Source organism: Cryptomeria japonica, chromosome 3 (assembly GCF_030272615.1).
Source record: "Cryptomeria japonica chromosome 3, Sugi_1.0, whole genome shotgun sequence".
Taxonomy (NCBI): domain Eukaryota; kingdom Viridiplantae; phylum Streptophyta; class Pinopsida; order Cupressales; family Cupressaceae; genus Cryptomeria; species Cryptomeria japonica.
The window spans coordinates 238,595,694-238,667,782 of NC_081407.1; the positions used below are offsets into that span (position 1 = coordinate 238,595,694).

Sequence of the window (72,089 nt, forward strand, 5' to 3'; positions counted from 1 at the left end):
GTCTAAATGGAATTCCATCTCATCGTTCAAGTTGGAAATGAATATTTCCACTAGTTCTTGTTTAGGCAAATGAGGAGATCGTCTGCTAGATAGTTGCCTCCACTATTGGAGGAAAGCTAAAAACAACTCCCCTAGTTTTTGTTTGGTGTTGCATAGATCTGCCATGGTAACATCTTGTTCTATTTTATGTGAATAATGGGCAATGAAATTTTGGACTAGTTCCTCAAATGTTCTAATGCCACCTGGTAATCGGGAAAACCATTGTGTGGTTGTGTCTCCCAAACTCTGAGGAAAGAGGCGCATTAGATAGGTGTCTTCATAAGCCACTTCTAGGCAAGCTGAGTGAAATTCTCGTACATGATCTCGAGGGTCTTCTTTGCCCCTATACTTTTCAAACTTAGGTGTTTCAAACCCTCACAAAAAAGGTGGCATATGTAGGTTCCTATCAAAAGGATAGGGACAAATATCGTTAAGAGAAAACAGGGTAGTCCTCACACCACTATTGAGTTGTTGAGTGAGATTTTTGACTTGTTGTCTAAACATGTCTATTTCTGTTGGAGGGGGAGGTGGGGGATTCCCTTGAAGATTAAGATCATAGTGGTAGTAATCCCTTCCTCTTCCACCATCATTACGAATTTGTTCAGATGTCAGATGTATATGTGCGGTATCAAAAACAGAGGGTAGTTTAGCACCCTCTTGAGCAAGTCTCATAAAATGAGCATCTGTGTTGTTTCTAAGGATTTCGTCAAAAAGTCTATTGAACCTAGGATTGTGTCTTCATCATTTGTGCCTCCTCCAACGGCCTCATGGAAATTGTTGAGGTTTTCTTCCTCCTCTTCAATCTCTAGTTGTCTAGTTTTTGATCTGGTGTGAGCCATTTTTGAAAGTTTTTGAGGTTGGTGAAAGTGATTATGAGGTGGTGATGAAATGTTTGATGAAAGACAAGTGTTTTGTGAAATGTTTAGAAGATGGATCTCTAACACTGAAGGTTGGATGTTACCAAAGTTCCTTTGTGGATTGCACTTGTGTTTTCAACAATTTTGATGTGATAAGGTATAGCAAGGTTTGAGATGTGTTACAAAACCAAGCTACCTAGTAATGAGAGGATGCACTCATAAGCCAGTTTTAACCTTTGTAGAAAATGCCTCTTAGGATGATTGATCCTAGATGTAGAGTCACTCTAAAATTGATGTGTTGTTTTGATTTAAGCAATATCTAAAAAGAACTTTAGGACAATACCTTTTTATGTTTTGAGAGTTGAATGGATTGATGATGTATGAATGTGAAAGTGGATGGAATATGGACCTCAATAAAAACTTTATATCACAAAGGGGACTTCTTCTTCCTCTTCTCTCTCAGGAGTTGGTGGTTCTTCTTGAGCTATGTTATAGGTGATGCAGATGTTTGGAAAGAAAGCGGGATTGATTTTGCCTCCTTGTTTTTGTGATAACTCAAGGCTCTATAGTGAGTAAAAGCTCTATTTTTCAAAGGTTCTGTATAAAATTCATTGGATTTGCCTTGAAGATACAAACGCATATGATGCAAGAAAGTTATGTGTGAGATAAAAATTTATCTATTGAGATAGAAAAAATTCCTTATGTTGGTAAGAGCCTTTGAACTCAATGGTCTTTTCTTCAAGTTGATATGTTGATGAAGATTCCTTTTTCTCAAGATTTGAATGTTGGTCATATAATTTGACATCTTGTTGCACTTTATTTGATGTTTGGCTGTTGGTCAAAATGTTTGATGGAAAATTGTGTTGGATGAATACTTGGTTTGAATTTGTTTTGAATTTCTTTGACAAGAAAACAGAGCAAGCACACAAGCACAATAATTTTGCCTCAAAAGGCACAAATAGGTGTGGGTCTAAATCAACCCAATCATGAACTTTATCGACCCTTTTCAAATGTTTTGTATGTTTACTAGTCTGACACAAAACGAAGATACTTCGAACACACTTTATCCCTAAGGTCAATGGCCAGTTGTGATAATTTCAGCCCACATCTTGATATTTCTTCAACTTTGGTACTACATACCTTATGAATTTTGTCGTGGTAGGTAAGGATGTGATCTACTAAGTCTTGCGCAAGCATAACAAATAGATGATCCCTATGATGGGGGAGTCACCACTTTCATCAAGCTCCAAGTAGCCTTTCAAAAATCCTTGTTTCTACTCAAGGAAATATGTATGGTGAGTATCTTGGGAGCAAAACCATCTATGTTCTTGCACTGAACTTATCACAATATTCTCAATCAAATAGAATGGGTGGGTTTCTATAATAAAAGGTGTCTAGTAATGTTCGATGTTTTTGGACATAAGTTCATTCTGCAATGACTCACTTAAGAGCCTTGTAACTTGTGGTGGGGCCCATTTTTCCTTTCGGCAAGTTACGTTGTAGGAATAGCTATACCCAAGGCTACAGCTTTCGCTCTCATCTGATTTCTATAGCGGCTTGAAGGATTTACCACGCGAGGTCGTTCCCAAGAGTGATGTGTCTCTTAGCAAGCCTCTCTTTAAAAAGATAAAATTTTGAGCGTTACTAACACTTTTCTCTTGCACCTAGAACCACAAAAAGCCAAGGGAGAGGATAGTGTGTGTTAGAAGTAGGACCACTCTACAGATTTTTGCACAAGTGTGCCAATCACTGAAAATACTTGTTCTTTTTAACTGATTTATTGCAATGTGGTTTAAAAGATATTTGGAGATGTTGCTCCAACAAACATGGTGTTCTTTTTAACTTCAAGGCAAAATCTTGTTTAATCTATGAAATTGAAATCCTGGTCAACCAAAATGAAGCACGTTTTCTTAATGAAAATTGATTTGGAAATAGAACTTTGACAAGTTGTTGGTTCTTTTTAACTTGCAAAATGAAAATTGATTGTGAATTTTAGCCATTTTGCAAAAAAATAAAATTTTGTTTGTTTGTTTTAAACCCAAAATGAAAAATTGTTCCTAACTTGCAAGAAAAACAAAGTTGTTTGATTGAGTTTGTGGATCTTTTTAACTTGCAAAATGAGGTTTTTTTTAAAGTTCCAAATTGAAAATTTGATTGATTTTTTATAACCCAAATGAAAGGTGAAGTTAATTTTTAACCCAAAAGAGAAAGTGAATTCTTTTTAACCCAACTTTAAAAACAAAGTTAGTAAAAAAACAATTAAAACTTCCTAATCTAACTCTTCAAATCATGCAAAAGAAGTTAGTAAAAACCTGCATAAAAAAAATCAAACAGTTAGTGAAAAACAAGTTTTTGGTGGGCTTCTACAAGCCTAAATTTTTTTTATTTTCGGATACAATAAAAAAATTTACAACTCTTTGTTACAATAGCACTACTCTGTGTAAACACAAAAGTGTTATTTAACGCAAAAGCGTTAAATCACAGATGAGCACTAAAAGAAAGACAATGACGCTAAAATATGGACAACAATGCTAAAAGAATATGTCAAACAGAATAAAAAAAATTCAAACAGAGAGCGCAGAAGCGCAAAACTAATTACAATAACGCTATTTGAAGAGCAATAGTGCTAAAATAGAGACAGTAGCACTAATTGAAAGAAAATAGCGCTATTCTCCAAACAAAAGCACTCAAATGCCAACTTTTGAAGGTGCTAAAGCGTGTTCAAAAGCGCTAAAGCGCGACCTGTGTGTCAATTTCAACAAGCAAAATGTTAGTAGTTTTATCAAATTTCAGATCAGAAGGTTGCATGTTCGATTCACGTCGGGTTCACCAAATGATGCTCTGCAAAAAGGATTGTTAGGAAACACGCCAACACAAGATAGGCAAATGTTAGTATTAGTGTCAGAAATGAAAGACTATCCTAAGCAAGCATATCAAGAGAGATATTAAACATGTAATGAAAAGCATACAAAGAACAAAGAGATACACTACACTCTTCCAAATGCTAGCCAATATGTTCATAGTTGCTCCTCCCTTGTTCCTCTCCTCTCCAAGTTGCCAATGAGTGTAGCTCTCAGCTTTGCACTACTATGGAAGTCTTATGGAGATTCAAGATTGAAAATGATTATGAGATTATGCCAATGCAAATTAGCTAGGAATGAGAGAAAATGAGTTAGTTAAGCTATTGTCAATTTTCACCAAAAGAAAAACAAAGTAACTATGTTCCTAAATGTTCTCTCTCAAATTAACTATAACTTAGATGCATACATGATTTATGGATCTGGATTATGAAGGAATGGGCTCTATTTATAGAAAAAAAATAGAGAAATGAATGGTTGAGATTGAGTAATCTCAACAAGGGTCAGGATTGATGGGTTTATGATCCATGTGAGAGTTTTCAACCCAATCCCAAGATGACAAATGTCACCATCGGATGGCTTGAGAGGAAAGGGAAGAAGCATTAAATCCTTGAAATGACATGAAGGTTAGCTTAGGAGGTAAGGTTATCCTTGAGTTGAATGAATAATCCCTTTATCCAATGGATAAACTCTTGTGTAAGAGTTAGTGGGGATAACCATGGTCAAAGCAATGAATGCTTGAAGAGACCCATGAGCTAAATAGAGATTGAGTTAGAGGGAAAGTCTCTAACCATGTGGGTGAGTTGAGTTAACCATTAATGGTTCTGTAAGAGCCATAAGTGGTTATGTAAGAACCATTAATGGTTTGGAAGACTTTAGGGGTTAGCTTGTTGAAGACATAAAGTCTTTAATGTTTTTTAAAGACTTTGAGGCTTTGAGAAGTGACTTCAAGTTGTTTAAGAATGTGACAATAATTAGGGGATGGGTTTAGGCTAATTAGGAATGGTTTAGAAGAATCTAGAATGGGTTTAGGATGCAAGTGGGTTTGATGGGTGAGGGAAAATAGGATTTTAATTAAAATAAAATTAACTTATTTCAATTGTGGTTGCAACTTGCATTTGTAGGAGAATGCAAGTGGGGTGGTAGTTTAGGGATTTAAATAAATATTTTAATTATTTATTTCAAAGAGGAAAGGGGGTTAAATTAAACAAATATGTTTTATTCATTTAATTGATTTAGAGTGTGGGTTAATGAATTAATTTAAATAAATTGAATAATTTATTTAATTAATAGGAGAAGGGTTTGAGGATGAATTAATTAAATATTAATTAACAGGTGACTGATGCTTTAAATAATCAAATAAATCATAAATATTCATTTAATTAAATGGACATATTTATGTGACTACAGAAACTTAACTTGTAGCCCAAAGTCTTCAAGTATAAATTCCCAATTCTTTAAACTACAAGTAACAGCAGCAATACAAAGCCTACCACTAATCACTTAACATCAGAAAATTTCCCAAATATGCAAGGAGCACAAAGTCTATTTGCACAAGTGGAAAGCTCTTTCGTAAACTTTAACAATTTCACCAAAAGATTCAAGATCAGAAAGAACAATTATGAAAAATAAGCATAAGAATTATTCCAATCACAATCACAAACTTGAGTCCAACGCAAAGTTTGGAAACTAGAGAGTTGTTATCTTTATTTCCTTGAATCCGCTTTTTTACATCAAAAGCACAAAGTCTTAATTGAGATAAAAAAAAATTGGCAGATTTTTGTTAAGCATAATAAAAGATAAATATTTACAAATGAGGGTCCTTATATAGGAAAAGAGTGGAGAAAAATGTGGGCACAGTTGACCAATTCAATTGCACAGTCCCACTTGACTATAACTACAGCAGAAAGAAAATATGGAGCTGGGAGAAAACTTGCAGCATCTAAAAATACAACTACATGAAAACTTAGTGTCGATGTGACACTTTATTCTTCAATTTCTTCCCTTTGGATTTACTTGGAGAAAGGTCAGTTATCCGCCAAAATCTGCAACATTTTCATCACAAAAAATGGCATTCATCGTCAGATCGCCAGCTTCAAAGATCTGGAAAGATGCCTAAAAGATCAAAATTACCCTTAGACAAAAAGACAGAAAAACAGCAGAACAGATTTTAAAACCCGATTTGCACTTGGGTAGGTCAAGGTTGTTGCTCGGGTTTTAAAACCTGATCCGCAATTGGGCAAAACCTAGTTTGCAGGTCGAGAAAAATTTCTCGACATGCACATAGGCAAACTTGCAGGTCAGGAAAAATTTCCCGACCTGCACTTAGACCGGCAGGTCTGGAAAAAATTTCCCAACCTGCACATAGGCAGACTTGCAGGTCGGGAAAAGCTCCCCGACCTGCACTTAGATCGGCAGGTCGAGAAAAAATTCCCGACCTGCACATAAAGGCAGACCTACAGGTCGGGAAAAATTCCCTAACCTGCACTTAGACCAACAGGTCGGGAAAAAATTTGTCAACCTACACATAAAAGCAAACCTGTAGGTCGTGAAAAATTCCTCCAACTACACTTAGACTAGCAGGTCAAGAAAAATTTCTCGACCTGCACATAGGCAAATTTGCAGGTCGGGAAAAATTTCCCGACCTGCACATAGGCAAACTTGCAGGATGGGAAAAATTCCCCAACTTGCACTTAGACTTGCAAGATGAGAAAAATTTCCCGACCTCCACATAAGGGCAGACCTGCATTACTTGGCAGACCAAAACTGCACTTCAGGTTTTAAAACCCGACGTGGAGGAAAACACAAGAAACATTGCATTTCAGGTTTTAAAACCTGAAGTGCAGACAAAAGATAAAATAAAAGATGAAGGCAAAAACATGAAAATGACAAAAATGGAGATGCAAACCGACACAACTTATGAGGGAATTTGACCGACCTTGGAGGATGTAGGCTACGAAATGGACAAGTTTCATAGGGGTTGTACAACGATTAAGGTTAGCTAAAATCGGTGACAACAACTGGCTCTAATTGGGGAACAACCTTCACTAATGAAGGTTGTAGAATTTAGAACTCCAAGTGCTTGTATCCATTGAGCTATAGAGTCAAACAACAAAGACACAGACAACAAGATTGACACAAAGCAACCAATTGAAAACAAGACAAAAACTTATGCAACTACACTTATTGAAAAAGGAAACTACCCTAACCTAAACTTACTGACCATGGAAACCTTCCTAAATGAAACCATTCACAGGTTCACCAAAGTAGCTGCCTTTCTTTAATAGCTTGCATTTCCTTGCATGATCATTATCAGTCACAACCAATAGAAGCACGAATAATTGTACCATGACTTGATGCAACACTCCTTGGAAAAGATGAACAAATTCACCTTCCTCTTGAAATGAATCATATGTATTGCTACTCCAAAGTAGATATTTGAAACCAAATTGCTCTTGCTTAGCTGAAAATGCATGTTTGGCCTCTTCCTCAAGTGTATCTTCAAGCTCATGTACAAGTGGAACCTATGGCTCTCCATTGGCTTTCAACCAAGCAAGATGTCTGATTGGACATCCTCTTGATGAGGCAAAAACATAATTCTTCTTGTTGATTGCACCTTTATCAATTGCTTCTTCAATTACAACCTCATGCTAAAAAGAATGAGTTTCTTCATGTGAGTCAATTGAAAACATGATTGCATTGCTTACCTCAACATGTTGTTCACAAAACTTCAGATTTGAGAGGATCGTCAACAAGACTTGAACAAAACTCTTCTATAGTACTCATGAAATGATCTTCATCAAGTTGTGGGGTAGGTTTCTTATGCATGATATGTCCAAGTTCATGACCTTGGAACATGAATGCATTCATTTCAACTTGACTGGGATCTTCATGCATGTTCACCTTTTCACATCTCATGATGTGATTGTCCTCCTCCATGGTACCTAGTGTGGTCTTTTCTTTTTGTTCAATAACTTTCTGGAACTGCATAAACCAAATTTGAGAGTCGTCAGCTATGTTTGCTTCCTCCTCTTGGAATAGACCAACAAGATCACTTTGTTCAGATTTAAAGTCCTCCACTACAGCATTAGTTGATGGTGCCTCAAGTGCAAGCCCTTCCGGTGGCAAAGGAAGCTTGTCTTGATTTCTAGCTACATAACTAGGAGCAATATTTGGATATGGCCTCCTAGGAATGTGTTCATAAGGGGAAGAAAATACACCTTGAGCTATTTTCTTTTTGAGGGAAAGCAACTCATTAGCCAACCTTTGAACCATGGTATCTGCTCTCTTGGTAGACCATGATCCCAAAGAAGAGTTTTCTTTGGACCCATTTGGCTCTATCTTTATCTTACCCGCAAGGATAAGATCATCTTCAACCTCAACTGCTAAGGTTGTGTAGCTGCAAGGTCTCTTGGAATTGCTCTTCTCAACAAGAAACTCACCTCAGGTGACTAAGCGTTGATGAAGAAGCACTTCAACTTTGCAGTGATAGGCTGAGAAGCAACCGGGATGCGGTTATGCAGCTTGTTGAATTTAGCAACAAATTCCCGTATGGGATCTTGTGGTTCTTTCTTCATTTGATTCAATTATGCCAAGAGTGCATACTCATCTTCTGCAAGTTTGAACCTTTCCTCAAACTTTGTTTTGAGGTTAGTCGAATTTGTGATAGAATTATTTGGCAAATGGTGAAACCAATCAGCAACTACACCTTGTAAGGTTTCAATAAATAACCTTACAGATACATCTTCATGCTCAACTCCTAAAACACCACACGCAATATAAAATGCAACGATATGTTCATCAGGATGTTGAGTGTTATCACCCAAAAACTTGGGAAAGTTCTTCCACGAACCATCGGGAAGAACATGTAAGTGTACAGTCAGGGTCAACGGACCAAAAGCATTCCCCCAAGGACCTTGAGCAGCCATTTTACATATCCTTGGTGAAAGTTTGATAAATTATAAGGAAAGGAATTACAATGAATGGGATATTGGTATACTTAAACCAAAAGCATGAGGCTTTTGGATGTGTATCGTATCCCTAGCGGAGTCGCCAATTCAAGGAAATAAAGATAACAACTCTCTAGTTTCCAAACTTTGCATTGGACTCAAGTTTGTGATTGTGATTGGAATAATTCTTATGTTTATTTCTCATAATCATTCTTTGTGATCTTGAATCTTTTGGTGAAATTGTTAAAAGTTTATGAAAGAGATTTCGAATTGTGCAAATAGACTTTGTGCTCCTTGCATATTTGGGAAATTTTATAATGTTAAGTGATTAGTGGTAGGCTTTGTATTGTTGTTGTTACTTGTAGTTTAAATAATTGGGAATTTATACTTGAAGACTTTGGGCTGCAAGTTAAGTTTCTTATCATTTGTAATAATTAGTTTAAGTTAGTGTTACATTCAAGGGAGACTTTGTGCTTCCTTATTGTAAGTTTCAGTATAGTTTGTTGGATTCATTTGTTCATTTCTTTAAGTATCAAAAGTGATAGAGAATTATAACAAAGTGGAGGGAGAATACATAGACTCTAAAAAAAGAGAGTTGTATGCCCGATACTTACCCATAGATTTTAATTTCTTGTTAATTAGAAAAGAAAATTCAAAGGAAACCTCTCTTTGATGAGAGGAGAGATTAATTTCTCAACATAGCTGTGTGTGAATCATATATTTTGTCATTGGTACGCTAGTGACAAAATATTCACCCAACACATATTTATCATACTTATCATATCTAGATATTCTCTCAAGGCACCTAGAAGCAAAATGACCTATCTTATTACAAGAGAAACATTTCAAAGGTAACTTTCCATCATACTTATCGGCTCCCTTAAGCAATATTCGAGCAATAGGGGCTTCAAGCTCATCCAATTCTCTTTCTTACTCTTCCTTCTCTCTCTTCTCTCCTTCATATCTGGATACCCAACATGAACTTTCTCCTGGATCATACTTCTGCTTCCCGGATACATAAGCTCTAAATGTAGTCTCAAATTTACCATTTGATTCTCCAAATTTGCTCAAATCAAATGCAACAAGCTTTCCTACCAACATGTATCTGGTCATGGTAGTCACTCTCCAGATCTCATCAATAGCAACTACTTTATGCTTGTAAGCAGGAGACAATGATCTCATCACCTTAGCAACAATCTCATCTTCTTCAAGAGTTCCACCGGCACATCTGAAGTTCATGACAAGCTCATTCTCCTTAGCCATAAAGGATGTTATGTTTTCATCTTCTCCCATTTTCAATGCTTCATACTTCCCTTTCAAACTCTATAAATTAGCTACTTTGACTTGTGCATCTCCTTCATACAAGGTCTCTAACTTCTTCCAGATCTCTTGTGCAATCTTCAAACCCATCACATTAGTCATCTCTAAATCGGTCAAGGCACTTAATAATGCTTCCTTATCTCTTATGTTATGTTCAACATCCTTGATCTCAGCAGTCGTAATCGATCCATTCTGAGGAACATTGTAGACAATCTTTGTAATCTTCGAATACTCATCTCCAAGACAATTTAAGTGAACTTCCATCAAGTCCTTCCATATAGTATAATTGCTTCCATCAAATCTTGGACTCTCCTTCTTGGACACATAGGTTACCATCTCGGATCTCCTCAAGTGGTCAAGCTTTTTTCGGAGAATCTAGCTCTGATACCAATTATTGGCAACAATAATGAAGGAAAATTGAGAGGGGGGGTGAATCATTTTTCACTGGATTTAACAATTTAAGCACAATCTCATATTTCAATCAACTGCAACAAGAATAAAGATAAAGATAATAACAGCAACACGCATAACACCAAGGTTTTGACGTGGAAAACCCGGTTAAGGGAAAAACCACGATGGGAACCTACCCATAATAAGATGATACTTTGCACTAGTATGTGTAAATATTACAATGGCAAATGCACTTGCATTTGTCTAGAGCTCACTGCTCAAAATACAATGACCCAGAAGGCTCCAACCCTCAGGGAAGGTTCACTACTTTACAATAATGTTTGAACTACAATCCATATTACATGAACTGCAAAGATAGCATCTGCTAATACGTGATGATAGTTTCGGTTAAGCTCATTTGTCTACCCTGCAATAATCTTTACTCAATACATCATACCGAAGGATAAATTCACTTATGCACACATACACCACTCTCTGATAATTCAGACACCACATCGACACACAAAATACATGAATATAACACCTATTTATACAAGTCGTCAACCTTGACTACAAGGTCGGCCATTTCCTCAAGCCTCAATTACAAAATTACATCACACAATACATAGATCAACCATCGGACCAATATAATGCCATAGACGACATAGAATCGACCTAAATCAAATCTCCAAACACGCATCACCACCGGAAATCTCTCTAAGATCAACCGCAACATGTTATTAAAGGTATTAGTTCCCCTTCTTGGAATATCCAAAATATCATTGATAAGGCAAAAAAAATGTTATATTCTTGTGATAGTGTGGTTATTACCCATACCTTTAGGGAAGGTAATAGGGTAGCCGATTTGTTATCTAATGAGGGGATCATTTTAGCGAAAGATGCTAATTATATCGGAGAGTCATCATGTAAGAACAAAGTTCAAGAGCAATTATTTTATGATAGGATCAATGGTACATATTAATCTCATCATTACCCTTTTTGGTTCGGACTTCAATGACAGAGTTTGGAGTGAGGCAGATTGTCAGATGATGACATGTCTCAAGCGTCGCATTAATGAGTATAGGTGTGAAAGGCCTTATCATATTAAGTACTGGGTTAATTTGCATGTTTTAAAGGGCTACTTGAAAAACAAGATAATTACCTTGGTTTTCGATTCCAGCTTCTTTGTTCTTCAGCATTTGGTTAGTTTGTGCTCCCCTAAGGGTTTCGATTTGAAATGCTTCTACATTATGGGTGCAAATCTCAACTGTAATGAGCCCACAAGCTGTGATAGTTGGAAGGGTGAAAGGAAAATTTAGAGAAGGCTACATAAAAATAGCTTCACTGATTATATGGAGAAATTGCATGGGAGCAAGAAGCCCATTTCCCGTGGTTTTACCAAGGGTTGGAAAAATAACAGAGTTACTCTGTTTGGTCAGAGCTAGAGAGTGGATGAAGATTTGGTGGCCGAGGTGACTGTTTTGCAGAAGGATGGCATCAAGTTTTATAGAGATCGTAAGTTCTCAGTGGAAGCCATCAAAAATTTCCCCAAGAACGAAGAAGAAAGGGCTCTCCTTGCCAAAAAGGATAATATTTCCTATTATCTCCCTAACCAGGTAAACTCCTTTTGGTAGAAAATGTTGAAAGTGTTAATGGAGTATCTAACTGTTGATGGTAGGTTCTCAAAAGTCTATAATTATCACTTTGTTATCCTTAATCACTTTCGCCATGGTTCTAAGATATTTATGCCCTTCTATCTAGCCTCCTCCCTTAATGACAGTTTGGTTGACCATGCTAAGAAACCCAATTCCTACCCCATTGCCCACCAAGGTCTTATTCTGTTAATTTATAAGTATCTTAAGGGTAAAGTTAAGGCCAATAAGGATTATCCCCTTGTGGAGAGTACCCATATCTCTGAGGATGATGACAGTTCTGAGTCTGATGAGGATTCTACCAATCCTCCCCCTAAAAAGAAATTGAGGGTTAGTAAGAAAGCTGAAGAAGATGCTGAAGAGATGATTGATCCTGAGCAGGAGCAAGAGAAGGAGGTGGAGAAGGAGGCGAAGCATGAGCAGGAGAAGGAGGTGGAGGGTGAGAAAGGAGACAGGGATAATGAGCAGGGTAAAGAAGATTTTGATGAGTCAGAGGAGAAGGAGAGTCCCTATGATACAGACAACAGGGATGAGGTTCAGAATAATATGGAGGAGGGCAACCCTAGGCCGAGGATTCTGCCCAGAACATGGAGGATGTGGATACTATTCTAAATGATGTTAGAAATAGCTCTCTGGAAATGTTTAAGTTCCAGAAGTGGGTGGTTGATAATATTACCAACATTCAGGAAAAATAGAGAGAGATGGAGCTCAAAATTGATAATGTGGTTAAGGATATTAATGATAAAGGAAAAGAGGAAATTTTGGAGGATAATAGTGAAGCAGGGGATGAAAAAGATATTCCTGACTAGTCGGAGGTTGAGATCATAAAGGGAGATGTGAAGCACCTAGAGGATGTGGTGAGGACTCTCAAAGAAAAGGGTGAGTCTGATTATGAACTGATAAACAACAAGGTTCAAAAAACTGAAAGTGCTCTGAGGAAAATCACAGAGCATAGCTTTGTTGTGATGACGGTGACTTCCCAAAATATGAATGTGTTGGTTGCCTGCCAGGAGAAGGATAAGCAGAACAAAGATACTGTGTTTGTTGATGATGAGTTGGGTTCTAGCTCTGTCCAGCATTCTTCCAGACGCAGAACTAGGCAAAATGCTAAAGAGTTGGAGTTGAAGACTAAAGGTAATCAACAGGTGCAGGAAAGCAAAGACCTTAAAGAGGTAGCAAATGCAATGGTGATGCTTGTCAAGGATGCTGAGGAGACCATAAAGATTTTCACCTAGATGTTCCAGTTTTGTTTTAGGTGTGCCAATATCTCACTGGTCTTTTGTTGTACTTTTCTCTGGCTGTTGTCTTTTGTGTTGGTCTTTTGTTTCATTTCTTTCTTCATTTTGTCCTTTCTTTCTTCTCTAATGCTTTTCTTTTTGATATGTAAGTGGGTTTCAGGTCCCTTAAAACCTGTTTTCCTTAATCAAAAACATGCTACACCACCAAAAATACTGCATAACATCATGAATATCACCGGATCAACAAAATCACCAATACCGCACACAAGGATCAATACGGACAACCAAAACAAATAGGACACGATCAAGAAACACCAACAAGAACGTTATAACCATCCACAATAGCTGCACCAACACCACTTAATCAAATCCTCATTGATCAACACGCTAACACTCAAGAACACTTAACAGCAGCAATTCAAACTAGAAAGATGACTTGCAGAGCACCAAATCATGAGCCATATGAAATGTAGATACACATGAACATCCAAAACATTCTCCCAAATCTACAACCAAAGATATGATCATACCAGAGCACAACGAATCAAATACCAGACTCTCCCAACAATAGAATACTGAAAAACAGTCTTCATACTAGAATCCATAACTCAACCAAATCACCACATAGCATCATGGAATCAATAAAGAACAAGGTATCTTTAGTTGACTCAGCATCCAAATAGATAAACCAACCAAATCAACCCAATGCAATTACCGGAACACCAAACATAGGAACATGTTGACATCAATGACAACAACATATCTTAGCAACAACAATATCCAACAACAATAATGATCTTATGATCATGCAATTTCCTATGAATAAACTTCTCATTTCTCCTAAATGGCTTTGTGTATGCATCTTAGACAAATTCACATTCTACATGATAATTAATGCAACTCCTTTATTCAACTTAGAATCAATCTTATAGTTATTATTCTACATGATTATTCAATGCATAATTATTCAACATGACTATACAATGCATCATGATACAAACATATACATATATCTTTCTAATGCATTTCTATTAATTCATCATTCTATATAGCATTTCAATGCATGATCAATAATATCTTTTATATTACTTTCATATGCATTTCTAACATCACATTGAGATTATAGGAAATAGGGTTCACAAGTTTATGCATGCAAACTAGGGACTAAAGCTTCTTCCTCAATGATTACATTTAGAAGGAAAATGGATCCACTTGCTTCAATCTCAAATATGATTGAAAAGGATTAAGCACGAGGTAAATTTAGTACTCCTTGAATTGGGAATTGAAAATGAGCAATGAAAAAATGTTAATTAAATGCAAGAACTAGTGCTAAAGATGTGAAATTGATTGTAATCAACATGCACAAACAATCTCAGATCATATATGCAGACATAAAGTATAGATCTAGAAAGATTAAGCAAAGAGAAATCTATGTCTAAAAGTTGGACTCAAAAATGTCAGACAATTTTGCTTGGGACACCCTTGTCCAAGAGCTCAGATGCGAACAATAGATATCTTTCAAGAACTAGGATGTTTTTCTGAGTGTTCCCTTGAAGTTTCATTGGAGAAGTGCCAGAAAATTTCACTTGAGGTGACCTTGTCCTCCAATTTCTACTTTTGCAAAAGTTAAACCTATGTGTATGTCTTATCTTCTAACTGTTGTCTTTTGAATTTATCACCTACACACAAGAGAAATAAAATTGTGTAGCTGATAGGGTTTTCCTAGTTCAAACCCCTGGTTTGGAATTAACTCTATAATTTAATTGAAATAGAAATGGAAAGCATGCCTTAAAAAGGTCAAAGGCTAGATTTGGAATTTGAAATGTTGAAACTGGAATGTTATGCCTTCATGAATCTTGCTTTAAGGTATTTATGAAAGTGTTGATGTGTCATGTAGGAGTGTATAAATGTCTTCACAATATCTTCATCATGGATTCCATCTTAAATGATTGAAATCCGAATACTTGACCTCTCCTTCACTGCCTTGATAATGCTTGATGAATTGCTCACTTGAATTTGAATTCAAACTTGAAACATATAATTGAGATGTGATGGACTTGTCTCAAATGAGTGGGTAATGCTTTCTTTTATACCTCACCTCATGAAACAAATTTGAATTTTTGAAGCGGGCCAACATGGAAAATTAATCCTCACCTACATTTTCCAATTGTTTAAGGGTCCAAAATTGGGCCCCTTTAGGTTGGACAAGGACACCTGAGGTGCTCTCGTCCAGCCTATTAGGGTTGAACAACAAACTAAACAAAAAGGTGAAAATAAGGATTGCAATGTGAAGTTTGACTAAGTGAATCGGGCATAATTAGAACACATGGAAGGCCCTCACACTAAATCGAGGCCTAAGTGATTACAAAAATGTATAGGGATACAATTTATGATGCTACATTTAGCCCCAACTTTAGCGATATTATGAACCCATGCTCATACTCTCGGTAAAGTACAAAATAGAATTGAAAAGCTTTCATCAAGATATTAAAGAGGCAAGACACACCAAGCCCCCAGGGACTTAGGATCTTATCAATATAATAACAAGACAAAAGGAGCAACACATGAAGAGAGAAGAGAGCATGAGTATGTTGGCCTAGTAAGGCTCATGCTTATTAAGAGTCATTTTAGGAAAGAAAATTGAATTGAAAAATCAATCCAAGGATTGCAATGCAAAAGGCTTAGTTTACAAGGTAATTTAAAACATGTCATGGTGTGTGATAAAAGTGTACAAACTAAATCTCGTGGTGTGTGCACAATCTAACAAAGAGTGGAGTGTATGCCCCCACATTAAAGAGATTGTGCACACCTTATCGGAAGCAATTTCTTTAAGGTAGCATACATGCATCTAAAAGACAAGCATGTCACCACAATGATATGCCCCCAAGTAAGGACAACTCAAGGGCAATGGAGCACAAGGAAAAAAGATAACACATAAGATTCAGATGAACTTCCTCCCTTGGTTTGACGAAGGTTGGATAAATAGGGATCAATTCAACATTTAGTGTTCTAGGGGAGGAAATGGTTTGGGAAGCAAGTGCATGAGCCTTGGCACAACATTTTTGTCACTGATCTCTCACACTACAATTTCTCTTGGTTCAATTCGAAACCTGCAAAGGTTAGGGATTAATCGACATAGGCTAATTCATAGGAATTTTTAGACAATCACTTGCAACAACCAGTAGCTCATTAGAGATGAAAAATATCACACCATCGCAAGTGAAATAGTTGTGTGCCCTAAAAGGAATTTAAGTTGGTTAACATGGATCTAATCATTTGAAAGTAATATAACACCACCAATTATAAAAACCTAGCACAAAATACTATAATGGATGAACTTCTTATTGATAAGTTTATAGAGGGTGAGGTGTACAAGAATAAATGAGCCATATAATAAAGCATTCAACCAACTTCAACATAGTGACAAATAATGATTTATTTCTTGATGACCATATTACAAATAAAATGTGTTGGGTATATAGATTAAGGTTTAAGTATAACTAGCATGTAGAATCTATTCCTTTAACTCAAGTGGCAAGAATTATTATAGATAAAGAACACTATGAAGTTGATCCTCTCAAGCTTAGGGAAAGAACGAATTAAATGGTTATATAATGTTATAGAGCATTTTATTCAAGGGTCTAGGTTATGCATGTTTGCCACTTGAGATAATTTCCTAGTTGAAGGGGGAGAGAGATAACATTTAATTTGGTATCTCCTAGGTAGATTTCTAAAATTAAACTTTCACCTATAAAAATTAAAGGAAAAAAATAAAAATAAGATGCTATCTAGTTGTTCCCATAATAAGTTAAGGTTACAAGTTATTGAAAATTAGTTGACATCACTATTGGAGGTAATAAACATAATTATTATCATTGTTATATAAGACCTAGAAACTTGAGCATGGTTCCTAGGAAAGGGAATTTATATACACATAATTATGTGCATCTATCAACCCAAAATTAGTGTGCTATCACATTATGGATCAAATTTTCGCTATGTGCTCACCTTAGTTATCTATACTGCCAACTAGATGGTCATGTTATCATCAATCCTCAATCTAATAGATTCCATCAAATTGATTAGGAATACGTGACTATAATCAATCATTTATTTCCTCTTCTATGTGAGAAATCAATCTTTTTTTGATACATTATAATGATAATATATAGGAGTTTACCTTTCAAATTTGCATTCCTCCATACTATCGCAATTTCATAAATAAATCTAATTTGTTAATCTATTTTTCACTTTATATCATAAGATTGAACTTGTTTACCTAACCTAATAAATCTATAATTTTTAATAAATTGAATTGATTTATTGCTATAAAATTACACCAGTACATGTATAATTAGCAATGTTAAAAGATACCATACATCATATTTAATCTAATTAAAACTTTGGGCATGTAGAAGCATTTTTTCGCAATCAAATAGGATGTTTCAATATTCAGTATCATTGATGCAAGATGATTCAATGTTGATGCCTAAACAATCATCTACATAGCATAATAATATTTATATTCAAATCCTAATTACATGTGACAAAATATTTATCATTAAATCAAAGTTTCGATAATGTAATGCCCCCGCTATGAGGCCCAGAGGACTTAATCAAATTAAACCGATGAAAATGTGAATACATTTTTTTAAACATAAACCATACATATGGATTGAGTTACATGCCACAACATGATAAATGAATAAGATGTACAAATAATAGCTAACAAAATTCCTCAAGGGCCCACAGCGTCATTACTCAAGCAATACCAAATTAACCCAACATACATAATCATAAGAATCATCATTTAAATATTATAACACCATTTATTACAAAAGATCGTGATACACAATACATTTTCATATGAATATACGTATAATTACATTGTATCCATAAGGATATAATCTCCAAAAGTCCATTAATAAAATGAGTACATAAATTTGGATCCATCTAGAAAGTATTTAATCTTCACACGGGCCATCACGAACATGATGAAGGATGAACAAGACCCAATGGGTGCAAAAAGCACTCCACCCAACCATGTGGTACCATTAGGTCCACCCCCCGTGCTAGGAGATATCAGCCAAACCCATGAGATGGAAGCAAGCAAACGAGGATACACACATGACTCACATGAGACTCACAAGACTACTATCACAAGAGACTCATAAGAAAACCAACCATTTCCAGAGGCCCACAACAAACCCAAAGGAAAATAATGATAAAAGACCTATAGGTATGCAATAGAGAAGAGTGTCATCACTAGGTTGTCATGGGTTACCCTGGTGAGTCTTCACTAGGTCCCAGCCCCCATCCTGGGTTACCCTAGTGACCTCTACCGACCCCCATACAAACACTAGTGGACCACACCAACCTTTCGAAGGGACAAGATCGGTGGATGCCATTCCAGGAATTCTCTACTTACCCCAAACCTAAACAAGCGTCCGAGAGTAAGAGAGGCAACAATTAATATTTTTAATGCGATCTAGTTACCCACCCAAGTTCTTTAGTTTAAGTTACCACTTGATTACAAAACCCTTATTGAGTTACACTAGCCACTGTTGACCCCTTTTTCTATCAACAAAGTTGTAGATCCAATATGAGCAAATTCTAGTTGTTTTGCATAGCTTGCGTGTTATACAAATCTGGATGACTTGCATGTTATGTGCATTGTTTAAGCAGTAGCGGTGGGGCTCTTTTCCTTTTAGGCTCCATTGCTTTTATTTTTGAGTTGACCGGGTTGGTCAGTCAACTCACTTATTTTTCACCAGCTGGAGGGCTCCTGGTCATTAGCGGGCCGGTTTTCCCCTTTTCCTCTTACTAGTCATTAGCGGTTTCCCCTAATGTTTTTTGGCCCCGCTACCCCGTAAATTTTTCTAAAGCCAACAAATGTTGTTGTAGGATAGCGGGACGGTGATCTCAGCCTATAATATCATTTCCCCACACAGGAAAAACAGGGAGGCAAAAAGGTTTGCGAGATAACAATGTGAAGGGGCAGATAGTCATCCCACCATCCCACAAATCTTTCCATGTGGTCACGGCGATCCTTCGGGGTAGTAAAAAAAAGAAGGCGATCCTTCGGGGTAGGAACAAAGAAAGCAGCTTGCGAGGTAAGAGATCACAGGGAGAGGGTGTTCCCCACTATCCCGCACGGTCGGTCAGGAAGCTAGGTCGTCACATAGCAAGGTGGAGATGTGGGCCCGTGATGCCATGTCAATCATCTACGGTTGTTGGATTTTCATAAAGCCTGATCTAACAATAATGTTTTAATCTTCAAGAGGGCTTTTGAGGGCTTATATGGCGAGACCTCGCACGTCCATCTGCATGCGATATCTCTTGATCGATGGTGGACTTTCAATTTTGCGGTGACCTTTGAAATTCAATTGCTCTACAAAGTGGGTGGCTTCCGACTCAGTAGTCGAGACTTTTTTTTTGCTCAGTTGGCGCCCAATCTCAAATCTGATTTCGATTCAACCACCAAGGATTATCGGCATTACTTCAGAAGTAACCCTGCAGGCCGATTATGGACGCCACTCGTGCCTCTTCAATGTATTATGAAGACTTTTGGGTCTGTCAAAGATTTCTCAGACGCCATCCCATGCAAATTTCTCCTAATTTTCAAGAGATGATTGTCCCTCCTACGCCTCTGTAGCCGATTTCAAACAAAACCAATGCTCATTCATTGCAAATCAAAGACCTTTTTCCCTGGAGTGTACCAAAAAATGCTTGTGTTGGGGTTACTTCATCTGCAAGGTAGGTTTGTTTCCTCCCAGGCGATTAGACACCCACAGAGGAGATTTTGCACGCTATAGCTTAGATCATTCGATCAGGTTGTCTTCTCCCCTCTGTCTTTTTGTGATCTAGCTAATCGACTGCTAAAGTACCCAAATGCGGAGCGACTAGAGACACAGAAGACGCATACGCAGTGCTCAAATCCATTCAAGGGAGGGGTCGACGTAGCTTACTCATAAAGAGTAGTGTGGCGCTTTTTCCTTTCACCCAACACATCAAAGATTAAAAAACAGCATACATCAAATCAAGTAAACAGCAATAAGCATAATGAATAAATTATAACAAACACATATATAATCCATCTCAATAATCATCTGACTAACTGCACATAACTAACATCATATAATCGCATCATAGTCCTCATCAAGTAAATCATCATCCAACGATCCATAAGCATAAAACATAAATAATGGCATATAAATCCATGAAACATAAAGTGCATCATATCTAGTGTCAAAATCGACCAACACCAAATAGGGTCTAAGCCACAAAGAAACTCAAAACTCAATACATGTATAATTAACAATGTTAAAAGATATGATATATCATATTTAATCTAATTAAAACTTTGGGCATGTAGAAGAATTTTTTCACAATCAAATAGGATGTTTCAATATTTAGTATCATCAATACAAGATGATCCAATGTTGATGCCTAAACATTAATCTACATAGCATAATAATAATTATCTTCAAATCCAAATTACATGTAACAAAATATTTATCATTTAGTCGAATTTTCAATAATTTAAATTTTAAACATATATAATGAACCAAATATGGTATAACTACATAGAGCTTCCAAGTCCACTACACTTTAAGACATCTAACAAGTCTAAGGTATCATCCTAAACTACAATTTATGAAGTGGGTGGATGAGAATTACGATAATAGTGATTTAATTATCCATACAAATGGGGAAATATTATGATGTTGTGGATGTGGTTGTGGTGTTAGATAGACTAGCACCATCTCCTCCATAATGGTGGTTTACATAGTAAATCCAAGAGCATTCTCATGGATTCTAATTGTGGCAACACTTCCAAGGTCTATGGTACACCATAGCCCCTCCCCAATATTTGTTGTAACACAAGGATCATCCATCTAGCTTCTACAAATGTTGCACAAATTTCAAAAATGGCAAATGGCACTCTATAAAAAGTTGGGATCTACAATAACCATTCTTCTATTGAACTCCTTTTTCGTATTAATGTGTCATCTTCCTTATAAATCCTATGTCGTGGAACACCGACATCCTTGGAAAGTGTCCTAAGGCACTTATAGTGAATTGGGAACAATTTTTTAATATTTATTCACTATTGTTTGCAATACACCCAATAGGGCTAATGAGTTCCTAGCAACAACAAAGGTGGGTTGTGAACGTAATTATTCAATATTTTTCATACATTTGGATGCCTAGAATGGGATAATTAATGACATGTGAAGAGAAAAAATGAGTGACATTTAGGCTTCTCCAAGTGGGTGCTTGGAGACGCAACATGTGTCTATTAGTATTCCATCATTTATTGCATTTAACATAATGCTTATCTTCCAAGTTTGGTTACCCAAGTTGGAGGGAAAGTATTGGAGCCAAAATTGATGTCCTTAAAGCATTTCATGGAGGCAATCCAAGGGTTGGGGACATTTGGAAGAGGCCCTTTAGATGACTTCTTTAGTGGTTTTGGAGCTTTTGTCATTCTAATATAAACATATCCTTGAATGTAGAATTAGAGAGCAACAATTGAATGTGGAGTTACTCTACGGGAATAGGGATAGGTGGGGACATAACGAGATTGTTCTTAGGTATACAAGTGTTACATGTTGGAGGAAAAGAAAATGAAAGCGAGTGTGTTGTAATCTCATTTATTTGAAGATAATGTATAATTGGCCTCTCTTTTGGGAGAGCATTTTCCGATAAGGGTTTCTTTGTGTAAATCATGTGTTATGTGATCTTATGTTGGTGATTTGTGCCTCATTGCTACTATCCTATGATGATGTTATGCTTTGTTTATTGTTGTTATAGGTTCACATAAGGTAGTGTTAACAAGCATGAAATGATGGCTGATTTTTAGTATCATAAAGAAGGATCTAAGTATGTTTTTTCCACATTAAAGCAACTTATTTTCATATTTGCATAAGTTTAAAATTTTCATGTTGTACTAGTCCAAGCCTTGTATCTCATTATTTGATTGTTTATTGGGATAAAGATTGAATTTCCCAACCTTTGGTATTAGAACCTATATATTTTGTGGCACTCTTTATGATTTCTATCATGTTTTTAGTAGGATTTGGTACACCTCTAGAGAAAACTACTAAAGATTACTCGCATTGCACATTAGCACTTGTTCCAACTATTACACTTCAAACACCAAATAATCACTCAAGTTATCCAAGTGGCACTTCTAAGGTTTGCACTATGTTAGGTCATCTGCTAGCACATCATGCACCTACTAGCCAATAATTCAACATTGCCCAATTGTTGAGAGATGATAAGTCAAACATTGTGTAACATTTGACTATAGAGATAGCCACCTAATTTCATGAAAGCATGAAAAAGATCAACATGATAGAGTAAATAATATTTTACTCAAAGAATTCAATGCAATAAATTTATGTATAGAAGATACTCATATTAGAACAAGATGTTGATTTATATAGAAAACGCCACCAAGAGATATGAATGTATAACCATTATGAGATAATAAGAGACATAATCATATGTGTGTAGTATGATTCCATCAAAGAAGGAAAGTACAAATCATGTGATTCAAGTACAACCTGATCAAATAGATATATATCTAAATTTATCCTATCCAAAGTGTATATAATACAATAAAGTAATAAACTAGATACAAGATAATAATACACCACACCCCCAATAAGTTTACCTTAGGTGGATATGAAAGATGGATGAATAGATCTCAACAAATGTAGCACACACATAATGATTCCTTGAAAAAGAATAAAAATCATAGAAAAAAATCGTCCAAAAGAAAATGAAGAAAACAAATTTAAAAGATCCCACTTAAAAAAGAACGAAGGATAAAACCCATATCAAAAAAGGTCCTCTTAAAAATAAAAAGAAGAATAGAAATCATGGGACCGTTGCTTTGTCCCCCTCCCTCAAAGTATAGCAGTTTCCTTTGCTAAAGGTAAATGTTTGACTCTTAATACTAAAGATGATCTAAGATGCCAAACATTTCTCTCGTTATGAAAAAAATAAATCAAAATGAGACTACAAGAGATCTTCCCATTCCTAATAGAAATGTATATTTGAAAGTTGCTCAAATGCTATCATGCCAATGCTAAAATGAACTACAATTAAATAAAAGTCTCAAACCTAACTTTAAAAGTGACCTTTCAAAACCTTCTTAAAAATTATGAAGAACAAAGACAAATATTTAGGTTAACTTTAAAGAAATCATTAAAAAAAATCCAATTACATATAACAAAGACAAATATTTAGGTTAACTTTAAAGAAATCATTAAAAAAAATCCAATTACATATAAGACAATAGAGACACTTCTAACAATTATTTAAAATTTTGAAGAAAAAAAAAAAATTAAAATTAAAATTAAAAGCTAACAATTTTTGAAATATAAAATATTTTAATTAATTTGTAGAATAATTATTAAACCTAATATATATACTTAAAAAATCATTTATAAATATACATTGTAAAATAGCATTTTATATTAATTGTAGAATTTATTATAAATTAAGTTAAAAGTGATATAATTAGTTATTATTATTTTTTTATAAAAAAACAAATTATTATTGAAGTTATGGAATTTTATTTAATAAAGTAAAATTTAATATCATTTTTGTTTTTGTGTAATGTAAAATAGAAATGTTGAATGTTGGTCTAACTCATAGATAGGACAATTTGTATTTTAGATCATAGACGCACAGCGTAGAGCAAAGATTGTCACCCTAAATGAACATTTTAGCAAATTGATTCTTTTCTAAGTTTCTCAATTGTGTATCCTTACTTATTAAACTTGTATAGGCTTTTTTGTTTAAAAAAAAAATTAAATAAAAATCTTTCACCATTTTAGTAATTTATTACTCTATGTTTCCCATCAATGTATCCTTATTTATTAAAATTGTATAAAAAAACTTGTCTATAAAAAATTAAGAAAAAATCTTATAACAAATAGTTTAATAAAACTTTCTATTTAAGTCCTTGATCTAGTGACAAAGTTAAATGATTGTAAATGAACTCAACAAGAATCAAGTCTTCTTTCTTGAGTTCAAGCCCTGAGCACGCATAATGGATATCCATAAATCATTAGCTCTTAGTCGAAGAAGACTTGTGGTCTTATATCACATTGCAAAGTGGTTTTGACATAAAACCCTATGACCAAAAAATGGCATACATCCTTCAACAATATTAAAAGAAAATATATAATAAGTATTAATCCTACTTATTGAGATAATTTAAGTGTACCTTCATTTTTAAACTTAATTTTAAAAGATTAAAAAAGGGGAAAAAAATTGGAGGGCACTCGAGAAGGTTTGATTTTGACAGATTTGATTTTTGAGAGTTTGTTAAAAATTGGCCAATTTGCAAAGAGGCCGTGAAGGCTTTTTGTTGTAGCCAGGTTGATTATCCTATAAAACTCAACCATGAAGAACTTTGTCCCCATTTGCTTCCATATCCAAATAAGGAATGAATCTATTAAACTTGCTTGTACGGTCGAAAAAAAGAATGTAAAAGCCATGACTAATACGTAGGCAGCCAACACTGCTTTTGCTTCTATACTCAGGTGTGGAAAAGTTCTCGAGTATCAAATGATGCTTTGTAGTCAAAGTCGAAAGAAACTGTAAGTGAAATATCTAATTATCTAAATTGTTTCATAAATGCAATTTGCTGCTGAACAGCACTATCTGATAATGTATTTGTAAAATTTTCTTCTTATTCCAATAAAAAACAAAATAACTCTATTTGAGTCACTTTGAAGACTACATCGAATGAGACAATTGCTGTATTATACATGCAAAAAGATCACGGCATCACATTTATCAGCTTTGCATTTTACCATCCACAGAGAAAAGATCAGGTTATTAAGGATCAAACTAATACAAAAAAGGAGGGCCATTTCACATAACCATCAAACTAAAAGCAATGTTCCATTGCGATTGAATATACATCAAATACCCAAGCCTATGCAGAAAACTCTCAAGAAAAGAGTAAACCCTATCTCAGAAGCAAAGATCTAGATACAAAATTCATGCAACCTTAGGGTTCTCATTTACAAACACAAAGAATCATATTTTATTTTTCAAACAAATACGAAATGGAAATAATTAGTGAACATGTCTGAAGAGGGCCCTGTTCACAATACCAAGAAGAATGTCCGACAGACAGCTTTCACTTGTTACATTAAACAAGTAACCCTGCTTCTACAAAACTAGAAACAACAATCTCCATCACCATGATCTCTTCTACTGTTAAGGATTACAACGCCTCTTATAGATATCAACTCACAGACTTCCTGTACCTCTATAAACCACAAAAAATACTGAACTGCTGACAAAATTATGCAGACGATGAAACAATGCACAAGCTTTAAGGAATAGCATAAAGCTCTGGGGTAGTGAACAGGTTACAATGGTCTGCCATTTTCACCCCACAAACTCGAAAAATCTTCTTGTAGAATGAACGAAATTTTCTTGTCTGGAGAAATATCTCCTTCTTGTTCAAGAAAAATAAATTGCAGAATGACTCCATAGAATAATGTATTTATACAGATTCTTACAGGAATTGATACATATTAGCCTTGAAAATTTCAGCTTCCAACTTCCGAGCATCCAAATTGACATCAGAACAAGTTGAGAGCGATCTTTTGCTTGTTTTGCTTCCACTTGGGCATCTTGTAGAAAGCCTCTTTTGTCATTCCAAACTTCTCCCGGAACTCCTCAGAAGACAAATAAGTCTGAAGTCATTCAAGTCATACAGAATCAAACACAAAGTTATTCAAACAAATCCAAAATAAATAAAAAATAATAATTATAGTATCATACACAACAAGTATATTGTACCTCTCTTTTAGTGACATCAATATCTGAAACAGGATCTGGAGATGATATCTTTAAACGCTCATAAGGGAATGTGATCAGCCCTTCGTCATCTTCAGGTTCATCTTCCTTTACGTCCTCTTTTATAGTTAGTGCTTCAATTCTGCTACTCATAGAATTGGAACTAGTTCTGCCATTCATTGAAATAGAATTTGGTCTAATTGGTGAAACTGGAGTTGTCTCCGGCTTTTTGGGTGGAGTTTCAGGGCTTACTTCTGTTAAAGAGAAAATTCCATAACAGGGATAGTAATGTCAGCTTGACCTTATTTTACAAGTATTCTTGCTGATATTTGAAGCACTAATAATAAATACAAATAATGTAGAGACAACAAACCATTACCTGAAAAATCACTCAGTAATTTGCGTTCCTTAAAAGGCTCAAATTTAGATGTTAGGGCTGCTATAGCTTGTGATCTTGGCGTAGCTGTCTTGCTTAGTGAATCTGGAGTCACTGATTTTGGATAAAGTTTCCTTACCACAGGAGGAGGTGTAGAAAGATTTCTTGGATTCTCAAAGGCTGAAGCCAAAGCATTGAAAGCTGGAGATCTCCCCCTCACACGGACACGATCAGGACTAAAAGACATGCTTCTGGACCGTTGTGATGTCTTATCTGGCATGCTCATACGTCCTCCGTAGGAAGCTGGGGTACGCCTCTTAGGTTTCTGTACAAATGCAAACATTAAAATATAAACTCTGGGTTTATGTGCAATGATTCCACTAGTGACCATTGTATATAAAATGAAATGAAAAGATTTTTATCATGTCCATAAGATCATACAGTCAATGGGACTACCAATTGCACACATAGCTCATAACCGGGTAAGGAGCAAATAAGTTACTCAGAAAATATCAAACATTTAACAGAATGATAAAGTAGGAGGTATTTTCTACAGCAAGTCAAACTATGATATTGCTATCAGGGTTCAACTGTGTAGTTTTGGAGTCAAACTCATTCACCCATGTTTCATGAGTAGTGGTTCACAAGAACCCATCTCTCATGAGAATGAATGGTCCACTTAGCACTCATTGCATCTAGGTGGATGCTCGCAGGGGTGAAGCATTGGGACTTCCCGGGAGGTCACCCATCCTAATACTACTCCAACTCGAGTGCGCTTGCAAGCTAAGTGGGTTTAACCTTGGAGGGAACTCTGTGGTTAAGCGCACTTGAGTTGGAGTAGTATTGGAATGGGTGACCACCTCCCAGGAAGTCCCAATGCTTCACCCGTGAGCATCACCTAGATGCAATGAGTGCTAAGTGGACCATTCATTCTCATGAGAGATGGGTTCTTGTGAACCACTACTCATGAAACATGGGTCAATGAGTTTCACTCAAAAACTACACAGTTGAACCCTGATAGCAATATCATAGAATGATAAAGGTGAAGCTTAAAGTTGTCTATCCGTATTGCATTTTTTTTCATCTATCATGGCAGAGCTATGATTTGACTCAATACCCATGTAATGTTAAACTTAAGCGCTAGGCTTTCATTTACAATATTTACATAAGCCCATTTTCTTGCAAGGCATTTATGTTATATATTAGAGTGGCATGGCCATTCAATTTCACTTTTTGTACTGTTCTTTTATAAAAATGACAATGGTAAACAACGTTTGGCATTCATAAACCCAAGTAATCTTAGTAGCCTGGCTTTTTAAAATTTGTATTGATTAAGAAATATGCATTTAGTGGGTGGCACTAGATGACAAGACATGCAAAGAAGAACAGAATTAATTATTTTACTCTCCAAATTAGAAAAGCTCCCATCCCAACATCCAATATGCTCAACTCTCTCTTCATCTTAAAATTGTTAGCCAATTTTCTAGAGATAATAAAATGTTCAAAAAAATTCCAAAATCACAATAGAGAAAATTTTGCATTGACAAAGAAGGCTCGCTGTTGTTGAGTGAGCGTAATGCATGTCATTCCAAAAAAGCTCCTCTCCATGAAAGGAAGTGAAGCTAACAATCTTAGATCTCATGAAAAGGTCTTCAGAAATTTAAATTTTGAAAGGTGATGCATGCAGTGTACATCACTAGGCGTGGTAGTTAATTGCTTCCAAAAATCATGGCAACAGACATGCTCAGGTTGTTCCATGATAGATATCTCCTGCAGAAACAGAAGATCAAATCTCAAGGGCACACATTGTGAGCATCTATTGGGGTATGGTCCTATTCTAATTTCAATTGCAGAGATTCATCAGCTTCACAAATATGGCCAAAACAACAGATAATTCCAAACAAAGAAACGAACTTTCTTATCACTTATTTTAATTTGTATTACCAGGGTGCGGGCATTTGCATTGTTCCACGTCTTATTAGCCAGTACATGGTCAAGAGGGTTTAACCATTTAACATTCTGAAGGTTATCGTAGTAGGAATTTTAGATTATGCCCTTAATTGTTTAGATATTATAACCTAGTCAACAAATGTGCTATTGCATTTGCCTATGTAGGCATAAATCTTTCAACATCATCGGAAAAAAAGTATGGGAGTTTTTGAAATTGAGAAAGGCTTGAAATTCAATGATAAAGAAGACTTAAAAAAAGTCCCTTTGCCAATAAACCAAAACATGAATCTACTCAAAAGCTATAAATTAGAAATATGTCAATAGACAGACATGCATCCAATATGCAAGCCCTCTGTCTAGTATACTGTAGTAACTAATGAATATGGATATTTAAAAATTAAAAAATTAAAAATTAGAACTTCATGTCTTTTGGCAGGAAAGGATTCCTCGGAAAAGAAGCATTTATGCTCAAACTTGAAGAAAAGAGAAGCAAAACTCAAAGAAATATGAAGGCGGCTTTCTTACATCTGCAATTGGAGATATTCCAGTTTTAATAATGGAAAGCTTCCTTTGGAATGAATTTCCATGCATCTGCAATCACATCCCAAATATTCACAACAAAATCGACATTAAAAACAAAGTAGTTCATACGAAGTATGAGAAAGATTAGCACCATAAAGTCAGCATTACTGACTACAATAAAAGTATCTAACATCCACTTTCTGTTAATGACATAGCAAACAAATTTAAAAGCATGAGGAAATCCAATAAAACATTTATACCAAGCATATTAACTTGTGCCTTTAACAACTAGCAAAACTCCTATAAAAAATGAAGTAAAATAGCTTACAGTTGACTTTGATGAGTCCCACGTGAAGAAACGTGTGAAAAATGAAGGTTCACTCCCCTCCACAATAACAAATATGGGTGTTTCTGAAGATAATTTTTCAAGTAGTACATCTTTTTCAAGATATTTCTGTTGATTTGCAGGCATGAAATTAGATTGATTAATGTATGTCCAATGAGTGAATAATGAATAGTAAAAAGTTAATTTCAAGAGACGATATGTATTATTACCTGGCCAATATTTAAAGCCTGCTGTTTAGACTTTGAGTCAACCTGTTGCCCCACCCAAACGTAGATCTCCGAATGGCAATCCAAAATCATCATATCTTCAGTCATTAGATCATCTTGAACAAAGTTGAATATCTCTGTTACCTGCAGCTAAGAATACTTAAACAATTGATGCAGGAAATTCTATTCAAACCTTCCTTAAAACATAAAAGGCTTTTTGTTAAATTATATCACAGAGGATGGACTAGATTGTACCTCCAAATTTCCTGAAAATCCCACGATTGTTCCAAGAAAGCATGTATGACAATATGTCCCAAAACACAAAAATAATAGTAGATTAATGTCTACTTTCACTTCAAAGAACAACATCAAGCGTTGGTCTAAGAGGAAGATAAACGTCAAGTTGCAGCACAAGTTTTTCTAAAGGAATAAGATCTAACCTCTAGATAAACTGCACCCAAACAAGTGAGGATCTTTGCCTGTTTCCTTAACCGCTTTTTGACTTGAGTATTCCTTTTTACCTCCAAGTGCGTTCCAAAATGCCTCAGATTCAGTTCCTTCTTTCTGTGGTTTGGACTGTACGTCAGCCTGTTAATACATTTAGTAAACAGGTTAAACGACCATCTTAAAGTAGCATCACAAGCCTGGAATGCTAAATATAATTCAAAAAATGGCAATTTAGACTTCAAATTTCATGAAGGATGCGTTAACCTTTAAAAAGTTAAAAAAATGTAATTATATTGGAAAAAAAATACAATCAATATATAGCAAACTTCCCTAGGCAATTAGAAGTATGTTTAAAATTGCTAGTTACTAATTTTTTTTTGTTGCAATCTTAACCAATGATAGATAAAAAATTTAACTCAAGATATTAAGTCTTCTCATCAAAATGATCCAATTTGCAAAGCTTCCAAAACTCAAGGGCAGTGGCACTTAAATCACAAGCATTACCACATATGACAAACTCAAAATTTTATTCCAAAACAAAGACTTGTTCGTTATCTCAATTTATATTAGGTCCCCAGTTCATGCAAAATAAATATCCCTTTCACTCGTAAAAACAGGACATATAACATAGCAGAAGCTTCCTACCTTTATCAGATCCAACATTCTCTCAACAAGTTCATGGTCCTGTGTCGTGCTAAGACTGCCCAACCATGTGAAGACAGTCATCCCCACTTGCAAGATATAGCAATATGATGAATTCAAGGATGTTGCTACCTGCACCAAATATTTAAAAAATTAATGGGTTCACACAACTGAGAAAAACTTCACTCTTTCAAGTAACATCTGAAAGTATAATATCTCATCCAATTGGAATCCCTGCTACTAATTGATGGTAACAGCCACAACAAACAAACGTGTGCCTATTGAAGCAGTTATGTAACTTTCACTTTAAAATCTTCTTGTTACAAGTCACTTGATATGCCAAAAATAAGAGATATTGATTATAAAATGGTACATTGAAAAAAATCTTGAAGATATTGAGGTCAAATTAATAATACAGCTCTATTTTTGACAGAAAGCAAAACCATTAGAAGAAATTCTAACTGAACTATCCATGGAATAGAAGTGCAATTGTAGGTATCAATAAGATTGGACATTTTAAAAATCTTTCATTTTGAAATCCTAACCACTAATGTGACATTTCCAGATATATTCTAGGTTGTGAGGAGCATTTCTGGGCAGAATTTTTTCAGCTAAGCCACAACATTTCCTAATTCTTCACTACATATGTTTTCAATTCCATTTAACCAGGAGCATTTCTGGGCAGAGTTTTTGTAAGTTTTGCAGCTAAGCCACAACATGTCCTAATTCTTCAGTACATATATTTTCAATTCCATTTAATCATGAGTGTATATATGTAACAAATTACAACATGATATTTGAGCCTTTGAAATTTCCTAAGTAAATTTTCTGTGATAGGCAACTTAGGATACTTTGTAATTACAGATTTTAGCTAAGATTTTCTTTTTCAGTATTAATCAGCCCTGTGAAGGTTGATGTCTTTGGTAAGTTAGTTTCCCAGCATAAGGATACTCGTTGTGTCATAGTCATCTACAACTTGCCCTTGGTCTTGACATTAATAACTGAGATGCCACAACTGTAGGCTGACGCAGTCATTAAGACTTCCATCTGATATCAATTGCTGGGAAACCTGTAAGTCGATCCACAACAATGATTTAGACCTGGACATTTTCATTAGAGATTTGATTTCCTACTAAACCAAAACCAAATAAACAGATTCGGCCTTCAGAGAGACAAGGATGTTTTGAGCTAGCCTATCGAAATAAACATACACATGCCAGGCATATCAATATAGATCTTAAAACAATTCAAATCATAAAAAGACTGGTAGTTAACACATCATAGAAGAATGCAGCAATCTTGCAATAATAGGTAAAATTTCAAAAGACTTCTCACTTCATCGACCAACCAAAACTTTTCTTAGAAACAGAGCTGAACCAGTAAACATTTTGTAAGTGGCCAAACTCCCAGATATGGCAAGGTGGTTGTTGCATCAATACAAGACTAGTTTTGCAAAATGGCAAGGGTCAGCGCCTCTTTATGTTCCATGACAGTTGAGAGTCCTTTTCTAGTGGACGACACATCCATCACTGTAAGAGGCATATGCGCACTAGTAAGACATGAATGGAAGAGAGTGTGACAACAAATGTTAAGAGTTCGATTGATTGTGGGAGTAAGATTTGTTGGCACAAAGAATACATTGAATTAGCATATCAGAAAGACTTGGTGTACCTTACTTTGAATACATTTTTGGCTCTGCTACCAAATTTTATCATCCCTTTTCTCATTATTAAACCATTTGGATACAGTGCAGGTAATATACTCTGACAATTTTACTCTCCATGTTAGGCAGACAGATTCTCTGTTCTCCTGTAATTCTCATTGTGTCTCTAGCTAGCTCAATGAAACCATGGTATGATTTTCCCTCTCCCTCCCCACTCTTTGTCCCATCAATGAGCTTACAAATTTCCTTAACATATGAAACTCAAAAGTTGCATACCTTTTACTTAATGTTAGTATAGCTTTCATATAAGTTATGTTTCCACAATGTATCAAAATATGTGATGATTTATCAGGATTCAGCTGCATTATTCCAAGTCAATATTCATTGCTAGTTCATGAATAATATGGTTTATAAGAAGCCACTATCATGAGCATAACTATTTGACTTAGCTGGCACTCATTGCATTTAGGTGATACTGAACGAGGTGAAGCTCCAAAGATGCTTGCCATATAAGTACTAGTCTAGCTCAAAAAAGATTAACTATGGAGTTTCCCTCGCAATCAATCCTGCTTAGCTTGCTACCCAATTTGTAAAATCATCACCAATTGTTGTGCCTTATGAACCATTCGTTATAGATATCATAAGCTCATTTTCATACAAGTGGTATTTCTGTAGGTATCTAATTATCTAATGCTATTTGAGATTGGGCACTAGAAGCAATCAAATTCAAAGAGGACTCACAAAATCAAGTCATTGATCTTAGACGACAATTGGTAGGCTTGTGTGGACTGTCCTGATTTTCACCAAGCCCGAGCATGATCACGTTTGCTGATACAAATTGGCCATGTTTGGGGAATCTATGTTGGCATTGACTCCATGATAAAAAGAAATAATGGTCGTGATGGCATAAAAAGAGAATGACCCCACAAAAGCATTTTTCCAAAGTGTGAAAAAGATCAATTATACAACTGGAACAAGATGAACACAACATTACATCTCGTAGCATATGCATTACTACCCAAATACTATAGCACAAAGATACTTTCTTTGCCAGGGAGAAGTGCACCATATAAAGATAATTAAGTTGCTATTGGGTACAAGTTGGCATTCCGAAGAATCTTCTCAGATCCAGAAGTGGTGGATAATGCAAGGAAAGAGTTTGGCAGGTTCATCTCATCACAAGATCATAGTATTTGTGTTCTTCAAGACCAATACAAGGAAGATCCCCATACATGTTCGTACCTCCAGGGGCAAGATTATTTGTTCCTCCAGCCTCTTACAAACAAAATTTTACCACAAGCATTTTTATTTTCTATTTTCAACATTTGTACACTTTAGTACTTACCATTTAATTTCCTTTGCATTTTTTTATTTTTAAGTTGTGCTGGCTTTCTCTCTGATTTTAATAGGTTGCATATTCTTCAACCGAACGGACTTGGAGTACATACTCCTTTACCCACTCTGTGAAGTGCAACCTGTTGGCTACAAAAAAAACAGATACTCCTTTATCCACGCTGTGAAGTGCAACCAGTTGGCTGCAAACATACCAGAAGACTTCGTTTATAGTCATTCCAATTTACATTTCCTATCACATAGGCAAGATGACCAGAAGGAAGGGGCAATGACGAATTGGTATATAGCCCCTGGTTTATATTCATTCCAATTTACATTTCCTCTCACATAAGCAAGATAACTGAAAGGAAGGGGCAAGGAAGAACTGGGATATAGTCCCTGAATGTACAAACTTGGATGTCCCTATAGTATGTCCCTATAGTAGAGGTTGCTAGAGTCAATATAGATGATGACAAGGCTCTTGAACATGATGTCCCTACTAGGAATGGCACTCCATTTGCTTGTGGTTCAAATGATGTTGAGCCAAAGATGACCTTGATCTAGATCCTTTTGATGAAGATAGAAGACAAGTATACACATTTTTTATTATATTTATTTCAAATTTTGTAATTGTAATGATTTTCATTTGAATTATCCTCAATATATATGATATATGACATAATATTGAATTTTTGAACATCAATTGACATTTATCTCTATCACTACCATTGATCAATGATGAAGTGCCATGCTATCAAATGTATTTACACTTCTGCATATGTTATACAGCCATACCCAAGAAAAAAATTGCCATACTGGCATACCAGAACCCTGTACCCATGGGCCTGATCCCATACCCGAACCAGCAACTTAGGCAAGAACTATATCAAAATGGCAGACAAGCCTAATAGTGCAAAAACAAAGGGGCAATAAAGTGCCCCAACAGCCCAAACCAATAGCAAAAAGAAACAGAAAATTAAGAAGGAAAAAAACATGACTTAACCCAGCTATCAGTACCACTACCCTGGTCCTCACCCCACCCACCAAGACTGCACTAACCAGCCACAATTCCATCCTCCATCTGCACAATCATAGAAACCTTTGCTTTTTAATCTAGATCAGAGAAATGAAGGCCAAGAATAACCTCTACATGTTGTAAAGCACAACCATAGGAAGAATCAGCCCACATGGGCAAGGTGTAGGCACTCATCACCTCTAGGTGAACTTAGCATGAGTGACCAAAATATTTTTAACCTGACTTCAAATCAAAGCAAAAAGCTCAGGTTCAGCATATGCAAATCATCTACAGAATCAAGTGTAGAGAGACCCACAAACATCTGAGGAAGGGACCCTTTAGAATCCTCCACCAGCTAAACCATTGCCTGAAAATTTAGGAGCAAATGCACCAGCCACCATCTCAACTCAACAGACGTCATAGCCACAAGAAGTTCCACCAAAAAATCCTCACAAATTAAGGCTTTGTGCCCTAAAACACTCTTCACCAAGTTTAACGCAGCATTGCTGAGAAGTGAAAAATAGAACAAAGCCTGTGATAAGAAACATCACAAAGACACAGATACCTTGGCTTACACAGACAGATATAGTTCTAAAGTACCAGCAACCACTACACAGACTGATGCTATTCTATTTGAATCGCTGAAACTAGAAAAACAGGTGCACCTGGTTCATATCAGTATCTTTAACTTTAGGTCTGACAGCTACATCACCAATTGGATAAATAGTGTCAGTTGGAAGTTGAAATCAATATGAAATTGTTTGAATGCTTGGCATTGGTGAGTGAGAAATTTAAACCAAGCAGTTCTTTAATTGTTTTCAGTTGCCTGAACGACCAACCACCTTCAACTAACAGCAAATGAATGAGGTGTAAAACTTCCACCTAAATCATCAGGGGCCCCAACCCAGCCTTGTCATAATGGGCACTGAGCCTATGCAGTCAGTAGGAATGAATTTGCAAATGGGCTCTTTTTCTAACCAAAGCATTTCATAAGTGGAACCAGATAATTATCTATAGTTGTTAGTGTTACTGAGCTGAGAAACACATGAAGGTTAAACAATAGGAAAATTTCCACCTTGCTTAAAAAAGTTCAAAACTATTCATGCCTGCAACCTTCAACTATAATGCTATCTTACCGGTTCAACTTGAATTGCTTGCATATTATCTGGACCAGTTCCTTGCACCCTAAAAAGTGCAAGTCCATCTTCCTTGTAAGTATTGTCATCAATCCCTTTCTCCATAATGCGTGCCTTATACCCAGAGCTAAGTCCACCCTAAAAGTACACAAAAAAAAGAATATGGCAATATAAATTTTGTAAACTTCCAAAAGAATTTAAAATACTTAGGAAATCCAAGATATGTTCATCAAGGTAAATCAGATTTTGCAATTACAACTCAAACCTAAAAATTCTCTAAATCACAATTAGAATTCAAGCATGTAGCGCAATGTCAAGCCTTCAGGCAAAAAATGGGTCAATATATGAAGCACTTCAATACTGAATGGACGGTACCTTGTAAATAAAAATTCTCTAAATCACAATTAGATTTCAAGCACGTGGCACAATGTCAAGCCTTCAAGCAAAAAATGGGTCAATATATGAAGCACTTCAATACTGAATAGACAGTACCTTGTAAACAATGAAGCTTTGTAAGATTGCAAAGAACTGAGGAGGTTCTTTTCCCTCAAAGATCTGAGCCTGCAAGCACAAAAAACCAAAGAAAATACCATGAGTGAGCTACAACTGAATAATTAAACTCAAAATTCCTAAAGCGTGATCAGGCAATAATCAGATAAATAGTAAGCCTTCTAAATAAAAATAATCTTCCATTACAATATAACAAATACAAATCATTGCGTATGAAGAGCCACAAAAAAGTAGTGTTCTTTGGAAATCAAATATCCCATGGCAAATAACCTGAACTGGTTGCCCTTTAAATGACTCCACCATTTTGCTCACCAACAATTGAGCCATGGCTCTGTCTTCCTGTGACAACACAAAACACATTTTCTTATAGATCTTAATGTAAAGCAGAGAATACTTATAAAATATAGGTAAAGATCAATACAATTTTATACCTCAATATAACATACACATAATAAATAAATATAATTTAACAAATTAAAAATTTAATATTTTAACAGTCGGACATACTATCATGTATCTGTATACCACTGCAAAATGTTTTAATTCCGTAACTTTCCCCCTAAATATATCCTAGTTCACACATCAAGCTAGCCATGCTAGGATCTGAAAACATAACTGAGCACTTAAATTGTATAAGTATAACTAAAGTGGTTAAACTCAAAATGGACAAACCTAAATGATATGATCCAAGTAAACTTAATCATTTGGAAGAGACAAACCCTTCAAAAACAAAGAAACTGGTGTACAACAAAGCTAGAGATAAATCTAGAAACCAATGCTGTCACACAAAACTCAGATCGAAAGAACCAGAAATATCACCATCCACAATCAAAGTAGGGCCACTACAGGATAACATCCAAAAGATAATCTCCAGGCCAGAATCCAAGGAGCCAGCAGGGTAGTCCTAGAAACTCTCCTAGCACCTAAGAACCCTTAAATTGATATAAATAATAATAAATATCGACAGCATTAAAAGGCTCAGAAAATTAATTGATGTACCTTGTAAGCCAAAAAAAGCTAAATTTGAACCCCTTTGATATCCTTAATATTATGAGAATATTCAATTTTTATGCTGGAAAATTTTGGAAGTATTAATAATCATAATTGGATAAAAGTATTTCAAAGATTTCCGGTCAACAACACTCAAGTCAAAAAAATTGAAGTATGAATTTGCCAAACTCAATGCTTATCAACAAGATTGATCTCAGGTTGATCAATCCTGATTCAATATGTTGTTATCATTGAAACTTATCAGGATCTAATTGCCTATAATCTTCATGTACTTTGAAAACCTCTAATCCATCAAGAGGGCATGTAGCAAACTCAATGGTAATAAGAATTATGAAATATAAATAGCTACCTCTTTGATACACATTCCTAACTACATAACTTTGTTGATCAATGCCTGTATTCATTTTCCTCCTCACCACTTTTCACCTGTCAATCCTACTTATTCAATTATCTATTGGATCTTGGAATAAAAGTTCATCCAAAACAAGTTTTTCACCCGACAGGAAAAATGTCAAGAAGGTCACAGAGTAATTAAAATGGCAATAAAGTGTAACACCATGTTCTTCATTTGCTCTATTATCAGACCCATATATCAGCTATCTTCAAAAAGCATCCTTTGGACAAGAAGAGATTCAAATTGTCAGACTTCAAGCATACCGGAATACTCTGTTTTCCAATCCAGGTGCAAAGTAAGTATTCTTCTTTGTCCTCTCCAGGATAAGTGTACTGAACTATGTAGCAATCCCCACTGTAAAACTTACACTGTTCACTCATCGGGAGAGGCACTTTGTTGTTACCATTAACTCGCCAAACCTGCACAACACAAGAGGCATCAGACACAAAATAAGCCATATTACTTCCATTGAGGCCCTTACAGTGACTAACCAAAATGAACTACTCCTCAAATTCAGATTAATTATTTATTCAAAAGAGACTAGCCAAAATAAATTCTAGGTACCTCTTTCAGCCCTGAAGATTTATATACCTGAAGATTACCAGTACAATCAATAAATGGCTGATGTTCCTCTTTCACTGGAGCTGCTTTCAGTAGGCCCTTTACATTGAATCCTTGGCGTTTGAGCATGGCTGCAGGATTAGATTGCAAAACCACCTTTGTGTAAATTGCTTAAGTGAGATACAAAACGAATTTTGAAGGAAAAAACCAATGCCTCATTATCGGTACAAACCTACAACTTTGCCTCTTCCTTCTTCAGATACAGTTGTATCTGTACTTTGAGGCCACTTGTCAAAATTGGATTTGAACATGACAGTTTCAAAGCCCTCAACAACACGGGTGATGTGAGCTTTTTGTGATCGTCCCTGGCTAGCAATTAGTTCCTAAGAACGACAAACGAGAATTCAATAATATTGGTAAGAATCAAAGGTTTATACAAAAAGCATTTGCAAGCATGCATCAAAATAAAATTATAAATATTAGCCAAATGTTTTGAGCACTCACTTCTGCAGCTGAGCTTGCAGATTTTCTCTCCTCAAGAGTTGTGCTCCTACCCATCCAAACAAATATCTCAACACCAGAATCTACCAAGTAACACTTGTTTGTGTCCAGCAATTCTCTTGTCAATGATTGAGTGTCCACTGGTTTTGCACGGCCTTTTTGTATGCTATAAATTCCACCATCGATACAAAAGAATATATTAGAATATCAGCCAGTAAATGCAAAAACTCCAACCACAATGCAAAATTGAACAAGGTACTTTATTTGTGCACATTGCTGCCAACACACACAACAACCAAATAATGGAAATAATACAGTCATGAAATATGTAATCAAACTATACAAACATCAGGCAACTTAAACATCTAAAACTCACCACAATAGCTTTGCTGGAACAGCTTCATCTTGTGTTTCAATGGCATTGCTTGACTTTTTTGCAAGAGGAGCAAATCCACCAAAAAAACTCCAGAAATCGCCAGTTTCAGGGTCCGCAACAAATTTGCCATCCTCTGATATTTTTGCAGCAAATATTATGGCAAATCATTCTACTATGATGCTTAAAATGCTAAATAAAATAAATCTAATCAGTTGTGCAGAAAAAGGTTACTTCCTTAAAACAAAAAAGATATTCCGTGCAGAAAATAGCAGAGTTAAACATCCTAACCTTGGTCTTTTCTTTACTCCAACACTTAACTCTAACAGATTAATGCACAAAACTCTTTTAACTTACCAATGGCAGCCACTTCACACTTCCCTTCATGAAATGTATCTTTAATATACTGAACAACCTCTAATGCTTTGGCCCTCTCTTGAATAGAGGAGTTGGAACCATTAAACTGAAATATTTTCGACTTGGTGTCAAGGATAAAAATGTCATCATGATTCAGGGAGGAGCGTGAATAAGGCACCTGTCCAAGTCAAAGTGTTCGCTCATTCTAGCTTCCAAAACAAGAGGAGAGTTTTCAAAGCCTTCACTTCATTTCAATCAGCAGAAGCAAAATTACCTCTCTAACACGCACTACGTGTTTTCCATTGCAGGCAAATAAACGAATAGTATATGCTTTTTCTTCAACATGCTTAAATCCTGACACAACACCTCCTTCTTCAGGTATGATACAAGGCTTAAAGTATGATAAAAACTTGTCTGTTTCACGGCCTTGGCATTCCCTATGCTGCACTGCACGGCCCCCAAGAGCCGCATCCAATTCAACAGTTTTAATTGCTGCAGTACCCGCTTCATCCTGATGATTTCAATAGCAGTTGTAACAGAACAAAAAGAAACCATGAAGAGTCAAAATTATTACTATGTAATAATGGTTACTTGACTGCTTGTAGAAGCATTAAAAATGTGCCAAACTTTTCAATTGGGTGGGATGCACACCTGACTCGTGTCTTTGCCAAGCCAGTAATGGATATCGTAATGGAAAACGCCGCTTTTTAAAGCTGTTGTCTGATATAACAATATGCAAAATTAGAAAAGGGGCATCAAAGAAGCTATAATAATATATATATGAATGAATGGGTATATTTGTATGTTTGGCAATGATGAAGTAATGAAGTACATTCATGTGCAACATTTTAAAAAATGGCCAACCATATAGCATATAGAATCATGAGATCACTTCTAGGATATAGTAGCTTACCTTTAGAATGATATAGGAATCTCCAGAACGAAATTTTCCATAAGAAGATGTGGGGATTGCCACAGGTTTAAAATTTTCAATTCTCCATATTTCAAGTCCACTAATCAGTTTAAGGAAAAGCAATACAACAAAATCCAACTCATCTTGAAAAATTAGAAACTAAAAATACTTGGGTACCATGAAAACAGCAATTTGGGAACACGCAACAAAGGAACATTAATATTATTCCAAACATATGAAACAAAGTTGGCAATATTTCAACACACATATTGCATAATATGATATTGATTTTGTTCAAAGTCAGTAGAATCAATGCTCAATCCGTAGTATTAATCAAAATAAAGCACAGAGAAAAAAAACTATAATTTAGTTAATATGGATAAGACGGAAGCTTCTGCACATGTTTCAATTTCCACAATGTAATTTATAATGCTGCAGTAGAGGTGATTTACAATAAAAAGTTTAAAAATCATTTTAGCCAACCACTTGATCCAGAAAACACTGAATTAGTTAAATGCTATAAACAATCACTCAAAAATAATATCATGTTCAGCTCAAAAAATATTGAAGCTGCATGATAGATCTATATTCAAGGATACGTTTTCTGACCCGCACCTTGAAAAGCTGCATCCACATCTCGCATAGACACAGACATGTTAGATCTTGACTTTAGTGTACCAGACCTTGGTTTCTGGACAGAACCCCTACCCAACTTTTGTTTGGAAATTGCTGATGAGATCACCTGAGTAGCACATTATATCAGTCCCACATTGAAATTCTGCATGCAAAGGGTCATGCATTATCACTAAACATAAACTTGCAGGACGATACGAATCCATAAAATGGTACCAGCCCAACAACCAACCTTTAAAAGCTAATGTGTTCAAGAATTAAACTACCCAAGATCAACTTAACAGAAACATTCAAGTTTCACACGGGATATTAAAGGTTACAGAAATTATTTAAAACCATTTTATTTTCAATTTAAAACAAATGACTGGATCTCTGATTCATAACACATCAAGAAATTAATGTTTTGTTTTTTTTGGGTGCTAGGGGTATCGCCCATGACCCAGCCCTGCGCCCAACAGCCTTGCCTTGGTCTTGCTGCCAAGTTGGGGCCAGGAAGAGGCAAGCTGGGGCAAGACTAATCCCCTGGGGATTCAGGCAATCACCCACAAACCACATGCATCAGTAAGCCCAGGCCTTGGAGTCGAACCCAGAACCAATGGGGAGCAAATCCACGGCCTAAGCCAAATCTGCTACCCATGTGGGCTATCAAGTCATGACTGTTAGGTATAATTTTAAATTCAAGAGCTACCGTATCAGTCACTGAGATTTGTGTTTTATCTAACTGTGCAAATTGTCTCTGGTCTTACTTAATGGAAAGGAGGAAGAAAACATTATCTCACTTCTTAGGAGACGTAAGAACAAAATGGCCACAGGATTAAAATGAGAGTAGGAAGTCAACCTGAATTCAACAATCAGGAAAAAAGGAAAGGAACATGTTGCAACAGAGACAAATTTAGTCTGAAGATCATCACAAATCCAACAATATTAATCAATGACAAAAGAAAGAAGGTTTTGATTTAATTAATAAGGCAAAACTTCCGGAGTTAAGTTGTATCCAGGAGTTACAGAATCACAGTCACTCAGATTTACTTTTCAACTAAACCTAGCACATTGTCATAGTCCTCATTCATTTCGAGTAGGAAGTGATCCTTACTCCATTTTTTTGGGAAAATTAGAAAGACATCTTGCAGCAGAATTAAAAGAAAGAATCAGATTATCACACACCAAACAACATCAATGTGTAACAAAATACATACAAACTTTGATTTAACTTTAAGAGCAAACGCCTGGAGCTCTAGTTTACAGTCACTCAGATTTACTTTTCAACTAAACCTAGCACATTGTCATTGACCTCATTCATTTCGAGTAGGAAGTGATCCTTACTTCATTTTTTTGGGAAAATTAGAAAGACATCTTGCAGCAGAATTAAAAGGAAGAATCAGATTATCACACACCAAACAACATCAATGTGTAACAAAATACATACAAACTTTGATTTAACTTTAAGAGCAAACGCCTGGAGCTCTAGTTTACTTCCAAGATCTACCTAGACACTGTCTCATGTAATTACTTGTGCCTGAAATTTATGCAACTTGTCACTGGCCTTATTTTATGGACTATCAAAAACTATATTAATTCATCTCTTGGGAAACAAGAGAGAAATATATGCTAGCAGAATTGATATGGATAAGCATATTGTTACACGTCGAATCATATTAAATCTCAATCCATAGCAAATAAATGCCAAAAATATACTTTTTTCCCACAGGCAAAACGCCTGAAGTTCTGATTTACGATCCTCGAATTCATGTATGTGTGTCACTGTGTAGTATGATTGTAAATTCAAGAGCTACCTAATCAGTCACGTAGACTTACACTTTTAAACCAACTCTGCAAACTCTCCCCTAGCTTCTTTAATGGAAAATACAAACTGATGCTGAGTTCATTACGCATTGAAACAAATTGACTTATACCAAAGAATATACATGTTTTAATTTATTTCCCAGGAAATTTTGACTAGAACTCTGATTTATAACAAATCAAATCGTGCCCATCCATGATGTGTGATTGTAAATTCAAGAGCTAGCTTAAATATCTACAAATTGTTAATAGACCTCTTTAATGCAAAGAAGGAAGTGATGCAGATTCAGTTTTCAAGAAATATGTGACAGTGGAATTAAGATGATTAAGGGTACAATCATACATCGGTTTTATAGCAAAGAACATACAAATTTTGACTTAATTCCTATGGTAGAACATATGGAGCTCTATTTTGCATCAAGAAGCTAATTAATCGTAGTCACTTAAACTTACTTGCGGCTATATCTGTGTACATTGTCCTTAATCTTCTTTCATGGAAACTATCAAGTAAATCTGAGATCATGTCTTTCCTAAAAGTGAGAGCAATATCTATTAGCAGACATATAATGAGTAAGCTGTCATCATCGAAGGAAAAATATCAAGATATGACAAAGAAAATGCAAGTTTTGAATTCTTCTTTGGAGAGAAAGCAGGTAGAGCTTCAATTTATAACATATTGCATCTGTGAGGCATAGTTGTACATCCAAGAGCTACCTTATTGAAGAAGTCAATCAGGGTAAATTGTCCTTCATAGTCTTTAATCGAGACCAACGAATGATTCTGAGTTCAATTGTGGGAAAAGTGAAAGAAACATGTAGAGGCAAGATTGAAATGAGTAAGCAGATCATCACATGAAGAAAAGAATTGATCTGTGGAAAATAAAATACAAAATTTTGTATTATTTCCAGGGCAAATGTCAGAAGTTCAGATGTACACTTGTTAACTAACTCAATGTAGTTTTGTGCCTTGCCTTCTTTAGTAGAGAGTACAAACCGATCATGTTCACCTCTGTTTGTAAAAGGGCACAAATGCATGCCTGAGGAAGTAAGAAGCCCATCGCACATGGAACAGTATCAACCCATAGTGAAGAACGTGCAAGTTTTGATTTGTTTCCCCAGATAAAATCAGTGCAGCTCTGCTTCTATAACTTATTAAGCAATTACTGCGAGTTATAATTCCAAATCCAATAATCTAAATGGGCAGTGAGGCATAGTTGTACATCTAAGAGCTATCTTATCGCAGTCATTCAGTACAAATTGTCCTTGATTGCCTTTAGCTGAGAGCAATGAATGATAATGAGTTGACTATATGGAAGCGAAAATAAAATGTGTGATCAGATCATCATACATAGAACAGCATTGATCCATAGCAAATAGAGCACAAAATTTTGAATTATTTCCCAGGGGTAAATTTTTGAAGGTTTGATTTACAAATTACAACAGATAAATTCACACATACTTTGAACACTTTTTTATCAACTCGTGCAATTTTTCCGACTTCTTTGGTACATAAATGAAACTGATCCTGAGTTCATCCTTTGTCAGGGGAAAGGAAACAACATACATGGTAGCAAAAGCAAGGAGGTCTCCACATCAAATGATATCAATCCATGGTGGCGAACATACAAGTTTTGATTTTTTTACCAGGGGAAACGACTGCAGCTCTGATTCATTACTTACTAAGCCGTGGCAATGAGCTATTATTCTAAATCCAAAATCTAAATGCAAGCCGTAAATAAGATTTAATCAAATTCAAGAAAACAAAAAAAAGCTCCTACGTTGTTCATCCAGAATAGCTATGGCAGATAAAATCCTTAATCTCGATCATCAGGAGCTTTACTGCCAGTCCCTTGCTCAAATTTTTAGACCAATCTAACAAAAACCCGCCTCACTTCACAACTAAAAACTAATCGATCAAAAACAGACACCCCTTACCTTGTTTCCGCGTCTCTCCATTACATAACCGCCAAGGACTCGATCCAGACAACAACCAATATAAAGGCCTCAAACAAAATAACAAATAAAATTACGTGTACGAACTCTTTTCCTCTCGGAAATTAATAATATCCAAAAATAGCCAAAGGAAAAAAAAACCTCACATTCCGCTTCGATCCTATAAACCTCCTCCAAACGAATCGGCTTCTCCATTAGACAAATTCCACGCCAGGCAGGCTCAAACATCGATTCCTTTTCATCCTAGTTTTCCGCTCGATCTACGCTAATAACAATAACGCAAAAATCGAAAATAAAAACAAAAACTCCTCACCTGAGCTGTAAAGCCCGATCTTCACTTAAAAAAACTCGCGCTTCACAGAGCGACTCGAACTCCGACCTCGCCTCCTTCGGCAATAATTCGCCCTAGCGAAAAGTAAAGCCAAACAAGAGCTGATGGAGACTTTAGGTAAAGCTAAAGACAATCTTAGTTAGCGTTCTGCTATCATTCATACGTTCATTCGCTATGGCCCAGAGCTTAACTGTAATGGACTGTAATCCCTTTATTATAATGGCAAATTATCCCTTTTTAAACCCCAACATTTAAAAAAGCTTGCATTTGCTTTTAGTAGGCATATATAAAATGTGTATATCACTAATTACAAAATAGGAAATTGTAGCAATCTACATCATTTTTCTCCCTTTTTCTTTTGAACAATTTTTTTCGGTAGTTGATGCTTTTGCTTTCTCTGAATGCCAGATCGGCCACCGTCCAGTGCAGCAGACATTATGACAAAAGTGTATTTTCCAGATATCATCTTTTTTCCTTCTCCATAGTTTTTGTTTTTCACCTGCTCGCAGTTTTTACGCCGTTACCATCTGTTACTGTGTATCGTTGTTTTATTTTCTTCCCATCCGTGACAGCTACTTCCACCGTACTTTTCCTTTCGGTAATATTCTTTTTTAATTCCTTTATTTTAGAATATTCTGATTTGGGGTTTTCTGGTCCTGAAGTTATAATTAGTTTTATACTCCCGAGCCCCAACGGATATGGTGTATTTTGACAAAATAATATGAAGCCTTTGCTCTAACGACTTTGTGAGCTCATCATGTTTTGGCACACATTGCCTTGTTGTTGTTGGGGGAAAATTAGTTATGTGGTGGTGGGGGATTTTAATGGCTTAGGACATCTTACATGGATTGCAACAATCTTAACGGAAATGAATAGTTTATGCCATGGGGAAATGCACTATCTTGTCTATGTTGGGCTAAGCCTAATTGAGTTTTTATATATATTCATGGTTATTATAGCTTTTGGGTGGTTTAGGGAATGAAGCTAACTTTGAGGGTCAGTCTATACCTACCCAAAGTTTGACCGTTTAGTCATACCTTTTGTGGGGTGGGTGAAGATTGGGGGTGTGTAGCCAATTAGGCACTCTCCCTTGGTTCATAAGCATACACAAATTGATGTTATATATATAGAAATCATGCACAAATTGATGTTATATATATATATGAAAATTGTGTACAAATTGATGTTATATATATATGAAAATTATGTACAAATTGATACTATATATAGGGAAATTAAGAATCATATTGGGTCATTGATTGGTGGGTATAAGTTTTTTTATGTAAAGGTGTTGTCGGATATTTATAGTTTTTTAGAAAAGTTATTATAAAAATAGGATTTTTTTATTGGAGGGCAATAAAAATATTACAAAATGATAGTCAATAAATTGTCAATGGAGAAGTAAAACAGATTGCAGCAACGCATACATAATCTTGGAACATTAAATGATCAATAAATAGCTAGTTCATGAATGTGGTCCCAAAATTACAAAGATGTTATAGATATTTATAGATTTTTAGAAAAGTTGTTATAAAAATTTTTTTTTTTTATTAAAGAGCAATGAAAATATTACCAAAAGATGGTCAATAAGTTATCAATGGAGAAGTAAAACAAACTATCCAAAATAATAAAAAAGATATTGCAACAACACATACATAATCTTGAAAAATTACATGATCGATGAATAGCTAGTTCATGAAGGCAATCTCAAAATTACAATAGGTAGACCCAAAATAATAGTTACCAGTTGTAACAAAAGGTTGAAACCAAGAGCATGAAGAATAGCAAAAGATGAGTAGACCAGTTGAACATAAAGCAACAGTCATTTTGCAAGAGAGGCTTAAGTCCCTAAGCTACACAAATCTCTTATTCCTAAACAGTTGATCTATTTGGCATTTGATGCATTGAATGTGAAATTACATCTTCAAGCTCTTCCTGGATTCCACCTACTGTTGAAAGAAGAGAGAAGTAGGACAATAAAATATGTCAGATAAAAATTTTAGAACTACAACTTCTAGATGATCATTGTAGTTATTAAATATTGCTTTACATCAAACTCTCCATAAGTACAATAAAATAGTATGTCGAACTCCTTCAACAATAACATTATTATGGAGCCCAATAACATGTAATTCTTCTTTACAGTTAAGTTATGACCAAATATAGCTCGCAAGTAATAAAAAAATAGTTCCATAATTTTTTGGCAAATTGGCATCTCCAAAAATCATGCCTTGTATCTTCCTGCTTTTGGCAAAAAGGGCAATTAATGGGTTGAACCATAATACACTTCAACCTACCACCAATAGACAACTTGCAATGTAATATCTTCCAAGTCATTGATTAGGCTTTAGTAGAAACTCTTGATTTCCATATTTGAGCAAAGAGTTTTGCCCAAAAAAAATCACTAAATTTACAATTCTATTCAATGTTCAGACGAGATTTCATGGGCAGAATGGGAAGCAGTTGCAGATATATTTTTAAGGGAACAATAAGAAATGATAAAAAGATAACCATAGCCGATATTTGAAAAAGTTGCACTGAATAGGGGTACAAGGTTTCATATATAAATCCAACGGCACCAATGATTCCATGAAGATTATATATAAATGATTGTATTTGTTGTTCAAACGAAATTCAGATTTAACAAGACGTCATGATAACCAATTTAGCATATTAAAATCCCAAAGATCACCAACTTTAGTCATGCCTTTTTATAAAGAAAATATGATTGTTTTGGAAAGTATAAAACCAAAGGCTAGCCATGATACAGAATATGTATTCCACCAAATGGATGAGGTTGAGAAGTTGAAACCATGTTGAAGAGAGGTATCTCTCCATCTTAAAAGATCACAAATATTTTTCCAAGCCTTTCAAATAGATTGGAAGGAAGGTGAGACCTTAAAAGAGAAAAATGAAGCATGAAGTAATTTACCCAACTAGCCTACCTCCTGCCATTTGCCTATAACCTATGCAAGGTTAATTCTATTTTGAAAAAGGAATTTTCCAAGGTTCTTCCCCTTTGACCACTCTAACAATCCATTTATCTGCTAAACAAATCCCCTGGGTCTATTGGGGTGTGCTTCAAAAAATTGTCTGATATGAATTAGGGTTTTTCATCTCCTACATGTGTAAGCCTAAATCCCTTAAACCTTAAACCCTCGCAATGTTGGCTCATTTTTTTTATCTAATCCAATGGTGACCCTCGAAAATAGGTTCTTGGTGTTTTAAGTTGTCAGTTAAGCCCATCGCATCGTTTTGATGACCGGCCCCTTTGTGTTAGCAACCCGATTGCCTTTCTTTATGAGACTTCCTATCTTCCTGCACCTTTGGCCAAATCTACGATCCAGATTATAGCGTGGTTGCGCCCTTAAATCAAAGAGCTAGTTTACACTAACTTTGCAACCCCACCTTCCTACTTGGCACATGGGCCCCATTTGAATAGGTCACAATCCAAGTGGACCAATAAATTCTTGCCTGATGGGTACCCGTGAACACATAAACAGGGTGGGCCCGATATCCTCATGCTATCCACTGCTTTAATGAACAATCATTTCTTGTTGATCTAATGATTTGGATCACTATGCAACTACGTGATTACCCAAAGTTGCTTAAAGAAGTTAATTTTGTAGCCCCGCCCAATTACGTGGTGCATGGGACCTATCGGTGGCGATTGTACATGCTTGGGTGAATAGACAAGTGATAGATGAAAGACTGGGTGACATGGCAGAGAGGTGGGCCCGGTGCGCTTGCTTCTTGCATGCAATATTGCACGATTACCTCACATGAGATCGATGGACAAGAGGCTCGTGCAATTGCGCAATTAATTGAAGATGTATACGAGGACTAACTTTGCAACTCCGTTGTGAACATGGCATATGGGTCCTACGAGGGAATAATGTCAAATACCATGGGGCCTAAAAGCATGGATGCATGGATGGGTGGGCCATGTAATAAGGATGTGGGGCCTATTCTCTTATCTCCTAAATGAAATAAACAGAGATATCTTTGTCGAGGATTAATGGTTGCAATTCACACGTGATTGAACAAAGGTGTACTACACGCGATTACGCGATTGAACAAAGGTGTGCTACATGCGATTACGCAATTGAACAAAGGTGTGCTACAAGGTTAACTCCACAATGATGATAAAGAATAGTGACCAAAGGAAAAATAAATAATAATAATTCTTTTACGTGTCAACCTCTTTTTCATCTACGACGAACCGAGATTTCACTGTTGGTGCCCAAACGTTCAAATATGAATTGTAATGACTATCTCCCACCATCACACCAGCCTATGTACCTACAATAAATGAATTTAATTTCCCATTGTGATCTAGATTTCCTCAGCTCTATCAGCACCATCTTTGTTCAATTTCACATTTACAATGCTCTGGATATGCTTTGAATCTCTTTGTAATTCCTTTCTATCACAATTAGGGTTTATGTGATAAGGGTTGTCGCCATATTCTTGTTGCACTTTCTATATCCTTCCTATTTCCTTTTGTGTGTTTCTTGACTGTGTATAAGCCTTTGAATGCTCAGGTTGTAATTGAAGCCTAGTTTTGGAGCCATAAGTTATTTCCTCAATAATTTTGGGCAAACCCTAACCCTATAAATGGCAAAATCCTCTATTGTGGAAAAGAGGAAGTTTTTAGAGGAGGTGATTGCTCAACTTTCTGGCTCATCTGAAACACAGAAGAGATGGAAGTCGGGGTCCATACCAAATGAGTTCATTATTGATCGCTCAGTCGGAATTAAGGATACATTGATTCCACCATGGGGTTTTAGCCTATGAAGAAGAGGATATAATAAAAAGAAAGAGAGTTCCAATGTCCAATAACTGGAATTGCAACTTAGGGAAGCTTGTGGTCCCAAATGTATATGTCAACACTGAGTTGATCGATGCCATTGTTGCAAACTACAAGCCAAATACCAGAGAAATTATGGTAAGTGAGGGTAGCAGGTTCACTGAAATCACAAGGGATGTCATTAATGAGGTCTTCATGCTCAACCCCAATACAGATTGGGCCATTGACCCACAAAGTTAGAAGCAGAATACAAGAACAATCAAAACCTATATAGGAAGAGATTGGATTCATTTAGACCTCTAGGGATAAAGGGGGATGACAGAAAATTGACTTCGCAACAAATTGCCCCCTATAATGTTGACTTATTTGCTAGCTATTTTAACAAATACTTATCATGCTTTATGCTATATATGTGTTGCAGATGCAAGAGATTTGGTTCCTAACTAGATGTTGGTAATATGCATGGATGTCCAAAGCAAGGATATCAATAAGCCTTTTTATTTTGCTTCCTTGGTGGCTGAGGGTCTTCACAATGCCCTTTGTGATTTCAAAACTGAAAGGTCATCAAATTTCAGGTATTATTCTCTATTAATGCATATATTTTTGCACAAGGGCCTCAAGGTTTGGCATCCAAACTTACAAATCACAATTGTGGTTAAGGGAGAGCAACTCCCAATCCAAGAATGGACTTACATTTGGGACTCACACATGAATGAGTCTAATTATTTGATATTTGAAAATCCCTTTGTTAGAAAACTCTTGAGTATTTTACAAAAGGAGGTTAGATGAGATCTAAGCCAAGGAGCCAAAAAGTTTTTGAGACTTAAGCCTGAATTGGATACCCCTCATAATTTGGGATCATGGTTCTACTTCAAGGACCATGCAATCATTAGGGTATTTGGTATCCCTATCACTCCTCAGCATTTGCTTGTTATTGTTCAAGATAGGGTTGCCCTATTAGACATTATGAACCAATTAGTTGAAGCTGACAAGTCTTTGGTTGGTGGATCTCATAAGAAAGGATCAATGATCCCATCACATGTTGTGATTGGGATGTATCATTTCTTGAATATGAAAGCATATGAAATCCTTGACTCTCTGTTGAATAAGTACAGACTTCCTTGAATTGAGTATAGATTTTCTGATCCTGAGTGGTTTGTCAAAAAGCTTGGGAAGGCGAAGATAACATAAAATGAGTGGGATAATGAAGAGGACCTCATTAGAAATGTATAAGACTACAATGATGTGCTAAAAAGAAAGGAGAGGCAGTATAAGATCCAGTATGAGGAACGCAAGAAGAAAAGGGAGGATAACACTTACTCTCCTACATGGAAAATGTTATTAATCCCAGAAGAAAGGTTGAGGACTGTCGTTGCCTCTTATGTAGATGTTGACAATATCCCTTTACCTCTTGAGGGGCCTCAATTGGAGGTTGTGTCACTGGTTCAGGTAGTAGAGGAGGAAAGGCCAGAGTCTCCTCAATCAATTGGTTCTCCCATTGGTCCTGCCTCCCCTCCACCAAGCCATGATGATCCCCTTCAACCTCTACCAATGCTCCTTTGTCATCTAACCCCTCCCCTTCACAAAAATTGCTTACAGAAGTTGCTATGAAAAAACCAATGGTTGCATTATCCTCAACTAGCCCCCTTTCTCAAATGCCAAAAAGCCCAAGAGTTGTGACTCCCTTGCACATATTATCTCTAGGGAGAGATATTCCATTTCAATCTTGTGAGGGTTTTGAGTTCCAAGGAGATGAGCCTTTACCCTCTCATAAGTTAGACATAAGATTAGGTGTCACCATTCTGGATCCTCCTAAGGAGTGGGCCCTTGATGCATTTAAACTTGGGGGTGATCTCGATGATGATGTGAGATTAAACGCATGTGAGCAGTTTACGAGTGATGATGATTTTGTGAACACTAGAGAATTCAAGCATTTTGTAATAAGGAATTTGACAAATGAGATAGAAAGGAGGAAATATTAAAGATGGCAAATCAGAAATTAGCAACCATGACCCCTGAGATGGGGAGAGAATTTGTGAAGAGAAGTAGAGTACTCCTTTTAGAAGGGTGGGATATTTCTTCTACCTTTGTTTTTGATGAGCTTAGAAGAAGACATGACATTGATTTAGATGCAATGGATCCAAAACAAAGAGAAAAGGTGCTCAATGGAGTCATTTTTTATGACCACATTAATCATTTGGTGATTTGGTGCCTTCATCGAGTTACAAGGAGACCTAGAATGAGTCAAGAGGTGGACCAATTATTTGGAAGATTACTTGTTAAAAGAGTGGCTGATACTTCTATCACAGAAGCAATAGGCTTGAGTTTGAATTTAGAAAGGTTTGCACACAAGGTAGCCATAAAATCATAAGAGAAGGTCATTATCCAGAGGGAAAAGGTGACAACACTACAAAAGAAGTTATATGCAAGACCTACATATAAACCTCCTAGCATGATTGAATATTCTTCTGATGAAGTGATGGGATTAAGGAGTGATCTAGCCCAAGCTAGGCTAGACATAATAAATTTAAATAACGAGATGGATATGTTGAGAGCAAATACTTCATAGGTAGAAAAGACAACAAGGGTGAATATGGCAAGGTCATCATTCGAGTAAAAAATAAGTGAGATTTTAGACCATGCAAACACGACATGGGATGAACACAGAGAGTTATTGAGACTTTCTCAGGAAAATTTGAAGTGGCAACATTTCATGGCATGCTCATTGTCTCATAAGAGTAAGATAATTGTAGCATTAGAGATTTCACTGATTAAGCCTCTCCTAGATTACTTGCATACCATAATAATGGGTTTCAGAGCAAGACTTGAAGTGTTCAAACATATTTTTGCCACCCACATAATGTATACATGAAGGATTGGAGAAGAGCTTAGAAGTTTTCAATGTTTAGTGACAAGTCACATGCTCGTATTGTTTGACAGAGAAAGGAGTAGGATAGAAGGTGGGAAGGGCCTTAGATCTAAGTTAGAATGGAAAGCTAACATCAGAACCAAATATTCCCTGATGTTATTTCAGATGATGCACAGCTGCTAAAGAAGTTGGGATCTTATATGGATGCACTATCAAGGCTTGACAGTGGGATGACCAAAATGGAGATGGTTAGATCAAAGATACAAGACAAAGAGTATCAACGACACCTCAAGACCCTCCAAAATCTCAAGCAACATGGATTTGATGACTTTTGATCTTATTTTCCTTATTTTCCTATGTTTTTGCAAATTTTGAATTTTGAATTTTTAAATTCACAATTTCTTGCCTTTTCTTTCATTTTGTTGACTTCTTTCTTTTTCTTGAATGTAGTAGGTCTCAAATGGTGTATTTCTTGGTTAAATCACCAATCTTTAATTCTACTTGAATATATTGATCTCTATTCTACTTATTAATTGCATATCTCTGAGAAGAATTTGTAAGCAGCTCTTTGTCACTATGCATTGAATAGGTCTACAGGGTTAGCACTCTTTTTAAACCGATAAGGAAGCTCAAGCAAGGAAAAAGAGGATTCTAGATAATCTCCAACATCTACCACCTACAGAGCAAGGGAAAAGAATGTGCGTCTTTGTCAGGAAGCCCCAAAAGTTGTTTGTCTTTTTCCTATCAAGCGGTTAATGAAATTTTGATATTGTAAAAGGCCCAAAGCTTGTTGCATCCTCACTTTTTCTATAAGATGATAATCAAGGCCTTATTTTCTCCTTCTTCTACCTTGAGAAAAATATATAATTTAATTAGTTCTAAGAGAATCCTGTGTACTTATTTTCACCAAGGGTGAATGGTATGCAATAGTGTTCATAAATTTTGTAGTGCAATATTGTGATTCAGTTTCATGTCCTACTTGTAGTAAAGTTTTGCAAAGGATATGAGCACATGTTTTGCAAATACACAAACATCTTGAAACCCAATTCAATGGTTTGTAAGTTGTTTCCCTTACTTGTTATCCAGAATCTTATATGAATCGATGAGAAATCAAGGATTTTTTGGCTCATGTTTTTATTGTATTGTTGAGTTTGAGTAAATTTCAGCTTCTTCTAAAATAGAGGATTAATTTTGCTAATCTTTATTCAAAGGGATTCTATGGAGAGAGAAAGTATAGAGTTGCAATTATGAAATTCATTTTATGTTGTAACAGATATTAGGTATCAATCACATAGGCAAAAGATGATGCAAAATATGCATATTCTATATTGTAATAATGGTTCATCTAACCCAATGGACAAGGCACTAATCATAATATTGTAAAGGGAGAATTTCATCAAACAATTTGATAAGTTTTTTTATTTTATGGTTTTTCATTTAGAAGCAAGTAGGATAGTTTGCTCTCATTATGATAAAAAAACATATAAGGATGAAGGCCACATCCTTGGAGTTAAAGTTCATTAGATCATATAATAGCTTGAAAACATAAGTCTAAAAACATCCAAGGTGTTGCTATAAGGGATACCCACCTAGGTTTTACAGAGCCTAAAGTGTAGAGAATGTGACTGGTCCCTTATCCCTAGTCATTACTCGATTGATTGGTCCATTGATCCAAGGCCTTGAAGATTGAGATTGGCCTCTCATAGAGGTATTTTGGAGTAATCAGTTGGAAATGCCAACAGGGTCTTTGGATCTAATAGTACCAAACCACTTTTACATTTGGATTGAATGCAATGTTTACATAGAGTGGCTATAAAACCCATGTTTCCATCCCATTTAGTCCATAAAAAAAGTTGAATTGTTTTAATTAAGTCCTTGTATCCTTTGTTGTAATGCATCAAGAAAGATGAGTAATAAACATGAGTGGCAAGGAAAATTTTGTTAGCAACTTGGATTCTTTCAACTAAAGAGAGGAATTTATTTTCCCAATTAAAAAGTTTAGTTTTGACTCTATTAAGATATCAGTTCCACATATTAGAAAGAGGAATTCCAAGACCAAAGACTGTCCCAAGACACCTCATAATTTTGTGTGCTTGATTTGTTTCCATTCCTATGGTATACAGTGAGGAATAGGCCCAGCCTAAATCATCAAGAATTTAGTTTTATCATAAGCAAGTTTAGATACAGAAATAAGTGCAATAAAACTCCAAAATATCTATCGTGTTAGTCTATTTTTTTTTTCAAAATTTTGCAAGAAAAAAATATTGTTAGCAGCAAAATGTGAATTAACAAAAACAGCATTTTGAGGGATGGATATTGCTGAAATGAGATTTATTTTTTTTGCACCTAACAACATGTAACCTAATGCATTAATTGTAAGCATGTATAAATAAGGAGCTAAAGGACGTCAATGATTAATGGATCTTTGTAAAGGAAAGGGATCAATCAACATATTGAATATCATTCAAACCTGAGCTCAGACTTTAGGACTCAACCCCAGCCATTGAAGCACATTAAGAATAAAATTCCAATGTATCATGTCTTAAGCCTTATTAAAATCATGTTTGATAAGAACAATGTTTTGATTAGTTTTTTGGGCCCATTCACCAGTTTCCCAAGCCAAAATCATATTATCAAGGATGTATCTACCAGCTCAACAAAATCAGTTTGTTCAGCTTGCACAATTCTTTGCACCATTTGTTTAACCCTATTAGCTAAAGCTTTAGTAATGATTTTGTAGTAGGTATTAAGTAGCATGATAGGATGCCAACTAGCAATAGAATCATTGGATTTTTTTTATTATGCCATCATTGATAATTGGACCTAAAGATCCTTTTTCAAAGGTTTCCAAATATAAGCATTAAAAATCTTCTTTTGATGTGGTGTCACATTGCCCGATAGAATTTCATAGAGAGCCCGTCGTTGCTCAAACTTTTATAAGGGTCCATAGAAAAGAGAGTATTTTCCAACTCATCCAATGAGGGAATTTTTCCCAAATATCGACTATAATTTGAATCTATTTGATTAGGAATATGAACTTTGACAATTCCTCAAGGGCATTTTGAATAGCCTTTCATTGATCATCTTTAAAGAGATATTCATAAAATTGCTTGAATGTATTGCATATATCCACAGGATCAATAAGAAGAGTATTAGATTCGTCTCTTATAGCACAATTTTTATTTTTTTTGTGTTTATAATTGAGATAATTAAAAAAATATGTAGTGCCCTTGTTTCCTTCCTTTATCCAATATAATCTATTAGCGCCCTAACCTTTGTACTTGTAATTCTTAAGATGACCAAGATAGTTTGTGATTTTGCAGATTCTTAATTAGTGGTAAAATAGGTTCATGAATAATATACCCATTATGCTAAAATATTGAATAACTATCATAATAGAGTGTGGTATATTATAGAAAGTTTTGATGCCTTCACCACTCACCTAATTGCTAGAGTTAAGAATAATGCAACTAATTCTTTGGCTCAAGCTACTAGTACCTTGCAACCATTGGAACTTTTTGATCTTAAGAAGCTTATAGTAGATCTCACTCTTGTTCCTTTTGTTCTAGATAATATTACCAAATTTTAGGTATTTAATGATAAGAAGCATTTTATTGATTTTATTGCCAATTTGTATGTGTCTATCTTGTAGATTGTAGATGAAACAAATCAAAAAGAGGGTGAAGTAAAATTTGAAGGAGTCCTATACTTAAAGACTAATATGATCCCTCATGACATGGTTTTATCGCATATTTAATTGGGATGAGCTAGGCTCTCAAGGAAGATGCTTAAACTCTAAAGCTAGAGTAGGTATGACACTTATAATATGGGCACTACTAATGATGTCAAGAATATTGTCATTGGTAAAGTATGTACACCAATATGAAAAGAAAGTAGTGTTAACTATTTGAAAGAATAACATGATATCATTGCAGGTTTTTATAAGGATCTCATAACATATGATTCTTCCATCATCACTCATAGCACACCTCCCAAGCCCAATGTGAAAACTTTTTGATAGAGATAGAGACCTAATGATGCATTATAATAACCCTTGATATATTAAGTTAAGAAGATAATTTTTTGTAAGAATTACTTTTCTTATTAGAAACTCAACTTGGTTTGCTAACCTAGTCCATCTATGAAAGAAAAATGGTGAAATCAAATTATACATATATTCTAAGAATTTGAATTGAGCTTCTAAAAAGAATAATTAGCATTTGCATTTGCTAGATGAAATCCTCTAAATTATCAATGGATTGTAGATGATGTCATGTTTAGATGGATATTTCGTGTATAATCAGGTTATGTTAGAATAACAAGATAGGCTCATGACTATTTTACCATAAAATGGGGCATCTTTTCTTATCAAAGGATGCCATTTGGACTAATCAATGTAGGAGCCACTTTTTAGAGAACCATGAATATTACATTTTGAGATTTGGTTTGGAAGTGCATCATTCTTTACATGGATGAATTGACATTTTTTGTTAAAAGAAGAGAATAATTTGTAATAGATTTAAGAAAAGTATTTCAAAGGTGTAGAGAATACAAGATATATTTGAATCCTAGAAAATGTATATTTGGAGTAATTGAAAGAACATAAGATAGTACATTTTAAAGAATGGTATTTTCATCAATTTGTAATGAGGCCAAGACATCTTGAAAATACAATTTCCAACTAGCAAAAAGGAAGTAAAATCATATTTTAGTAAGAATAATTTTGTGCGTAAATCAAATTTGAAGGCACCAACACATATAATAAATCATAACATTTTTGTTTAAATATTTAACATTTTATATTAAACCTAGTTGAACCAATGATATTCCACTCTTTGAGATATTCAACCTATCAAGGCATATTATGTGGATCATACTAATCACCTACATAATAGGTTCAAACTCAATTTAAACTCATATACATACATATATAGTACACTCTTTTAGAAGCTTGTAAATGAATTTGTTCTTAGATATATGTTATTTGAATAAAGCTTTACAAATATAGTGCAACTTATGATTAATATGATCAAATCATATAGATCTAAGAAAATTAATTTTAGAAATGGATATTAAGACAATGCATATGTAAAATTTATTAAATATTATTATCATCCATCACCCTTCACAATATGAATCATAATATTTTAGAAGTTAAAAAAATTATATTAGAGAGGCAGTTGAATTACATGTAGATTGTTCACAAAGAATACACTATTGTTGTGATCTTCCATATGATAATACCCTCCAACCTCTCTCTTTAATCACTATTTTTCCTTTGCCACCTCAAAATATATTTATATTATATAACATTCAACTTTTTTCGTCATCTTGATATTACATCTTGAATTACTTCCATATTAAACTATTCATGTAAACCTTATTTGTTTCGAGTTACTAAAAAAATACATGCGTCCCTATTCCAAATTACTAAATTATTGGAAACAATTATTTATTGAAGATAATTAGTAGAATTGGGTGAGCAATACATTGGTAGGGTTTATAAATTCATGTCGATTACTGTTCAACCCAACAATAAGAATAATAACTCTAGTTGAAGTCTCAACCCGAAGTTTTGACATTTACTTTGTGAAGTTACTATTTCCATAGCTAGTGTTCATTTGATTGTCAACCTAGGGACGTAATACTTGAAATGGGTCTGCACTATATATGCACTAAGTTCCTGCAATAGTTACCTTGCATTACTGCAGCAACTAACATCTATGCGGAAAAGGTAAGCAAGAATTGAAACTATTGAAAGGCTATAGGAAAACTTTTGCATTAACATAAATTCATTCAAGAAATACTGGCTAAGTTCAATGCTGCCAAACATGAATTACTATGTTTTGGTTTGGCTGCAGGAACAATGAATGGATCTGTTTCCAATGGCTGCAAGAACAGTCAATGCAAGAACATCTACTGCAGCTAAAGAAACTCAAAACACTTTGTAACTTTATTTCTACAATTCTCTGCTCTGCTTCTTCTCTTTTCTATCTAACCTACGAAAAGAGATAAAGATCTTTGTTTAAAAGAAAACAACTACTTCCTACAACACAGATCTTGTCGATAAGAAGAGGCAGATAACTAATCAAGAAAGGAAACAACCGGAGTTAAGTCACTGATAATGTGGATCTAAACCGAAACACAATCATAACATATCATGGCGGTATTTACAACACTAATGTCCTCTTGAGTAAGACATCAGTAAGCATTGCACGATTACTTTTCCTTTATCGTTCCTTATGCTCATCAACATTTCTACTGATTTAATCTTTCAATCTCCTCCTTGAATATCTCTTCCTGCAATTGGCGAGACAGGAGAGCCTTCTCAACAGCAACAATTTATTCCTGCAAAAAGAAAGAACATACAAGAACATACACATCTATTTTAATTAATCAAAACATCTATTAATTTCACACATGATATTGCCTAAGACAATCTGCATGGCAACAAGAATGAATAACATGGCTACAGGAACAAATTGGCAAAGGCAAAACATGTTTTAATAGGTTCAGGCTAACATCTGAAATACATATAGTCAACTTTTGATACATCATTACTATCATGTAAATAAAAATATGAGAAAAACTTAAGAGTTCTGGGGATAAAAATATGTTAATGTCTCAACTCATCATGCCCCCCAACTTAAGGTCTTGTTGATCCTCCAGCAAGAGGAAAATTCCTGATTCTGGCACTAACTCTTAAGTCACCAACGGTTACTTGACTTGTTCCTCCTGAAGCTAAATTCCAATAAAACCCCTTCATCTTTTCTAGTTTGGACCATCTAGCCTCCTCTGTAGTTGCTTCATAGGGTTGATCTATAACCTTACATCCCAACAATGGCCACATAAGTATAGGAGGCTAAAAGATCAAAGTTAACCAATTATTGGTTTTCATCCTGCCTAGTTGGATATATTTAGGGACTCTTTGCATAGCTGCATGAAAATTTGGCAGTGAATGAGGTTCGCCTTGTTTCAATTCTTCTGGCAAATTATTCCAGCACTGAGTTAGGCCTTCAATTGCAGCTGCACTTTCATTTTGAACTAAATGCTCATATGCTTGGAATATTTCTTCCCTCATTGGCAACACTTGATTCCTCACATCTTGCCTTACCAATAACTTCTGCCATTCATAATAGAGAACTCTTGGCTCTTTTGCTTCTTTCCTCAGTGGAATGGACAATCAAATTCAATATCCCTACGTGTTATGTCATGTGCTCCCATGCTGATCTCATTCTGAATCCATGACATTAAGGCTTTTATGTGGATATCACCAATGTTTAACAAGGGATTCCACTCACTGTCAGAAGTTACAACATAGTTATGCAAGTAAAGCTCATACAATAAATTTTTCACAGCTGTTGGGGAAGTCTGATAGGCATCATAAAATTCCTCAGGGGTTTCTAAAGAAGGGCTAAGGTCCCTGGCAATGTGGTTTAATTTAAAATTTAAATAGTGCTCTTTCAAATGCAGAGCATAAACTCTCGGTCGTGCCCTACATTGCATTAACTTGGGGACTATACCAGTGATTGTATCAACTTTGGCTTCTAATTCTTCAATTTTATTATCCCTTTTTTCAATTTCCTTCTGTTGTTTGGCAATAATCCCCTATAATCTAGCCCTCTCTATCTCCCACTGCCTATAAAATGTTAATGCAATAGATAAATTATTGAGGGATGATGGAGGTCTAATAGCTGTTACCTTAGGACGTGGAATTTCTTCAACAGGTTCCTCAAGTTGTTGTGCCACATATGCTAGACTTGAAAGTCTGTCAACATCATCCTCCTTCTGAATTTCAACCACTGTTGTGCTCTCTTCTTCTAATGCTTCCATTGAAATAACCTTTGTTGCATCACCTGTTGGACGAAATTTTTGGGTACTAATCTGAGTTCTTCTTGCATAAACCTTTGGAGTGGCTGCAGGAACAATTTCTACCTGTGGCTTTGCTGCAGGAGTATTTCTCTTTGGTCTATGCCTCTTGGTTGCAGGGGAAACTTGAGTTGCCTGCAGCTGAACCATAGGTTCATCATCTGCATTAATTACTTATAATTCTTCCCTTTTCTTTTAGAAGATGTCGCTTTTCTTTGAAAAGAAGTGGAGGGTTGCTCAATGTTTGTCTCAATCATCTCTTCCTCCGTAACAGTCATAGCTCCTTCGGTGATGAGAGATTCATTCTCTACAAAGATTACAGGAGAAGAGGGTTCTCCCATTTCCTCCTTTTCAACTGCTAACTCATCTACAACATGAGCATCTTCAACCCTAAACTGCAGTATGTCTTCAAATACCCCCCATTCCATCTATGAAACATCCCTAAGAGAACGTTCTACCAGCAATTTTATCAAACCATGATGGTTGATAGAACGATTTCCATTCTTTCATGTTTCTTTGGCACTTATGGAAATGAGGTGGATATAAAAAGTTTGGAACATTCACCCTTCGGCCATGTCATAATGACTAAGCAATTTAAAGGGGGTTGAATGTAAATTTGAATACCTCCCATCACAGGTAATATACTTCATTACGTACAAGGCCACCTATGGCCATTCTACTAGAAGGGATACCCTTCTGGTTTCTTGCTTGTCCACTATTAGAGGTCCATCTGTGGGGCATGTAAATTCTTGTTTGGCGCTTCTAGCATCCTTTGATTCAGGAAACAACTCTCCTTCCTGCAACAACCCTATAACCTCAAGTATCCGTTGCTCTATAGCAATGACCCTTAATCCTTTAACAATAGCCTCCCCTTCGTTGAATGAATGCATAAACTCATAGGCAATTTCTTCATTATAATCTATTATTTTCATAAAGTAGACAATTCAACCATGCAACCAAAAATAATGCTCACAAAGAGCATCATGTAGCAGTGCATCATGGATTATTGGTTCATGGCAGATAGGATCTCCACCCACGTCTTAATCTGTTAATGTAGCAATCTTTGCAGCTGAGAAACGAAGAACCAAAATACTCTACAAGCTAAAAATTGAAACTTCCTTACCTATTTCCAAATTTGGCAGCAGAATTCATTACTTCCTTATGCCAAAGAATATCTCATTAAAAGAATGATGGCAAGCAATAAAATCAAGGTACCGAAAAGGACGAGTAATTACTAATTTTGGAAATCAGACCATAAAACACCCCCCTAACTTATTTTGGCATGTGTCCACACATCCTAAAAGGATTTAGGGAAGTGTACACGGATTTAAGAAAGGCAATAATCATAATGAAATCATAAATGCCTAATTAAAATAAAATAAAATATGTACATCTTGCAGTCACACGAAAACAATGGCGAAATGAAATGATTTGACATGAATGATATGACAGATAAAGAAATGAGATGGGATGACGTGGATGGAAAAATTTATTTATGGAGAATAATATTTCCATAAGACATGGAAATATTGTTATGAAGTGACGCTTCGAGAATTATGAAGTGGCATGTATGTTCGCTGCAGAGACTGCAAGAACCTTACCTCTAATACTTTCTTCTATTGCAAAAGGAACTTGTCCAGTTGCTGCAGGAACCTGTGTTTGATCCTTCTTAGCGAATTGTTGTAGGAACTCCTCTTTGGTGGCAGGCTTATGATAAAGATGCAATCTATGACCATTTACTAAAAGCTTGAACCAAACCTCAATTATGGTCAAACGAACAGCTCCATTATTGAAAACTTCCTCTATCTCATATGGACCTAACCATCTGGTTTGCAGCTTTCCCATAGTATCTTTATATCTTGAGTCATACAACAGTGCCTAGTCACCTGCTTTGAACTTTTTCTCCTTGATGTATTTATCATGTCACTTGGCTCTCTGATTTTGAATCGGTTTTGTCTGTTGAACAACCAATTTTTTCCATTCATCCAAAGCATTCAATTGCTGAATATGATCTCTTTGTGCTTCAGAAAGTGTCATATTTAATTGCAAAGTTGTCCGTAGAGTTTTATGCTCAAACTCAATAGGCATCATTGCTGCTTTTCCATACACCATCTCAGAAGGTGTAAAACCAATCGGTGTCTTCCAAGTTGTTCTATATGCCCAAATTGCTTCTAAAAGCCTGCGAGACCAGTCTTTTTTATGAACAACCATTGTCTTGGTAAGAATAGCCTCTAGTTCCCTATTTGTGACTTCTACCTGTCCATTAGCTTGTGGATGATATGGGGTAGATTTTATGTGCCTTATATTGTATTCATTGACAAAGGTTGAAATCAATGTAGAAGTAAATTGTGGTCCTTGGTTTGATATAATTTCCCTTGGTACTCCATATCTTGTAAATATCTCCTCATAAAGGAACTTAGCCACCTTATTATCTATTGCATGTGTCATGGCGCGAGCTTCCACCCATTTGGTTACATAATCAATACATACCAAAATGTAAGATTTTCCATTAGAAGGGGGATCAATTGGGCCAACAAAATCTAATCCCCATTTATCAAATGATGCAACCAATATTTGTGGATACAATGTCATCTCATCAGATTTAGTAGGTCTCCCCATGCACTAGCATCTGTCACATTTTCTTGTATATTGTGTTGCATCCTTATATAATATTTGCCAATAATATCATGTGTTCAATATTTTGAGTGTTGTTCTCTTAGCAACAAAATGTCCTCCACATAGCTCATCATGGCATGCATGCAGGATATCATATGGTGCATCTTCTCTTACACATCTTCTCATGACTTGGTCAGGTCCAGTATAAAACAAACAATCAGCAATCCATGAGAAGTTAAAGCTTTTCTCAACTAGCAGCCTTCTTTCTTTAGGAGAGAAATGAACTGGCATTTTAGCAGTAGCTAAATAATTGGCAATATCAACATACCAGGGAGTGTGGGCTTGTATAAGGAATAGATGTTCATCCGGAAAAGCATCATCTATGGTTGTAGGATCTTCCTGCAACTGAAGCCTTGAAAGATAGTCTGCAACCACATTAGACTTTCCTAGTTTATCAATAACTGTGATATCAAATTCCTGCATCATTAGTAACCAACGAGTTAATCTACCCATAATTGAAGGCTTATTCATGATATATCTGATTGCAGTATGATCAGTATACACTAATATGGGATATCCTGTTATATAGTGCTTTAATTTGTTGACTGCATATATAATTGCTAACATTTCTTTTTCAGTGACTATGTAATTTAACTCAAGCCCCTGCAAGTTCTTGCTAGTATAATATATTGCACTCTCCAAGTTATCAACCTTTTGTCCTAAGACTGCTCCTATTGCATAATTTGATGCATCTGCATGAATTTGAAATGGTAAAGACCAATTCAGACCTTTAAGAACTGGTGCTTGGGTCAAAGCTTGCTTGAGCTTTAAGAAAGCTTCATTGCATGAAGAAGTCCATTTAAATTCCATATCCTTGGTAAGTAGAGAATATAAGGGACTTGCAATTTTGCTGAAATCTTTGATAAAACTTCTATAATATCCAGCATGACCAAGAAAACTTCTGACATCTTTTTGCTTTAGCAGTGCATTGATATTTTGAATAACTTCATTTTTTGTTGGGTCAACCTGTATTCCTTTTATAGAGATATGATGACCAAGGACTATACCTTCTTGCATCATAATGAAGCACTTCTCACTGTTTAATGACAAACTATAGTCTTCACACCATTGCAAAACTTTCTTCAGGTTCTCTAATGCTTCTTCAAATTCAAAACCATAAGTTGTAAAGTCATCCATATAAATTTCCATGATGTCTTGGGAAATATCTGAAAATATGCTTATCATTGCTCTTTGAAAAGTGGCTGGAGCATTACATAATCCAAAAGGAAGAACATAATATGCATATGTTCCCCAAGGACAAGTAAATGTAGTCTTCTCTTGATCCTCTGGGGCAATTTGAATCTGGTTGTAGCCACTAAATCCATCAAGAAATGAGAAGTATCTCTTCCCAGCCAAAGAGTCTAATTCCTGATCCACAAATGGCAATGGAAAATGATCTTTTCTGGTTGCTAAGTTCAAAGCTCTGTAATCAACACATACTCTCCATTTTCCTCCTTTCTTAGGAACTATTACTAAAGGTGATACCCATTGACTATCAGAGATAGGATAGATAAACCCAACTTTTAACAACTTATGCAATTCCTCTTTAACTATTTCCTTTAATGCATGATTGATTCTTCTTTGTGGTTGTTGAAGTGGGCTACAATCTTCTTTTATGTAGATACAGTGGGTACAAACTGTTGGATCAATTCCATGCATATCCTTGTAGTCCCATGCAAAGGCGTGTTCATGACATTTGAGCAAGTCCATTAGTGCCACTTTTTGAGTTTCTGCAACATCACTGTTGATGTTCAAATATTTATTCAAATCAACTTCTATTTTGATAGTAAGATCAATCTGGGATATATCTGAAAAATGAGAAGTATAGACTTCCTGTGGCAACAGAGTATGCAATATATCAGTGGCTGAAGGAAAGTCTAAATCTGCAATATTTGGTACTAACTCCTGCAATTGTTGTTCTTGTTTTAACTCATCTATCAGAATTTTATAAAGAATTGAGTCTTCATCATGGAATTGAATGAATGGTCCTCTATTAATCATCATAAGGTGATTAACATAGTCAACTCCTTTAGATTCTTCTCCCAAATTAAGCCAAACGACTTGTTGTTGATCAAACTGGGGCTGAGCGGGAGAATACAAAGCTAATGTTTTTGTAGAGTTCCCATCTAAAATAGTCATATCCCCTGATTTCAATCCAATATATGCATCAGTCGTGGCAAGCCAAGGTCTTCCCAAAATCACTGGATATCCTCCTAATGTTGCCTTTGGAGACGTGATCATAAAGTCTGCAGGGTATTCCCAGGAATCCAAAGTAACAACCACATCTTCAATCATACCATCAGGTCGAACTGTTGAGCTGTCAGCAAGCTATAGGACTGTAGGTGTAGGTTCGAGACTATTAATTTCAAGCCACTGCATTACTTCTCTTGTCATCACATTAATGGCTGCCCCTAAATCAACCAAAACATACTTTATTTGAGTGCCATTAATGACTATATTCACAACAAGACTACCAGGATCATAATACTTAGGAATTGAAACTTTTCCTAGCATAATATCTGCTAGTTGACCCATTACATGCACTGTTTGCGGATCTTTCTTCTTTCTGCTATACTTTTTTAGACATGCTTCCCTAAGTGCCTTACTATATATAGGAACATCTTTTATTGCTTGTAACAATGGGATTTTAATATATACATGTTTCAGTTGATCTATAATATCAAAACCTTGCTCCTATTCTGTAAGAACTTCTTTTTCTTGCAATCTTTGGGGAAATGGGGGTAGTCTATGTTTCTGAGGTATTGTGGTTGTTGGGCTAGAGTTTTTTTCGTTCTTTGGGCATTTCAGTTATAACTAGAGGAGATGGATTAGGCAGAGTTGTCCCAGATCTAAGGTGAATATCACTTATAGATAAAGAATAGGTTGGGTATTGATTAGGATCAATTGAATAAACTTTTTGTTGTTGTTGAGATTTAATATTAGGATTTGGCATTGGCTCAGTGGACAACTGTGTAGGATTAGGTAGAACAACAGTGGCTGCAAGGGGAAGCATTATTACAGGCGACTATGGTTGTTGACTAGGCTGTTGATATCCAGAAAATTGATTAGTCCATGGTTGATTCCCCCTCCATTGAGGAGTAGGTTGCCAATTCCCTTGAAACTGGTGCCCTTGTGCCTGAGGCAGAGACCAATTTCCTTGTGGCTGCTGCCACTGTGGAATTTGACTAGCAAAATGCTACCCTTGGCCTTGAGGACCATACCAGTTTGGATAACTACCAAAATTTTGAGCATATGGTGATTGCCATTGATTATTTGGTACATAAGAATTTCCACTATAACCTGAAAAAGAAAGTGGATCTGAAAGTATACCTTGTCTTTGGAAATTTGGCCTTCTTTGAGCAACATAGAAAACTTGTTCATCATCACCTTGTATTGGCTTGAAGTCAGGAACCTCAATATTTGTAATCATTTTACATTTGTAGTCTTTTTTCTTTGTTTACAATGAGGGCAAAATTCTGCAAGAAATGCATCAGCTTCTTCATGCTTCTTCTTAGCTGAGAGTGTATCCAACCGAGTAGCCATATTGTTTATGATACCCTCCTTAAATTCCTTCAACAAATGGCTAAGTTCCATTTTAAAAACTCCAGTACTGGATGTTGATGAAGGAACTCCTGGCTTGAAACGCCTGTTTATTTTAGAAGCTGATCTGGAATACTTCTTACAAATTTGTCCTATTTCATTCCATGTAGATTGTATAATGTCACCTCCTCCCATAAGATCCAAAGCATCAGTGCATTCATCACTGATTCCCCTTAAAAATATCAGCTTGAGGGAATCTTCATTTAGAGTGCTATGCTTGGACTTTTTGACACTAAACATAAACCTTTCTAGGTAATCCTCAAGACTCTCATCTTCCTTCTGTGTCATTCTAAAAATATCATCCCCATGGCGATCAGTGCCTCTACAATAATCTCTATACTTTGCAAGAAACAATTGTTTCATCTCGTCCCATGTATTGATTGTGCTACTACCCAAACTCATAAACCATCTTAAAGATGATTCTTTCAAAGTGGCAGGAAATATTTTGAGTCTATGGGCATCTGTAGTATAATCAAAACTCCTACAGAGAACATCAAACTCAAACAGAAATGTGTTTGGATCCTCTGTCACTAATCCATAGAATTTAGGGAGGCAAGAAGACGAAATGTTCTTGAGATTAGCATTATCATGCTGATCAGAGATGGGAAACTCAAATGTTGGGTCCAAAGGTGGGAGTGGATTATTCCCACTAGGAGGTGGGTTTCCTTGCATTGGACTTGTGGGGGGAGTTACTAAATGAAATTCTTCTTCTGGTGGTCCAAAAAGGAAATGAAGGCTATCTTCTGGAAATTCAGATTCAAGGTGGTTCAAGTTCTCTGGGGTTTATAAAGTTCAGCAAAAGGATTTATATCTGGGGAATCAATTTATGCATGATTAGGATGATTGGGTAGAAATCTACCTAGAAAATCTCTTCTTCATCTATGCATGCAGGTTCATAAAATCTTTTTGAACAATCAAGTATGTCAAAAAAAATAATTAACTGAAAACTGAAGAGGTAATAACCATAATAGGTTCTTAGTTTGACACCATCCCCGACAACGATGCCAAAAATGTTCAACCCAACAATAAGAATAATAACTCTAGTTGAAGTCTCAACCTAAAGTTTGGACATTTACTTTGTGAAGTTACTATTTCCATAGCTAGTGGTCATTTGATTGTCGTTCTTGTAATAGCTACCCTGCATTACTACAACAACTAATATCTATGCAGAAAATGTAAGAAAGAATTGAAACTATTGAAAGGATACAGGAAAACTTATGCATTAACATAAATTCATTCAAGAAATATTGGCTGAGTTCAATTCTGCCAAACAGGAATTACTATGTTTTGGTTTGGCTACAGGAACAGTCAATGGATCTGTTTCCAATGGCTACAGGAACAGTCAATGCAAGAACATATACTGCAGCTAAAGAAGAAAACTAATTTAACAAAGGCACAGAAACACTCACCAAGTGGGCCCCCTTGGATGAGTGCTTCCAGGCTTCCCAAAAACAACTTTAAGTTCTCAGAATAACATATCTTTATTCATTGTTCTTCGGAAGTCATTACATGATTTAGAATCAAAAGAAACTCAAAACACTTTGTAACTTTATTTCTACAATTCTCTGCTCTGCTTCTTCTCTTTTCTATCTAACCTATGAAAAGAGATAAAGACCTTTATTTAAAAGAAAACAACTACTTCCTACAACACAAATCACGCCGATAAGAAGAGGTGGATAACTAATCAAGAAAGGAAACAACCAAAGTTAAGTCACTGATAATGTGGATCTAAACCGAACCACGGTCATAACATATCGTGGTGGTATTGACAACACTAATGTCCTCTTGAGTAAGACATCAGTAAGCATTGCATGATTACTTTTCCTTTGCCATTCCTTACGCTCATCAACATTTCTGCTGATTCAATCTTTCAGTCTCCTCCTTGAATATCTCTTCCTACAATTGGTGAGACAGGAGAGTCTTCTCAACAACAACAATTTATTCCTGCAAAAAGAAAGAACATACACATCTAATTTAATTAATCAAAACATCTATTAATTTCACACATGATATTGCCTAAGACAATCCACATGGCAACTGGAATGAATAACATGGCTGCAAGAACAAACTGGTAAAGGCAAAACATGTTTTAATAGGTTCAGGCTAACATCTGAAATACATATAGTCAAATTTTGATACATCATTACTATCATGTAAATCAAAATATGAGAAAAACTTAAGAGTTATGGGGATAAAAACATGCTAATGTCTCAACTCATCAATTACAAGTAAACACATACTATTATACTACCTTGTAATATATTATCCTATACTATAAAATATTTTGCAATACCACTCATAGAATTTTAGCGTCCAATAGAAACACACAATAATTTTATTCAAAACTACACACATCAAAGGCTCTAAGGTATCACATAAAGAGCACTAGAAAGTTGATAAGAGAATAGGCTAAGTAGTATTGTACATATCATTTGAATTATTTATATACTGTGTAATAACATTAAATACATTATAAGATGTTGAATAAGATAATACAAAAACTAAAATAATAAAGGAAAAGGTAAAATCATGTGAACGAGATAAACATTGTTATTATGAAAGGATGTGACAAAAAGGCATAATGATAAGGTATAGAGAGTCCATATAAGGAAGGGGAATATATATATATATATGAGGGGTAGTACAAGATTAGAGAATATAATAGTGGAGAGAATAGGAAAGAATGCAACATAATGTTATCTATTGAATTTATAATGTAATGTGGTGATCTAATAGTGAAATATGATGTAAGAGAGCATATACAAAGAGTGTAAATAATATCATGGGTATTTGACTATATGTTATAAATATTTGCATGGTGTATGAATGCATTTTTATTTTTTATTTATTTATTATGTAATATTATTATATAATATGATATTCCAAGTATGCATCACACTAAAGTAAATACAACTCTACATAGATGCATTAAGACTACCAAGATGATTTCTCCTATAGTATTTGTTTAAATTGTTGTCCTTAGTTGTTGAATAAGGAGAAGATAGAATCCATGGAAGGAGTTGTTGTAAGTGAGCCCATAAGGAAAATTGATTAAAAATAATAATTAAAGTAATTATCATTAGCACATAATAGGTCCTCACCCTTGGGGGTTAGGAATCTACATGCTAACGATGTAATGAGGGGATCCTAAAAAGTATGAGACTATGAGTTATAGTTGGTCTAATATTTTGAGGATGTATAAAAGGGATTAAGGGGGGAAAAAACTACATATGGTCAAAGGTGATAGAAATCATTTGAGAGAGGAAGAAATCTAGAGATTAAAATGGCTTATAAGAAAAGCAAGAAGATGAGCCTTATCAAGGAAAGATGGTTGAAATAGATATGAGAAAGGGAAGAGTGATACTATGGGGGCAACAAGAAAATTGCATAAAACATCAATGAAGAATGTACCAAGAGGTATATATTTGTAAATACCTATAAAAGTATTATAGGTATCATCAAAGAAAATGGCGCTCATCAATATTGAAGAACAAGAGCAATCAATAACTTTAATAAGGAAATGCAAATAAAAATTGACATGAATGGTAGAAAAAATAAAAGAGTTAAATAGAGAAGGGATTATAAGTAGGAGTGCTCAACCAATTGATATTTTTCTCTTGAGAAATGACTATTTCTCTAAATTTATTACGTTTAAAAGGGAAAATTATAGAAAGATTCAAGGAATTGTTAACCCCAATTTCTTAGTTTAAATGCCTGCACTTTAGCATAAATCATTTGGGTATTAAAAGTAATAGGTATGATGTTTTCATAGAGAAGGGTTGATAAGAAATTTGAATGTTTAGGAAGAAAATATGGAAGGATAAAGAAAAGTGATAGAAGAATTTTAGAAAAAACTAGAATATGCTAAGGAATATTGGAAATGTTTGAAGAGGAAAAAAATAAATAGCAAAAAAATGATAACTCAAACTTTGTTTAATATTTATCAACTAGTGACAAACTACAAAAATACACACCCCAAAATCTCATGGAGCCCCATAAAGAAATGAGACCCTTAGAACAACCATCACCTACTGTAACGAGGTGAGGAGAGACTCTGGAAAAATATGTATATATTGAAAGCATTTGAAGGAAGAAGAAAGTGTGAGAAGAGAAATTGAGAGAAAATAATTTGGTGTGCACAAGAGATATTAGGATAATATTTCCTTAAAATTGAAGTAACTAGGGATAAGGGTAGAGAGTTGAAAATTACAAGATAGCAGAGGCTATTAAAAGCAGCAAAGCACAAAGAAAGGTAGGATTGAATAATTCTAAATTGGAACAAAAGAATGAAATGGAGGGTAGATAAGAACCAAGATAACATAAATATAAATAAAAAATCTACCATTCTAGTAGTGCAAATGGACCAAAACCAAACTATGTTTCTCATTCTTTTTTTACCTTGTTTATAATCCACATGGAGGAGATTAAGTATTAAATATAATTAGATAAATTATTTGACTTTTTTGGGACTTTGAGATATTAAACTATAAAGCGGTACATGAAGGAGTACTCTTTATATAAAGAGGAGTGGATTAATTTTAATATTAACTTCCTAAATAATTCCCTAACATTGAAGGTCCTATCTACAAGAATTAGTAAGATTGAAAACAAGTTCCAAAAGAAGGATGAGAGTCTAAAAATTTATGATAAATGATTCAAGAGTGTAATAAAGAAATTTGGAAGAAACATTAACTAAGAATCAAAGGATTTAATGTTTCATATTAGGATTGTTAACTATAATAGCTATAACATTAGATGGGCCTGTTAATGGGCTAAAAAGTGTTCTCCTTTAAAACATGAAGCTAATCCAGTATCATGGCTATCATTAGAGCAAGGATGGATCAAGGTAAATTTTGATGACGTTGCTACAGGAAATCCTAGCCCATCAGGTTTTGGATGTGTGGCAAGAAATTATCGAGGCCAAATTATTGCTAGATGTAGTCAATGATTAGGTGTGAGAACTAATAGCAAAGCTGAGGTCAATGTGACTCTTTTGGTCTATCTAAATGGCAAGAAAGTTATGGGTGGTGAATTTTCACCTTGAGGAAGATTCTCGGATTATAGTGCATGCGATAGTAAGAGGCAAGGCCAAAAAATTGGAAGCTTGATAAAGACATTCAAAGTAGTAAAAGGTTTCTTTCCTCATTCTAGAGA

At 35.4% G+C, this 72,089-nt stretch overlaps 1 protein-coding gene across 6 annotated transcripts; it reads right to left on the reverse strand.

The window, feature by feature from the left end:
- Positions 1–25,352: 25,352 nt before the first annotated feature.
- LOC131074384 (villin-4) lies at positions 25,353–45,584 on the reverse strand. Of its 6 annotated transcripts, none has more exons than XM_058011002.2 (23): positions 45,094–45,584; positions 40,995–41,137; positions 40,396–40,495; positions 40,134–40,202; positions 39,757–39,993; positions 39,483–39,660; positions 39,129–39,261; positions 38,756–38,918; positions 38,484–38,634; positions 38,282–38,382; positions 37,954–38,109; positions 36,556–36,624; positions 36,268–36,336; positions 35,776–35,913; positions 30,633–30,761; positions 29,981–30,128; positions 29,796–29,806; positions 29,544–29,684; positions 29,317–29,442; positions 28,992–29,057; positions 26,520–26,841; positions 26,144–26,394; positions 25,353–26,037 (listed from the first exon to the last, which is right to left on the reverse strand). In XM_058011002.2, the coding sequence occupies exons 2-23, from the start codon at positions 41,048–41,050 to the stop codon at positions 25,924–25,926; spliced, it is 2,928 nt and encodes a 975-aa protein (XP_057866985.2). In that variant the 5' UTR covers positions 41,051–41,137; positions 45,094–45,584; the 3' UTR covers positions 25,353–25,923. The 6 variants fall into 6 exon arrangements, with proteins under 6 accessions (XP_057866985.2, XP_057866988.2, XP_057866986.2 ...); XM_058011005.2 differs by having other exon boundaries at positions 40,995–41,173; XM_058011003.2 differs by lacking the exon at positions 45,094–45,584 and adding an exon at positions 44,927–45,072.
- Positions 45,585–72,089: the final 26,505 nt, after the last annotated feature.

Bases quoted from the DNA above. Each gene is read 5' to 3' on its own strand.
- LOC131074384 (XM_058011001.2), bottom strand. From the start codon at position 44,783: ATGGAGAGACGCGGAAACAAG. The intron at 38,919-39,128 runs GTGAGTTTTAGA...TGGAATTTATAG, and splicing joins GTTCCAGCAAAGCTATTGTG to CATACAAAAAGGCCGTGCAA. The intron at 26,842-28,991 runs GTAAGAAAGCCG...GCATTTGTACAG, and splicing joins GAATATCTCCAATTGCAGAT to AAACCTAAGAGGCGTACCCC.